General features: G+C 41.5%; 1 long non-coding RNA gene across 1 annotated transcript; it reads right to left on the reverse strand.

Moving 5' to 3' along the window:
• Window positions 1–289: 289 nt before the first annotated feature.
• On the reverse strand, window positions 290–17,612 carry LOC118494797. Its single transcript, XR_004896989.1, has 3 exons — window positions 17,601–17,612; window positions 16,063–16,064; window positions 290–363 (listed from the first exon to the last, which is right to left on the reverse strand). It is a non-coding gene; the product is annotated as an uncharacterized LOC118494797 (long non-coding RNA).
• Between the last annotated feature and the right edge of the window lie 54,477 nt (window positions 17,613–72,089).

Below are 72,089 nucleotides of genomic sequence, written 5' to 3' on the forward strand. Positions count from 1 at the left end.
ATTGTAATCTACTAGCAATACTGTAGTACCTGTATGTGAAATAAATACCCGGTACGTTTACAGGGTTCAAACTGACATAATGGTGGTGTTTGATTAATTCTGACCCAAGTTGCTTTGTCACCCTTCTGGCTGTTGTTGTATATGGTGATATTTTTGCAAATATTTCTTAAAAAAATGAATGATCTCTATGCTACGCTATGGCTTTTAATTTAAAACAGTTTATTTAAAACAATTATACTTATCAAACAGATGGAATTAGAAATAAAGGCCTGCTCTAACAAAAGCCTGCTTCAAATAAAAGCCTGGTACCTTCTGCAGTTCAGGTAAATAAAGGCCCCGGTTTTTATTTGAGGAATTATGGTACTCAAGGTTCAACCAATTAGGACATAGGAGAGCGAGAGAGAGATAAAAAAAAAAAAAAAACAAAAAAAAAAAAAGATCTCTCAAATAAAATCAAGAAAAAAGCTGGTTTACAAATGACTTAAAATGCTTCTATCATATGTGTGCAAAAATGCTACAGCTTGTTAAGCTCAGTGAAAGCAGCAGGAACAAAGCTACTTTTGTACCACTTTGTTCTGCACCTTGGTACAAACAAAAGGAAATCTAACGGTGCAATGGTTTAAAGATCTTAAAGGTCAAAACATTGGGAGCCTGCAATTTTCAGTGTTCAGACTACCAATCCTTTACCCTAATGACCCCCTGAATTTCCACTGATACACAACAAACATTAAACTCTAAGACAGCCATGAAATTTGCAGAGAGAATGTTCTGGTGAACACAGAAAACGAGATGATCCACATTAGAGTTTAGATTCTCGGCCCAAGCCCGACCGGACCTCGGGTCGGGCTCGGGCCGTTATTTTCCACCACATCCTCAGGCCGGGCCGGGCCCGGGCCAGACCGCGCCTGGGCCGGACCCTTGATCAAGCAATTTTTTTTTTTTTTTTTTTATCCATTACCTTATTATCCTATTTGGGTGGGGAGAAAGCTATGCCATAATCAGAAATATAATAAATATATATATAGGCTATATAAAAGTAACAAATGTGTACAAAAGTTAGGCTGCAGTTACAAAATGCAGTCTCCACCTCTCGCACGCATCACACCGGGAGCTTGAAGATGTAAAGAAAAAAAGAAAAACAGGAGAATTAACTTTGAGCAAGTGTGGAGGAAAGTCAGAGGTATGGAAGCAGTTTAAACAAGTCGTGGGCAGTGACAACAATATGTTGTTCATCATTGTTTCTTTTTTTTTTTTTTACGTTTCTTCATTCGGATCCACTTGCGATCGGTTCCATTCTAAACAAACAGCGCAGTTTACATGCTTCGTCCTTGTTGTATTATTCTAAACAGATTTCTGCAGTTCAAACAACTCTGAATTGTAGTTGAGAACGTCAGTTATAACGGCCCACGTATTAAAAAATTGTCGGGTTTAAATCGGGCTCGGGCTCATAATTACAGTTAATGTGTCAGGCCGGGCCGGGCTCGGACACAACGTGCTCGGGCTCGGGTAGGTTCGGGCTTGATTTTTTGGGCCGATCTAAGCTCTAATCCACATATGATCTGATCTGATGTGATCTGCACTGTACATGTACATGCACGGCATAAAAGACAACCTCTGTTAGAGGCCAAGAGAGAGAGGAATTAATTTCCAAAGCACCAAATCATTAGCAGCAGGCTGTTCTTCATGAATTAATAAACACAACAACGTGTTGCTGTTTGAATTCAATTACAAACTAGGTCAATAGCGCATCCCAAATAATTACAGCTGCACACTAATAGATGATCTAATATTTCAGAGTAATTTAATCAAGAGTACTTTGGCATGTGAGACGAAGGTTGATAGATGAAAATGAAGTAGAACACGTCTCAACCTTTATTTACACTTGGAAGGTTGACAAAGCAGGTTAGGTAGGAGCTCATGATAGTGTATAACATGTCAGATAGAATTAACTTGTCACATTGGAATTTTGTGCAATAAGGTTTTGTTTTTTTATTAATGATTTTACATCTGATAAATTATAAAATTACACTTAGACTACCAGCAACTCTTACAAGGGCATATTCATCTATCTTCAACTGCTTATCCGGGGTCAGGTCACAGGGTCAGCAGCTCCAGCAGGGGACCCCAAACTTCTCTTTCGCAAGCCACATTAACCAGCTCTTACTGGGGGATCCCAGGCCAGGTTGGAGATATAATCTCTCCACCTAGTCCTGGGTTTTCCCCGAGGCCTCCAACCAGCTGGACGGGCCTAGAACACCTTCCTAGGGAGGTGCCCAGGGGGCATCCTTACCAGATGCCCGAACCACCTCAACTGGCTCCTTTCGACACAAAGGAGCAGCGGCTCTACTTTGAGCTCCTCACGGATGACTGAGCTTCTCCTCTTGTTATGGGTTGGTGTGTATTTTATTTTTGTAGTCTGTGTCTGTTCTGTATTTTGCTTGTTTCCTGTTTTACTTTGATAATCTGTTCTGTCTTGTCTTGTTTAGCTTTACTTTGTGTTTTCCCGCCTGTGTGATTACCTGATGTTTTCCACCTGTTTCCCAGCCCTTGTGTCACCTGCCTCTTGTTTCCTCGTTACCCTGTGTATTTAGTCTTTGTCTTCCCCTTGTCTTTTGTCAGATCATTTTGTGTCCTGGTGCCGGCAGTTTGTGTGAGTTTGTGTGTCCTCCGTGTCCTCCGTGTCAGTTCTGGTCCGTTTCTTCCCCTCCTACATTTTCCTGGTTTTTGACTCCCTTGGTTTGTTTTGGATGCCTTTTCTTGTTTTGGGAATCGTTTTTTGCCTGCTGCCTCATCCGGGACTCCCGTTGTTCATTTTTGAGTTTGGACTAATAAATCAGACTTAACAAACCATCTCCTGCCTTCCTGCCTGCCTCTCACTCCACGTTTGGGTCCACAATTCCTCACCTCACACGACACCTAAGGGAGACGCCAGCCACCCTCCTGAGTAAACCCATTTTGGCCGCTTGTACCCTGGATCTCGTTCTTTCGGTCATGACCCAGCCTTCTTGACCATAGGTAAGAGTAGGAACGAAATTGACCGGCAGATCGAGAGTTTTGCCTTCTGGCTCAGCTCTCTTTTCTTCACAATGGTGTGATAATGTGAATGTAATACCGCCCCTGCTGCACCGATTCTCCAGCCAATCTCCCGCTCCATTGTCCCCTCACTAGCGAACAAGACCCTGAGGTACTTGAACTCCTTCACTTGGGGTAAGGACTCATTCCCTACCCAGAGCAGGCACTCCATGGGTTTCCTACTGAGAACCATGGCCAAGGGCATATTGTTGGATTTCATTTTAAATTACAATATTACATTTGTACATTATCAGGTTGGGAAGTGGGACTATGTAAATGGAATGCAGATTATCTATATGTCGCATGTGGAGGGCTTCATTTTACATGACAATATATTTTAAAATGACCAACGCATTTCGACTCACATGTCTTCATCAGTCATTGTCTGCAGTAACTTGATTTTGTAGAATCGGGGCTGGACTGGGATAATAATTCAGGCAGGGAATCTAACGAAGCAAGTTCAACATAGCCAGGATATCTGGAAAGGAGGACGAATTATGCCTAATGAAGTTAAAAAAACACACATGTCCAGGCACTCAAGGTTGGTCACAGTGATAAAAGGCCTTTAATTAACAGGGCAAGACATTAAAAATACACCAACGCGTTTCGGCTTGAGCCTTCCTCAAGGTGTAGTGACACAAAGAGACAAAGTGATTATCATTTGCAGGTGTTTTCTGGATGAGAGCATGATTTGTTTTACCTGGCCTCTAGGGGCATACCACTACAAATATAATATAAAACGCATGGTACAAAATGCAGCATCTAGGCCATCATTAGTCAATAAAGCAAAATCATAAGTACAGCCAACACACAAAATGGCAATATATGGAGGCAGATGGTAATCTGGCTTTACTAAATCAACCCAGGGTGATCCCAATCTAGCCACGTTCACATAAAGTGTGTAGCAGCATACGACCAATCACAAACATGGACAAGTCTACTGGCAGAAAAGTAAAGAGCAAACGTTATCCTATGGTCTGGCTGAATACTCAATTATGATTGGCTGCAGGGTGTTTATAAAGTATAGAATGCCCACACAAAGAAAGCGGAAGGTGACTGACATCCATCCGGCGGAATTTCCGGTGGCACCGAACAATCAAATGTTGTTGATATAGACTAGTTACACAGAACCATCTGAGAAGCCATCATTGGAAACTGTTTGAAAAAGGGCAGGCACATACAAAAAAAATACCTGGCAGGTGATTGGATGAACCATCTGTCTATCACGTCTGTCACTGTTGAACAGACACACACACCTAAACCTTGCCAGTAGTTGCCAGTAGCTCCTCACAGGATGCTGATTGGTTCGGTCAGCTGTTGTTCGGACGCAATCGCATAACTTGAAGACTGACAAGATGGATTTTCATGTGATATGTGATCCCGTGATTTTTAAGTGACATCGCAAGAATCAAGCTGCCGTGCAAGGTAATAGATATCACCACTTATCGTGTATGGAACTGTCTTCACTCAGAAAAATGGACTACAGTTTCTGTGGCTCCTTGGTATGAGTCTACCGTTAAATGTGGTTGAACTTGATGATATTTTCTGGATTTTTTCTTTCCTTTTGAGGATTATGAACACAGTATCGTGACACTGTAAAAGACCAGATTCACTGACTGAAAAAGTGGAAGGACAAGGGTCCTGGGTCCAGCTAAACAGTCCCAGTCGAATAAAAACAAATTAGATGACCAACTGAGAGAGAAAACAGTAAGTGTCACTGAAAGTGAGGCAAAGGCACAACACACACACACACACACACACACACACACACACACACACACACACAATTGTCTTTAAACTACAATAAGGTAATAATGTAATCAAGCACACTCACATCGGCTGGTTATTATGTATTTGTGTGTGTGTGTGTGGTGTGTGTGTGTGTGTGTGTACGCGGCACCTTTCAGTGGCTGTTTATGTGGGTTAGCTCAGTAAGAATGGCAACTAAATAAGGCTCAGTAAAACTGCTTGGCAAGTGCACATTTACCTGCTCTGCTTTGATAAATGCCACAGCTAGCTGCGGAAAATTGGCTGCAAAGGACAGGGTAACTAATTCCCTCGCAAAATGTTGTAAGGGCTTTTGTGCCACTGCGCATGTGTGTGTGTGTGTGTGTGTGTGTGTGAAGGACTTACAGGTTGTTTGAATGAAAATGAGAACTGTTCAATAATACATAAGGCTGTCTGCAGAACACTATTACCAAAGAATATGTTTTATGAAAGCCCCCGTAAATGGTGGCGCTGGATATTTCCACGCTGCCATATATTTTACAGATTTGACAAATTGCAGACGGGAGTCGATATTGCATTTGGGTTTCACGCTTGGCCGCTTAATGTATTCCCTCGATTCTGAAAACATTGAAAATGGGCTAAGAGAAAATATTAAGCACCTGTTTTTTCATTACATTACATTATTCTGCTGGTTTGTAATCTATGACATCACTTCACATTATGGGTTCCCTTACATCAGGATATGGGAAACTGCTAGTTAGCCTTCTCGCCTGGGTTGAAAACCTGATACATTCGTGTCCTGTTAATCCACATTGTAACAATTGTATCTGCTGAATTAAAGCACTTTGTCTTTGAACTCGTTAGCACTGCCACTGTGAGTTTGGTTCAGCACATTCACAATACTCACCTCCAGTCGTACGACAATACTGACAGTACTGACTGTACAGAGCAGTATGTGTTGTGTAACTGTGCTGATTTTCTAGTTAACTTCAACATCACATCATTACCAGCAAAGTGTGCAACTGTCCCAAAGCCTCTGAATCTTGAAGGTTTACGATCCATTGTAATTAGTTTGCAAAAATGATACGGGCCTTTAAGCCTGTGCTATAATGTAATCTTTAGATTTCGTCTCAAGGTATAATCTAGTTTTAAGGCCTTTACCATTTCAATTTATATCAAAGTAGTCTCGCATTGCCAGACCTTCCTCTACAGCGCTGCGGGGGAAGGTCTGGCTAGTCCACCCACCATTTCGTGATGGGAGAAAAATGTGCTCTGCTTTATTGGCATTTCTTTAAACCAATCACAATCGTCTTGGGCGGCACTAAGCACTGGGCTCAATGACGGTGCCTCTGCAAAATAGCCTCGGGAAGGAACTTGTTTTGGTGTAACGTGTATGTTGAAAAGTTGTGTGTGTATGTATGTTTAGTCGTGCAACAGAAAACTCAGATTGGACAGATAGTCTAGCTAGCTGTCTGGATTTACCCTGCAGAGATATGAGGAGCAGTTAACCATAGTCCTCATAAATCCACTGGCGTTTAGAATAACAACACAAAGAAAGAGGAAGGTAACGGACATCCGTTCGAAAATGAGGGACATCCGGCGGAATTTCAGGCAGCACCTTAACAATCCCGGAAGTAAAACGTCGTCCATATAGGCTGATATCGAATTGGCCAGTGTTGGTACCTGCTTTTAATTTGATTTTGGTGTGGTAAAAAAATTTTTAGTTGCATATTTTAGTCATTTCATTATAGCTATTAGTTATTATTAGATTTAGAGATGTCTACTTGTCACTTAAATTTTCATCTCATTCTTTGCAATTTGCTAAGACTCTGTAGCTCTCTGATGCTACCGTCTACTGTCACATATCGATGTATATAATTACTGATCTTATATATCGCGAGGCTATTGCGATAGATGCCTATATCTGTTTTTACCAACTGTAAGTAGCAACCCTAAAGTTGCTTGATCTTGCCCTGCATCACTCACATTACAGGGTGTTTTGTTGAGATTTTATTTTGTATTCCATTGTTCTCACCTGTCTGTTGTTCTTTCCATAATGTAGATTGTATTTTAGACAGTGCTACCTGGATACAATACAATACATATTTATTAGTCCACGAAGCCAACTGACCAGACCTTTTGTCTTACACTTTAGTCTGGTCTTCCTCTTGGCTTCCTCTGTGGAATCTACTGTGTCTTCAGAGGATGAATCTTAATATTCTTGATGAACCACTGATCTTCAATCAAAGCCTAATGTTCCAGTTGTAAATAAAAATAAAAATTGAATGGGCTTGTCGCCAATAACTTTACCAAGCACAATCATACTCTCCAGAGGATACATCTCTTCTATTGTCGACAATCTTGGGTCTGAAGAAAAATCCCAGAATGATGCACTGCTTAAGCAACATTCTATATTTAGAGAGCATGTAGCAAATGTGTTTTCCATTACCTATTATTAAGTGCATTACAACTATATAGCCTATACTTCCAGCCCGGTCTCACGGCAGTTTGTGTAAATGTCACGTTATTTGAATCTATTGATTCGTGTTCACAGGGACGTTTTTTTCGTGGTGGCCAGCACGAAAATGTGAAGTAATGTATTTTAATGGGAAGCATATTTCGTGTCCACAGCACGAAAATGTTAGGGAGTAATATAAAAAGCCGAAAATCGGCGTAGGAAGGTTGATCGGGGTGGTGGATGGGTCAAACAACACAGGACTTTCACGTGGGCGAGCGGGGATCGCGTCCGGCGTGTGGTGCTTTGTTTCCCGGGGATGGCGTCTTTTATCCCGCGTGTGGCGCTTTGTTTCCCGGGGATCGTGGCGCTTTGTTTCCCGGGGATGCCGTCTTTTATCCCGCGTGTGGCGCTTTGTTTCCCGGGGATCGTGGCGCTTTGTTTCCCGGAGATCGCGTGGCGTTTTGTACCGTGGGTTATTGTGGCGCGTCCCCCGTCCCCCGCGGCCGTCTCCCGGCGCGTAAGGAGCCCTTTCCCCGTTGGGTTTCTCCTAAACCCAACCTCCGCCGGGCGTATCCCAGCCGTCTCCCGCCGTTTATTGTGGCGCGTCCCTAGCGGGCCGCCTCGCAGCTTGTAGAGCGTCATTTTCGGCCGTTTCCCAGCCGTCTCCCGGCGTCCTTTCCCCGAGAAAATAACGTGACATTTACACGTAAAAAACGAGAAAAACGTCCCCGTGAACACGAATCAATAGATTCAAATGACATTTACACGAACTGCCGTGAGACTGGGTTGATACTTCTCACAGTGAACTGCATTACCCCTGGGTTACATTCAAGTGTTAATGTTACCACGTTGGTTCTTTATATCTATTCCTCCATTTAGAGTTCAATTAAAAGTCCAGCTACCTGTGACTGTTCAATGCTTTCAGATGCCTGCTAAAGAGCGGAGGACTGTAAACTGCTTTAAGGAAAGTAATGACATTTAAGATGTGCTTGTGTTTGTTGTGACTTAGCCTTGAGTGTTAAATAGCTTTGGCTGAAAGAAGTTGCAGGGACTCAAGGCTCAAGGTACCAGTTTATCCTTGAACAATAATCTGATCTAAGAGAACATTTATCATTGTCTACTGTTTCTCCCTTTTCTCTTATTTGGGCTTAAGGGGAGTGTGTACTGTTGTCTGTGCTTTAGTTTCCGTCTATTTGTTTATTTGGCTGTAGATTCATCCAACCTGGGTACATTTTCAGGTTTGGTGCAGAGTTTTTTAAAAGGTCAATCCAAACGGTAGAAAAATAATCTCCCCTACGTCGTATCTATTCGTGCAAGTAGTTTTAAATTGATTTTGAGTTTCTGAGACTACTGCCTCCACCCAAATGCAATAGAGGTGAATGGAATTTTGCTTGTGGAGATCACAGCAATGAAAAATGATATTTAAAAAAACAAAACAAAAACAGCAACATTTTCTTCCAGAAGCAATGTCCCTGTTAAACAACACTGTGAACTGTTTCTTAGGAACTACTTTCTTCAAAGGAAATTGTCCCCATTCTTTGTAATTTTGGTAAAGCAAACCTTTAACCTGACAGACTACACATCGCTAAATCACAAGAGAGAATAACACGAGGCGTTAAACTGAAATACTAATACTATTGATACTCTTGTATCAATAAGGATGTGAATGGTTTGATTAAAACAGATTTATTTAGAATATTTTAGAAAAACAGCCTCAATTTATAAACCATTGTGTGATTAATCACCACTCTGTTTGCCAGGTAGCACTGATGTTCACTGTCAGTCAGCACTGTCAAAACTTAGGAAACCAAAGTCAAGCTAGCCTTCCCAGAAAATGTATCCTACTCACTGTGGAGGTCCTCTGACTTTTTCTCTAGCGCCACCAATAGGTTGATATTTTTGGTTGTAATTGAAGTAAAATCCCTCCGTGCCCTGGCCCCACAGTACCTCTCCGACCTCCTCCATCCATACACCCCACCCCGAAACCTGCAGGTCCTCAGACGCTGGCCTGCTCTCCATTCCCCACACCAGACTCTGTACCTTCGGAGACAGAGCCTTCAGTTTTGCAGCCCCATCCCTCTGGAACCCCCTCCCTGCAGATATTCGAAATGCTACATCCCTGGACATTCTGTAAAGTGTCCTTGGGTTTCATGAAAGGCGCTATATAAATAAAAGGTATGATTATTATTATTATTATAGCACCAGGCAAAAAGACAAAACGGATTCAATAAAAGCACAATAAAATAGGGTCAATAAGCCACAAAAAAGTCGGAAAAAGCAACTGAGGGCGTTTTCACACATGTAAGTCCGAACCAAGGTCCGGACCAAGGTTCATGTTTTTGGTAGATTGTATACATTTGATGCGGTAAGTTTTGGTTTCACACTGCAGTTATGCAAGCGCAAAACTACGTCCTGCCGTCATCACATACGTGAGTCTCCAGATACTTAGAACTGATTGGTTTGTTGACGGGTTTCCCCGTCCTCTCGTATCTCTCTCTCTGTGTCGGAGTTTTTTCAACTGACTGCTGCTCTCCTCTACTGACTGCTGCTCTTTTGGTTTTGTTGTGATGTTGAGAACCAAAGACACAGGAACTTTCTGAAGAATTTATTCAGAGACAAACGGAAACCTACACTGTACATTTACTACCACTTAACAAATAAACTGCTGATGTATTCTCTTTTCTGATAGCCGACAGCTGTCTGCTCTGAGCGCATTCACAGTCACTCTCTCATGTAGCCTACACACTGAGCACTGAGCTATTCCTTAAAGGAGCTATTCCCCGGTCTTGTAACATGAGGAGAGCCTGCCAGAGCTTCTTGTATTTGGTCCGAAAGTCCGGACCAAATGAGGTATGTGTGAAAACGCCCTGAATGACAAAAAAAGCGACATGCAGTAATACAGTCAAGATATTTGACTTTTTCGATTAAATAACAGCATGTCAAAGAACTATACATGTCTGACCCTTGATGTGATTCTCTTTTTCCAGTGTGGCCCTTAGAGAAGCTAGTTTTGACACCCCTGGTGTATATAGAATGAACAAGAGAGGGGACAGCACATATCTGAGCTCATTTTAGTATGTCAATACACCAAATGAAGATGGTGAACATGGTATACCAGCTAAACACATGCTGGCATTGTCACTGTGAGCATATATATATTTTTGTTTTTTTCTTTTGGCATTTTAGGCCTTTATTCCATAGGACAATTTAGACATGAAAGGGGAGAGAGAGGGGTATGACATACAGCAAAGGGCCACAGGTCAGAATTGAACCCTCGGCCACTAGGGCGGGGGACTGAGCCTCTGTACATGGGGCGCATGCTCTACCAGGTGAGCTAGCCAGGCGCCCCCACTGTGAGCATGTTAGCATTCAGCTCAAATCAGGAGACTCAAGTCCACAACTCTGTTGCCAACATTCCAGTTACTCTCAAGTACGGTGTTACAACCAAATCAAGTGGTTTAGTACAGAGCCCCCCTGGTCCCACTTTGTCAAAAAAATTTAATTATAACTATCTAGTGGCCTCAAGATAGTAACTCGTGGCCTCAAGATAGTATCTCGTGGCCTCAAGATAGTAACTCGTGGCCTCAAGATAGTAACTCGTGGCCTCAAGATAGTATCTCGTGGCCTCAAGATAGTAACTCGTGGCCTCAAGATAGTAACTCGTGGCCTCAAGATAGTAACTCGTGGCCTCAAGATAGTAACTCGTGGCCTCAAGATAGCTATCTCGTGGCCTCAAGATAGTAACTCGTGGCCTCAAGATAGTATCTCGTGGCCTCAAGATAGTAACTCGTGGCCTCAAGATAGCTATCTCGTGGCCTCAAGATAGTAACTCGTGGCCTCAAGATAGTAACTCGTGGCCTCAAGATAAGTGTATATAAAAGGAGAATGCACAAAGGAGCAGCTTTTCTCCCCAAAGCAGAGAGTGCATCAAGACATTTAAAGGAATATAAATAATAATAGAAGTTGGTAAATAAACAAGTATATACATGTAAAAAGTATAAATATAGGCTATAAAATATAAAGAAGAATTATAAAGGACTATGGATATGCAGTCTCACGGCAGTTCGTGTAAATGTCACGTTATTTTCTCGGGGAAAGGACGCCGGGAGACGGCTGGGAAACGGCCGAAAATGATGCTCTGTAAGTTGGGAGGCGGCCGCAAGGCGGCCCGCTGGGGACGCGCCACAATAACGGGATGGCGGAGGTTGGGTTACGCGCCGGGGGACGCGCCACAATAACGGGATGGCGGAGGTTGGGTTTGGAGAAACATAACGGGGAAAGGGCGCCTTACGCGCCGGGAGACGGCCGCGGGGGACGCGCCACAATAACGGGATGGCGGAGGTTGGGTTTGGAGAAACATAATGGGGAAAGGGCGCCTTATGCGCCGGGAGACGGCCGCGGGGGACGCGCCATAATAACGGGATGGCGGAGGTTGGGTTTTAGGAGAAACTCTCTGCACTCTCTGCTTTGGGGAGAAAAGCTGCTCCATTGTGCATTCTCCTTTCATATACACTTATCTTGAGGCCACGAGATACGTATCTCGAGGCCACGAGTTACTATCTTGAGGCCACGAGATACGTATCTCGAGGCCACGAGTTACTATCTCGAGGCCCACGAGATACGTATCTCGAGGCCACGAGATACTATCTTGAGGCCACGAGATAGTTATAATTATTTTTTTTTACAAAGTGGGACCAGGGGGCTCCGTAGTTTAGATCATCTGGATTAATTGTTGTCTTATCATCTGATCTGCTTGCGTTTACTGCTCCATACACTGTGATCAAAACTTAATAGAAACTCCAAAAACACAGCCAAAGTTGCTTTGAAAAGGAACGTTCCCTTAAGTCTGGATAAAAAGAGGTCCTCATCAGCAGTGAGCGAGTGTTCTGTTGACAAGAAAGTGACTTCAACAGTGACAGATCTTTTCCCTCTCGCAACTCTTTGGCTTCTGTTAGAAGAAGGACGTCTCTCTGCTTTTGGTACACACGCTATCTGCAGTTCACTGATGTCACCTAACAAGATTTCAGGGTATTGAAGCTCAGTTCTTTTTTTTTCCAAACACTTGGTGTCGTTTGTAAATGCAGACAAATGAAGCCGCAAAATCCAAACACTATTTCTTCTGTTTAATGGCTCTTTTTCTTTCCCTTTTTTTTCCCAGCTGGCGTGAGTTGCAGCACTGACACCTCAGGAAGCCTTCAGCTGTTGGTGCTCAGCGGCAGTGTGTAGGGCAGCAGCCGAGCAGCTATGTTGGTCACACATGGCCGTGTTCGCTTGATAGGGTTTTATTGCCTTGAAAATGCCATGGAACGTGTCACGGCTAACCTTTTCGGTAAATGTGTGTGTGTGTGTGTGTGTGTGTGTGCGTGTGTGTGTGTGTGCGTGTGTGCACGTGTGTGCGTGCTTCCGCAAAACAACAAGCTTTCTTTACAGCTTCCCTCAGGGAATTGAAGTCACACAGAGTAATGAAGGCTGCTTTAGTTGAACTCTGGTCTTGCATCCAGGTCCACAAGAACATCTTTTTAAGTTTCATCTATTATTTATTCTCAAACAGTTTGTTTTTTTTTATCCTCAGAACATGGAGGCGTTTGAAGACTTCTTTTTTTTGTTGTTCATGTTTCACATCTTAATATTCATCTGACATTTTTAATCTGCAACCAAATATGAACTCTTTTCATCGTTGAGTATATATATTTTTTTTATCCATATTGATTTGAGAATCAACAATTTAGGCCATTATGACAAACACAGAAACAAATGAAGTTAAAACTGAACTGAGTTCAAACTGAAAGCAGACGTTAAAAAGGGGTCAGGAGGCCAACTATGACAGACGCACAGCCAAAGTTTGAAGAAAAAAAAAAAGGAATTTTGTTCTGTTTATTCTTGAAAATGCTCCCAATGCTGTTTGAAGTTGTTTGCAGTAGTAATACCAGAAAAAAGCTTTGTTTAAAGAGCAGATAAAAAGCTTTGAGTCGCTCTCCGCTGTGGATTCTTCTTAAGAAACGTTTTCAGCACATACTGAATGTGTTTGTGTTGTCCTTGAGGACTGAATTGCATGAAAGGGTGATCCCACCTCTCAAAATGTGAAATAGTGTTAACACTGATTTCCAACAGTGTGTGTGGTGAGTTTTTTAAGATAATTTTTTTTGGGCTTTTCCGCCTTTAATTTGATGGGACAGCTAGGGAAAAGAGAGAGAGAGAAGACATGCAGGAAATCATCACAGGTCAGATTCGAACTCTGCGTCAAGTCATAAACCTCTCAGTGTATGTGTGCCTGCTCTACCCACTGAGCCAACCTGGCCACATGTGTGGTGAGTTTTAATGTGATAAACCTCTCTTATACTTTTTCACCTGTAGGGGTTCACAGATTTGTGTCTTCCGTCCTATCATAGTATCTTCATGCCAACACAGATCAGCCATGAACCTGAATGAACCTTCCTGTAAACTTGGGAACAAGCTATGAACACAATATTGAAGTATCATGACCTTTAAATATGAGTTATAGATAGTGATGGCCAAATGTAGCTTTCACGAAGCCCATCACTAATTATAGTGAAACATTTTATAAATATACAATATATACAATGAAATTATTGAAATTATTATTATTATCATTGGGGCTGGGTACCGATTTCAATACTTTTTTAGGTACCAATCAAACCGCCTCCTTAGTATCTAGTATTGAAAAATGCCTCGTCATTCAATGCAACATTTCAATACCTAAGGAGTAAATCTCATCAGCGTCAGTGAGCCAATAAGCATGCAGCATGCTTCTACCAAGATCTAATAATGTCTGTAATTGGCTGTCTTACGTTACACGTCGTAGAGTCCTACAGGAAAAACTCTACGTTACACAGAGGCGGGGCTCACGTAGTAGGAGCTGAAAAATTAATTAAAAGATTACTGTATAATGTTGTACTTTCTTTTTGTTAAAATGGATTTTATAAAATTGGTATCGTAAAAAGTATGGTTCAGGAACCGGAATCGAAGTCACGGTATTGATACCCAGCCCTTTTCATTGATTTGGAGTTGTGTTTCTGTCCACCTGATGAGTACAATATTCACTCTCTTTAAAACTGGTCTCCACCATCTCCTGAGGGAAATATCTGTCTCTTTGGTTGCAAAATGCTCCACTTTGTTGAGTAGTGATAAGCTAAATAATGAGCTGAAACTTAAAAAAAAGCTCTGTGAAGTCAGAGCGGGGAGCTGCAGATTCAGTTAGTAATTCATGGGTTCATGACCACAAAGAGACCCCTTTCAGACCTTCCAGATCTTAGTCTTAATCCTGAACATGCTAGTTTTAGTGACATTTAGTCATCCAGATGGGTTGGACTGGCGTCTGGTCATGAGCCCCCAGCTGAGCGCCACTGTGTTGGAGTTCTCCCCGGAGAAAAAAAGTGGTGTTAATATTGGACTGGGAATCGCTAAGAGGAAGTCTCTGGCTGTTGTTTGTGCCTATGCACCGAATGGCAGCTCACAGTATGGAGCATTCTTGGAGTCTGTGTGCAGTCCTGGAAAGTGTACCGCCTAAGGACTCTACAGTTCTGCTTGGGGACTTCAACGCTCACATGGGCCATGATGGAGGAACCTGGAAGAAGGTGATTTGGAGGAATGGCCTGTCCGATCTGAACCTGAGTGGTGATTTGTTACTGGACTTTTGTGCTAATGGATTGGCCATAACAAAGGAGAGGAGTTTGAAAGAAAGGACCAAGCAGGCAACACCACCTGCGCTTCCACTAAGAGCCTGGAAAGGAGATCATCGGCCCCGGAAAAGCAACCTGATCTCCCTCGCCACTGGGGACAAGAAGGGTCCGCACAAAGGTAGTCTGGACAAACGACCAGATAATCGCCGGAACATCCTCTGGATGTCCATCGCCTTGCAAAACGCTGCTCTTTTTGGGAAACAGCAACAAACTTCAAGCTAGTAAGCTACACTCTGAAAATAGCATGTTTTACAAAGAATATGTTTACCGCATTTACTATCAAACTGGGACGTTTTGGGACCGATTGGCGGCGATTTTCTATAGACAAAATACACACTGCAAAGTACGTTTTACTCAGCTAATTATGTGTATAAGCTCACGGTACTGTATTGTGTGAACAGTTAATTTAATATTTTATGTGGCGTTTTACTTTTACGGGGTGCATATGTTCCACCTAAACTTCCCGAGACTATTTAGCAGATCCACCGTGTTTGCGTCTGGAGCTTAGCACCGTCCAATACGATTGTGATCGGTTTAAAGAAATGCAAACAACCAAGACCATTTTTTTCTACTATCCAGGAATGTATATGTGGAGTAGCCAGATCTTACTCTGCAGGGCTGTGTAGATAGGTCTTGCAATGTGAAACTACCACAGAGGTAATCAAAAAAGGACTCAACTCTCCCCACATGATAGTGGAACAGCTCTGCCTTGAGAGAAGGCTACAGGCAAAAAGACCCCGGAGGGAAAGACTCTTCAGTTCAAGTTTAACTGACTCCCCTTTCCTCTGAATTATATATTAAAGGACTCTTTATGTCTCGGAGTCTCCTATTTTATTGTGAATCTTGACCCTAAGTCCCCTGGGTTGCCACACAGAACACCTTAGGCGTTAACAAAATGAAGTCATTATCACATTGTCAATTGATACTTATTACAAAAATATCCATTACAGCTACTTTTATTAAAAAAGGGTTTCGTTGAAAAACAATTACATGTCTCAAAAGAAGTTGCAAGCTAAGCTAAAGTAACATGGCAGAAGTAGTTTACTAGCCTACATCAAAGCAATTGTGTTTATTTTACATTGAACTAACTTAATTCCAAGTCACTGCTTTGTACTACAGTTATACAGTAGTTATGTTTCCGTAGTCTCTATTCTAGTGTTAAATCGTCTATTTCTTTTTGGTCAATTTAGTTTTGCAAATAAGCCTTTAATTATATATGTTTTCCTTTAACCTAATTGTTTTTGTATTTTCATTCATGTCAAGTGTAGCTCTAACGCTTTAATTTCCCCTTGAGATTAATAAAGTACTGTCTATTTATCTTCTGATTTTACATTTCACTTTGAAGTTCACAAAGAAACCACTCTGTCTGACAGTCTCTCATATATTTTGTATCAGCTTGTTTCATCTCTTCACTGAAGTTAGTCTATACTGTATGTCAACAAACCAAATACTCCATGTCGTTTTTGCTACACAATTCCATCAAACGGAAATGCCTCCATCTTTCCCTCCCACCCTGAACCTGTCCATGGTTTTTTTTTTTTTATGACAGATTTATGATGTCTATACATTTTTGCTTTGTTATTTTTGGTGCTTTTAACAAGCCCCGTGGTCCGTCTCTGACAACAGTGACTTACCCTCAGAGGGGGCAGGGAGACCTGTGGCACAATGGTCCATTAGCGAGAACAAAAAGGTACACTGTAATGCTAATGAATGTTGGGCTGAGTGGAACAGAGACCAATACCTGGCACAGCCCTTTGCTTTAGAATCACTAATCTAATATTCAAAATATGTAGAGGAGTTTGTAAACTTAGAGTGTTTTCCCCTTGGTTCGGTTTCGTTTCACACATTCCAGTGTGCCAAAATGTGTCATTACAAATCACACAAGAACGTTCGCTCCGCTTATTGGTCAGCTGTGTCTAGGGGGCGGGAGCAAGAAAGTAAACAAGAAGAAGGTCCTCTTTTCTGGCCATTTAAATAATCATACATTGTTTCACCAGTGACGTTGCTAAGTTGGCCGTATGTCTCCACCTTTAGCGGCGGCTGGTTTGACCACGGAGATGGGAGTGACAGCAGTCTGTGAGAGAAACATTGATATTGCAAGCTGGTAGACTGCAAAGCACACCTGACTACAGGAGCCATCAGACTGGCGGAGTACACAGTTGGGGCGGTTCCATGTCCGATCACGTTCTCACCACTAACAAACCGCTCCAGAGTTGGATTGAAAGCGTCCCGAGATCACCTCTTCAAGCAGGTCTCAGTACGCTTGCTTGGTCCGCTTTTGGTGCGCATCCGAGTGCGATTGCTTAATTCACACCTGCCCAAATGAACCGCACCAAGGGGGAAAACCAACTCTAGTGCGATTCAAGCAAACTAAATGAGGCAGGTGTTAAAGCGCCCTAACTGACCAATAGGGGTGTGAATCTTCACTGGTCTCACGATTCAATTCGATTATGATTATCCTGCCAACGATTTGATACGATTCGATATCCCGATGCGCCACCTCCTCAAATGTATTATATATTGCTACACATGGTTTTCATCAAACTAATTCAAGCAGTCATATATGAACTCCCCTTTTTATTGTATCTGCTCTTAAAAAAGACACTTCCTGAATGTAGCAAAGTCTGAACACAGCAGACAACAGACAAAAGGCAAAAATCAACAAGCAACATCAGTAGGCAATAATCGATTATGGTCTGTCACTGCATCGATGCAGAATCGTCCACGTCCGCATCGCGATGCAACGATTCATTTCAACACCCCTACTGACTAAACTGTCCACACTTGAGGCGCACAAGTCCCAAGAGGCCCTTAACAATCCTGTCACTACATATATGAGTACATTATTTTGCGGTGTATTCGACCTTCTGCACGACTCTTCTGCAAATATGAGCCACTGTATAGGAGCGGCAATGATGATTGTGTAAACCTGGCCTGTTGGCTGGGATTTGAAATGCGTGGAGAGTTTTATAGTGGTGTTGTATCATTAACAATAACATGAATATCTCTCTCTCTCTCTCTCTCTCTCTCTCTCTCTCTCTCTCTCTCTCTCTCTTCCCTGCTCGCTGAGTATACTGCTTATCTGTGTGAGTGGGAACCTACCTACAGTACAAGCGGGCAGGCACTTTCTTTTGTGTACTATGACAAACTCCTGCTGGCACCACTGGCCTTACGGTAGAGATAATTCTTCAAGAAGAGGAAAACATTTTTCACCCAGAGAGAATATTACAAATAAATATAGATAATAGTAATATAGAAAAAGAGAGAAATGTGGTTTTTGATTTGAGGTTTTGTGGCGGTTTCCCCTTTCTATACTTGTTTTTGCTGTATTCATTCATATCCACATGTGTGTATTATCTGTCCCATTCTATGAACAAAATAATACCTGTTTTGGAAAGGAATGGGGTATTTAACTGTAAAATGAGTGTGCTGTTCATGTACGTCTTAAGTGTAATGACAGCAACAGTAATTACATTTGTTTTCTTTTGATTTTTCATCAACATGCAGCAACAGGAATCCAGGTTTCCTTCTTTTGTAGATATTGTATCTGTCTATCAGCATCCTCAGCTGTGTTACTGCCTGTGACCTGTGACCTCCCACGCAGAATGGGTGTGAGAAAAATAAAAATAGACAGTTTCCCAATGAAGATCAAGAAGGAATCACGCAGCTCCCATTTTTCATCTGACCTTGACTGGAATTACTAGACAGATTGTCCCAGTTGGTTGAACCCTGTAGAACATAAACCACTGACATACAGTATCTCTGATCGGCCTATAGGCAGATAAATGTTACAAGAGCCTTCCATTTCCGGAGAAACACATTCAGTTCAAGTCATTTTTTAAAGTAACATTATGTAAGTGTCTTACCAGCTGAACGACTTACAGACTAATAACTGACAATGATAATACAAATAATATAATATCTCACATGTTGACTCACAGAGCGTTATCCATTTTACAGTCCTTTTGTGGTTGTTAATGTACACATGATCTCATAATGCATCCCCTGGCCGCTACATTATGTTCATATATGCATATAAATTATGCAAATAGTAATTGCATCATGTCTAATGTATACTCTGCTCAGGGGCAGCATACAAGAGAGGACATGCGACGATGCTTTTCATTTTCTGACATTGATCATGCTTTCACTCTGTAGTTATAAATAACAAATGACATATATTTATTAATCAGTGTGTATCCATTTGAAGCACCACCACAACAATCACTTGTAACTTCATGAATCTCTCCTAACAGGCTGCACTTTTTTGTTTTAGAGTACATTTCATAAACAAGTAATCCCCACCACCAGCCCAACATCCACACACACACGCACGCATGCGTACACACACACACACACACACACACACACACACACACACACACACACACACTCACATGCATATATATAAATTACTGGAGTGCTTCTCTGAATTCTGATGCTGGGCCTGCTGGTGACTGTATAATGGAAGGGTAGGAAGGCCAGTAAATTCTCCCTAAGCGCTCATAACCAAGCAACACTGTCACATCAGATGAGTGAGTGAAGCCGCTGTAACTCAGCCTGTCAGGCTCTTTAATGGGCTTCAGCCTCTATATATGTGTGTGTGTGTGTGTGTGTGTGTGTGTGTGTGTGTGTGTGTGTGTGTGTGTGACTGTGAGTTTGTGTCACAGCTTGCTTGTGTGGATGCATCTCAACATCTGTGGATGTGTTATCTGTGGTGGTTCACCCAAACCATAATCACTAAGGGAAAGTGAAATAAAGGGGCTTTAAAATGGCCATTAGCTCTCATTAAACATCTGTGATACTACAGTACACTGTGTTGATGTACTGTACTACCTGAATCACAGCACACACCACCACATGTCACCATGCTCCGCTCTACTGCAGTGACAGCCGAGCACCTGTTCACAGCTACGACTACGAGTCTGAACATTGAAACAGTGTGTGTTATAAACCATTAATTAAAGGTCTCATAATTATAAAAACTGAGATTTCATGTGTTTTTAAATGTAAAGCAGGTCGAGGTCCTATAAAAATACTGTGAAAGTATCAAAAAGCTCAATCCACAGAGAAACACCCACAGTCTGTATTCAAAAACTGTCTTCAAATGAGCCGTCACGACTTCCGTACGTTTGTGATGTCACAACTATACTATATATACACAGTAGGTAGAAAGTACCGTTACAGAGCTGTAACAGCAATTCCCCTGCTGCAATGATGATGCAGGGATGCAGAGAGTACAGATGCTGAAGACCCGGAAACGCTGACCAATCAGAGCAGACTGGGCTTTTTCAGGATTGAATCTTAAAGAGACAGGCGCTAATACGGAGCATTTCAGACAGAGGGTGAACAGAGGTATAGTCAGACAGACAGACAGTATGAGTAAAAGGCTGTGTTTTTTTTAACATTAAAGCAGGTAAACATGTTTTAGTAGAAACCCCAAGTATGAACCTGTCATTCGGTACAATATAAGTAATATATGTTAGCTTGGGCTTTGGGAAATTATGACACTGACATTAAAACTATTTTGACACCTCTCTACAAGACCAGGGGCACACGATAGGACCTTTCTTCTTATACTATTGTGGTGCAAATGCCTAAACAAATTTGTAATTACAAAAATAAAACCAATGGCTATGGAGTGAAGCTTGGGCCTCTGAGGTATCTGGCAGCATTTAGATCATGAGATGTCCTAACAGTTTTGTATTAGAAAAGCCATCTTCCTCTCACATGGTATCAAGAGTATCAATATACTAATATAGATCAAGCCAACTCTGAAAACTGGCAACATAAATGAACTGCTGAGTGGGAGATGGTAAGTTTATCAATTAACTGGGTCTGGTCATTTTTGGCTAATTGATTTTAGAATGCAGCAACAAATCATAAATCATTGTTAAATCATTGTCTTACAATATTGCCAATGTGGATTGATCAGCAGGTAGTGTTTTGTTTTCTGCCCAACTGCTGACTTCATCTCTCAAATCTGACAAGAACCAACTTATCTGACTTGTGTTGTTGACTCTGAACTTGGTGACAGATGAGCGCAGGTGATTCTGACTTGTGCTACATGCTCGTCTAATCCAAAGAGATCTGATGGAGAAGGTGTCAGATGGTGACTTACAAGAACAAATGGGAAGCCCCAAAATTCATCCCAAGATATCACGTCGAGCGGCACTGTGTTTGAACTGATGGGCCAATATCAAACACAAGTTTTTGACAGCTTTTGTCTGTGCCTATGTTGTTTTAAAAGCTATTTCATTCAAGAATATACATTGATACAATTGCTAATTCTTGGTTTTGATCATTACATTTGGCTCATTTGGTGTGCCAGGTGATGATGCTATAACTACATAATAGGGATGTAAATGAATGCATATACGTATTAGGGATGAACAGATCATGCGCTCTGGACACCTTTCAGAGTCATAGCTTAGTCAAGTGAAACACACAGATGTCATACACACCGCTGGAATCACTGGAACTCATTCTTTCCAGCGATAGTGGTATCCCTTTACTTTGCACTGCAGCTGGATTCTCACATCACAAGATCACACAGAAATCCATCTTGTTAGGCATCTTGAAGTAGTCTTGCATTGCCATACTTACCTCCACAGCACTGCGGAGGAAGGTCTGGCTAGTCCACACAGCATTCCGGGAATGCGAGAAAAACGTGCTCTGGTTTATTGGCATTTCTTTAAACCAATCACATTTCGTCTCGGGCGGCGCTAAGCGCTGGATGGAGCCACGGTGCCTCTGAAAATTAGCCTCGGGAAGGAACTTGTTTTGGTGGAACATGTGTACGTTCAAAAGTAGTTTTAGTCGTGCAACTGAAAACTCAGATTTGACAGATAGTAGCTAGCTGTCTGGATTTACCCTGCAGAGATCTGAGGAGCAGTTAACCATAGTCCTCATAAATCCACCGGAGTTTAGAACGCCAACACAAAGAAAGAGGAAGGTAACGGACATCCGGCGGAATAAGGGAATTCCAGGGGGATTTGCCAGGGGTCGATACGTGGGATTTCCTCCTTTCTGGTCTACATATCCCTGCATCTGCTGAATTGTTTTTATCCCCGGTGTGGACAAAATGTACCCCCCCTCAAAGTGATCAATGCTACTGTTCAGCACTTTAAAAGCACTGTTGAGTGAACAGTCTATAGTGCCATAGAACGATAAAATCCGAGCAGCAGTTGCTGGTTGTATTTAACCGCTACAGAGCTCCGGGACACCGACTACCAGCGGCAGTTGTTCAGCCGCCAATAGGTGACTGAGAGCCGGCTACAGGCACCGCCAGATGATGGTCCTTTCAGGGGCCATGGTGGTGGAGTTTAGCTAGAAAAAGTGAGCGTCATGTGGCGATGACAGTTATTTTAGGCACCAAAACTGTTATGGGTCAGCTCTGTTTTCCCTGTCCCTGCCTGTTTTCCTCTTCCCTTCTCCCTGTTTGTTGTCTGTGTTTGTCTTCACCTGCCGTGGCGAGTTCTCAGGAGGATCTAGGTCAAGGGGCGTGGCCACTCTCTCTCGCTCTCCCGCTCTGTTCCAGCCAGCTGCAGCTCATTCCACTAATCACCCAGCAGTTATCTACCTGGGCTGTTCACCTCCTCAGCGCCAGTTCGTTACAACATTACCAATGGTAACTTGGCTCTGCAATATCACTAGCGAGCTCACTCCTAGTCTCTCTGCATCATAGCTTTTGCTATTGTCCTCATTTTGCCTCAGCTAACCTGTTTTTCCTCCGTTCAAGATTCCGCTCTGAACCTGCTGCTTCCCTGCCACTCACCTGCTGTGCCTGCTGCTCACTCACCTACCACGCCGCCTTCAGTGCCGCCTGCTCTACTCGCCACGCCACCCTCAGTGCTGCCGGCTCTACTCGCCACGCCGCTCTCAGTGCTGCCTGCTCACTTGGCCACTCGGCTCTCATCGCCTCCCCACCGGATCGCCTAGGTGAGTCAGGACGGGTCTCACCGCCGTCCTCCTTCCAGTCTCAGTCGGCCTGCCACTGATCTGTCTGCTACCTCCAGCTCCCGTTCCCCATCGGAGCTACGCAAGCCTGAACTGTTTTCGTCATTGCCTTATTACCGTGTGAAAATAAACTCTTTAACCGTTTCTCTGTCTCCGTGTGTTTGTCTCTGCATCTGAGTCAGTAGTAACAGACTAGAGCTTAACAAAAACGACTAGTTAAGTTTAGGAAAAAGATGGTGGTTTGGATTAAAACACTCCTGAAGAACGAACGAGCGTTTCCTGGGTGAAAATATTGTCTGTTGACACCTCGTTGTGCTATTTCATTCTAAGATTATATTCCATTGGATGTTCAAGTTCATAAATAAGTGTTTTGGCATGGCGGTCCGAGTGGCTCTATATCCATGGTGGTATCGGAAGGTTTAGCATGTTTAGTTTTGTTCTGCATGATCAAAAAAACTCTGCTTTTATCACAAATCGTCCAAGAATAAATGCCAGTAAATCTACTTTGAAATCAAAATAAAAAGGTGCTCCTTACAACTTATTGTCCTATAACAGCAAGGTTTATCCTCAGTACTTAGCATCAGTTGTTAGTTGTTCATTGCAGGATAAAGCTTGACATTGGTGTTGTTTTTACTAGGGATGTCCAGATCCGATCACGTGATCGGAAATCGGGCCCGATCACGTGGTTTCGGAATCGGACGTTACCTCCCGATCAGGACTCGGATATATATATGTATATATATTCTCATTTTTTAATACATCTAAAGTTATGCGGTGGCACAGAGTTAGACTCTTTTGACTCCACACAGAAACAGCAACGCGTGCGGCATGACATCACTTTGTTGCAGAGACGCTATTGGTTAAATGCCGGCAAAGTAGAACACGGAAGCAGCTTGAAGCGGAAAGCGCGAGTATGTCTGCGGTCTGGAGGTATTATAAAGTTGATGACAACAACATTGCCATAGCAAACTGTGAGATATGTAACAGAAGTGTTGTTGAATGTTAAAATAAGGTGAATTAAATATAAGGAACATCCTGGATCTGTTTTTTCGCTCTTCTTTATTCTTTTTTTATATATTATAGAAGTATCGGATCGGGACTCGGTATCGGTAGATACTCAAAATCAAATGACTCGGACTCGAGGGCAAAAAAACCTGATCGGGACATCCCTAATTTTTACCTCATGATCTTGCATTAATCTTGCGTGACTTGACAGTAGAGCGGAAAATGAAGAGCTGAAATAAGTGAACATCTTGAATACAAAGAGAGCTTTTTTAATTTTACTAAACATTCCTCATTTCTTGACAGAGACCCATGAAAGCTATAGTGCGTAGTTTCTGTCTCCTCCATGAGGAATTCTAAGCAATGACAACAAAACTGTCGGGGCATCCACATGATACAAGCCTTCCGTGATTGCACGCCATCCCCCCCCCCCACACCTCCTCCACACAGTTGCTAGTAGCCAAGGAGGACATGAAGGCTTGAAAAAGACATGGACTTTTCATAAGAGGTAATTATCTTCGCTCGAGCTTCTGCGCCGGAAAGTCATCGGACGACACAATCTTCTGAACATAGCCATACTGAGAAATACAGAGAGAGTTGTGTGGAGCTGATAGTCTTAATTAGCGTTGTAGCAACTCATTTGGCAATGGCTTGAATGTAACAGACGTTCATTAATATCAAAAAGTTACGCACTATAGCTTTAAACTCATTTATTTTCATCTAGGCTTCCTTGCATTAAAGTGCTCATATTATGCTTTTTTGGCTTTTCCCTTTCCTTTATTGGGTTATATATCTTTTTGTGCACATTATAGGTTTACAAAGTGAAAAAGGCCAAAGTCCACCCCAAAGGGACTTACCATCTCCATCAGAAAACTCTGTTCACAAACTGCTCCAAACAGCTCTATTGTAGTCCAGCCTTTACTTCCGTGACGAACGTGCATCACTTTGTAACACACGTTATAATGCTCACCTAGCTGCTAGCATGGCACTCCCTCATACTTTGCAACTGACAAGCTAGCAGTACTTACTGTGCATGTGCGACTCCCAACAAAGATGGTACAGAAGTAAGATGTCTCACTCTGTAGCTAAAACAGAGCGCTCAACACACATGGTGAAAAAAGGAGCTGCAGCAGTGTGCAGTACAACAAATATATGGTGTTTTCTGAAAATTAAACCACATAAACCTATTCTGGTACAACCACTAAATACAATTATGAACCTGAAAATGAGCATAATATGAGCACTTTAAAACACGTCCATGTTGTTGTTGCAGCGCATACATTTTTTCAGTTTAAATGTTTAATGGTGCAAAATGAACTCGCTTTCTCATTTTTCAATCACTTGAAACAATTTTTAATTTTGTAACATGGCTTCTAACATCGGGGCCTCCTCCCATTGCATGCACAATGCATGTTTTTTTTTATCTTAGTTTATTTTTTAGTTATGCGATATGGCCCATGAGCTATTATGGCACACTTTGTTTTTTCATGAACACTAAAAGGCAAATTCTTTAACCTCGCCTCCTCCCAGTAGAACCCCCATTTTGTGATTTATTTGAGCATATGTTTTACATGTTATTTATTATAGGAATAAAAAAATGTATGCAGTTTAGATTAGAGATGTTTGGATACCAATACCAGTTTTGGAAAAGCCTCCGATACAGCCTAAAATGCTGGTATCGATATCGGAAAGTCCTGGAGTTTATGCCCCGATCTGATACCACGTAATTTAGCCCTGAAGAAAATCTACTTTAAAGTAGATTGTTTATGTTCTTTTTCAATTATGACTGACTGTCAAACTGAATAATAAAAGAAAGTTCTGTGGTGTTCATTGTTTGTGTTTGTTAATGTTTCACAAAAGTTTAATCTGAGCCAGACCGACAACAAAGATGGTAATCATATTACATTCATACAGGGATAGTAGAATACAGCTGTTAAAACATTATAAAATACATGCCACACTGGTATCTGATCTATCGGTATCGGCCGATACGCAAGTTCAGGTATCCGAATCGGTAACGGGAAGGAAAAAATGGTATCGGACCATCTCTAGTTTAGATGACATCCAACAACTTCTGGAATAGACCACGCCGCTTAACCCTACAGTCACATTAGCTACAAAAGAGAACGACATGCACTCGCTTGGGGCGCTCCTAGGTGTGCCTAGCCTGCTCCTGGTTGCTTGGCAACAGTAAACAAAAATTCTCTGGTGCTACCTTCAACCACGTCTTACAAGTCACTTCAGAGGTATTGTCAAGTCACAAGAACGACGTTTATGGATTTAAAAGTATTTATTTCTCGATAAAAGTATCAAAATATGAGATAAAATGCCAAACATATCAGATATATACATAAATATGATGTCCTGAAGCGTTTTCCGCCATCTTGAATTATTTTCTTCGACTTGAGCCACTGACATACGTCACGCCATAGATATATATAAAGGCTAGATGTCTCGTCCGCGCTGCTGGCCAATGGAGGTCAATGTCCACACCACATATATAGGCTATTAAAACTCAGTGTACAGAATGGCAACATGAGATATATATATACACACTTTTATAATATGTATATTACTAATATAATAACATAATTTGAATTATTACATGTTTATTTTAAACAAGTTTAAACTATTATAAAAGTGACATTTATTTGCAATAAAAAATAGGTGCAAGATTTCCCTTTACAAATGTACAAAGAAATGCATGTTGAAATCCCCACCCTGTAGGGAGAACTACACTACTGTGGAGGTATACACATGGAGGATAGAGATAAAGAATTCAAAAAATTCAATTCAATTCATTCATTCAATTTTATTTGTTTAGCGGCAATTCATAAAAAAAGTTATCTCAGGACACTTTTCAAATAGAGCAGGTCTAGACCGAACTCCTTATAACATTATTTACAGAGACTCAACAGTACCACCATGAGCAAGACCTTGGAGACAAGGGCAAGGAAAAACTGCCTGTTAAGAGGCAGAAACCTAGGACAGACCCTTCAGCTCTAGGTGGGTGGTCGTCTGACTCGACCAGTTGGGGTGAGAGAGAGAGAGACAGACAGACAGGTGCACAGCAACAACAGTATTGGCAATGGCAGTCAAGCAGGACCATGGCAGGAGGCTCCACTAGGATCCATGAGAACCTGTGAGACGAGAAAGCACAAGAACTCCGGGGAAGAAGTGAAGTTAGTAACATGCATTAATGGGACATGAATGAGTGCAGAAAGAGAGAGAGAGGAAGAGACAGTGCACCATGGGAAATCCCCCGATTGTCTAGGCCTATAGCAGCATAACTAAGGGATGGTTCAGGACTCACCTGATCCAGCCCTAACTATAAGCTTTATCAAAGAGGAACGTCTTAAGCCTACTCTCAAATGTGGAGAGGGTGTCTCCCTCCCGAACCACAACTGGAAGCTGGTTCCACAGGAGAGGAGCTTGGTAACTATAGTCCTGTTCTACTTTTAGAGACTATAGGAACCACAAGTAGCCCTGCATTCAGAGAACGTAGTGTTCTAAAGAGGTAATAGGGTACTATGAGCTCTTTAAGATATGAAGGGGCCTGACCATGAAGAGCTTTATAGGTGAGGAGGAGGATTTTATACAGACAGCAGCTTTGCTTGCTGGTCCCAACTCTGGGTTGGCTCTTTTGATTGAAAAGGTTGCCTACCCCTGGGTGTAGTTTCAATGTTCACACATGTTTATTCATTCAAGTGTATGAGTGACAGAGCAAGTGAGATAGCCAGTAGTTCTCAAATTAAACTGAGTACCACCTCAAATAATATTGGGCTCTTAGACTACTAACACCATCATAGACCTTTCTGGGTACCACCAAGACAAAGGATTTAATATAATAAGCCATATGATGCTCTCATTTGTTTGATATTCCACATGCAAATACTCACAACATCAGGTTGAGGTGCATCCTGAGACAAGTCCGTTGGCAGGTTGTCTTCCGCTCTTCTAGAGGTGGTTGTGCTTCTTGTTGCTACCAGCTAAAATAAAGTTGAGTGTCTAAAATGTGCTGTAATAAACATAATATATAACTTGCAGTAACAAAAACTAAAGTGACATTTAATCACATATTGATATATCAATCTTATACACCTTGAATTATTGTTGGTCAATGATACACATACCCTTTAAAGATGAGCTGGAAAGTTGTAAATGGTTGGCACAACACCATCTTTAAGCCGGACATTCTGCCCCGTTATGTCAAAGTCCTCACTCCTGAAGTGCTCACTGCAGAGCAGTGTCCTGTCAGAGACAACAAAACCGTGCCTTCTTAGAGCAAGTTCCCACTGCCTCTTCATCTTTCCGGTTTTGGGAAACCTTAAAAACGTGAGAAACGTACCCAGATATATAAATTGTCAACATTTCCAACCCTTTTTTCCTTCTTTCAACATTAATGGTAAGGACAAAAATACACACCTAAATTATCATATGTTTGGGGTAATTGTATGTATGCATGTGTGCATGTATGCATCATGTATGCATGTATGTACTTTAGAATAAGACAACCACACTAAACTAGTTATAAAAAGGTGTCCAAAAGAAACGTTCAGCGATTGTGTAAACAAACTTCTAAAAAGCCTTGGGTCAACAACAATCTTGTAATACTATTATGTCATAGCTATGCTAAACTGTAACGTTAGCTGCTACTAGGTCTCACTCAAAGCTTCTTGTTATTAGCCAGCTAGGCTAATAACTACAACCACACTCACAGCTTCTTGCTAATAACTACAACCACATCCACAAAGACTGTAATTTAGACAAAAGATTAGTCATCATAAAATCGTTATTGGTGTCAGTAAAACCTATATAATTGAACAGCTCGATTGTGGTCTCAGCCTTGATAACTTGCGCAAGTAGTAGTGATACACAACTATGCTGCACGATTAAGTCGTTTTTCGAAAAGAAAAGCTGCAATTTCAACATGTTCAAGCATCCAGAATTATAGCCACGTTAATAACGTTTGTAAGAAACCAAACCGTTTGTAAATCCGTCAAGATTTCAGCAAAATAAGAGTATTTGTGTTCGTGCAGATCACTCAACTTACATCAGGTACCACAGAGCCCGCAAGAAAGCTTGCCTGTGACAAGATGGCTGCCGGTGATGACGTTAGAGACTCCACCGTAAGACATCTAGCCTTTATATATATCTATGTGTCACGCTGCCCTCACGCTGCCTTCACTCCGATTGGCAGTCGCTTTGTCGCATCGCTCAGCATTTGCATAAAATAGACTTCTTGTCTATTTTGGCCCCGCCTTGCTTGTGGCAACGGCAAGCTCGTCGCTTGTCGCTGGCAAACGGCCACCCCCATTGAAAATGAATGGTAGCCTGTCGCTTTGTCTCTGTCTCTTGTAGCTAATGTGACTGTCAGTGTTGGGAACGTTACTTTAAAAAAGTAATTAGTTATAGTTACTCACTACTTGTTCCAAAAAGTAACTGAGTTAGCAACTGAATTACTCTATGATAAAAGTAACTCGTTACCAGGGAAATTAATTATTTGCGTTACTGTTAAAAAAAAAAAATTGGATTTTTTTGAGCAGTTTGTTGTGAGGCAGAAAGATCTAGCTTTTGCTGCTTGGAGGACTTTGCTCCGAGTCCTTCTTTGCTGGTGGATAGCGAGCTATCATCTGTGGTGGACGTATCAGTGTTTTTGGCCACTAGCTTTGTAGATGCGTGTGTCGTTGTGAGATGCTTCATTAAATTAGAGTTGTTTACATGGATGTCGACAAAGTCTTCGCTCCTGGACATAATGTACACATTACATGCACGTTCTTGCCTTTGACCACAATGAATTTGAAGTAGTGCTTATATCTCCACGTTGAAAATGCCAACTTTTCATCGGATTGCTCCTGACTGATTGATCTCTGCTGCTTCATCGAATCTCTGTTTAGCTGTTGTGTGTGTGTGTGTGTGTGTGGCGCGTGCTGGCATGTGTGTAAAAACACTGGCTCTGATTGGCTACCATGAAACATGACTCTGCCTTAGCCAATCATAATCGCTTACCTCGTTATTAACCCACCTCCTCACTACACTGAAAAAAAAAACTTGGATCAACTTAAAAAAATGTAAGTAATCAATCACACGAAATAGTTGACATTGACTCAAAGTAAATCATTTAATTTAGTTTAACCTGAAAAGTTTAACTCCAAGCAACCACTTTTTAAAGGTTGGGTCAAACTCATTATTTATACATCCGAGTAAATTAATTATTTTAGGTTGTCTCAAATAAAAAACTAACAGTTGTCATTATTTCAAACGTATAGTAAATCAAATTTGAAAAAAATGATTTTAATACATTTTGATCAATGACTACTCAGAACACTTTCCTTTAGAACACATTTATATTTATTGTTTAATAAATTGATAACATTGAACATCTGTTTCAAATGTATGAAGAGAAACAGTCTGCTTCAGCCTAACACCTGAAACGAGACTAATGATGTCATCAGAAGACAAATCATGGAGCTGTGAATAGTAGCACAACTCCTAAGACATCATGCAGTACCCATGGTGAATTTACTGGGACATACATTTTATAATTCAGGTGTGAGCCTTACGGTAGAGATCCATATGTCCGACACGACTGAAGTGCGGTGTGGCGACGTCATACATCCATGGTTGATGCGCCACGCCCCTGACCGGCAGCTGATTGGACGAACGCGTGTCGTGGGTTTGTTGAGAATTTCAACAGATCTAGTAAAAATGCTCTGATCAAATGAATAAATTCAGTTTAATGTCCCGCTGCCAATTTATATTGTATCTATATGAAGAAAATGGATTCAACCATAAACATAAACTAGAACGTTTACTTTAAATGAAAAAACTAATAATTTTCAGCTATTTCAACGAGAAAATACACATAAAACGAACAACAGCAATGTTAGACTTTTTTCAGTGTAGCTGTGAGCCAGGGGTGCGTTCGGATTACACAGTTTATTCAATCAGTGCATAGTAACGCACCGCAGTTGACGTCCAGTAACGTTAACGGCGTTGTAACGACGGGAAAAATAATTTGTTAGATTACCCCGTTACTGAAAAAATAACGTCGTTACCTAACGCCGTTCTTTTAAACGGCGTTATTCCAAACACTGGTGACTGTAGGGTAAATCTGAGTATGGATATTATTGTGGAATAAATAGGTACTGAAGATTGGCTGAAGCTTGAATTGTGTTTATTTGGACTGTTTCTTCTTTCTTTGTTTTTTAAAGCATTAGCGTAGCGTGTGCTCCCTTTGGAATACAGCAACACAATAGAACCCACAAGAGGAGCTAAAGTTCACATAGAGAAATAGTGGAAACAAACCATTTTTTTGGAGTCTTTCTGAAGTACCTTTTCACTCTCCACTCTGCCCACACATTTAATAATACCCCCAAATCCCTTTTTGTTCTCAGGAGTGAGTGAGGGGTGTAGAGGTGTGTTTTTTTCTCTTTTTTTCCTCATTTTAAACGATTTCACATTGAATCTTCGGTACGGCAACTCAACGCCCTTAGACATGAGACTGAGAGGAGTGGTGGAGAGGGAGGGCCAACTTCAAACGGCAAGAAGTGAGTTTTCAAATAAGACAACTAAAGTAGAGTTTACGGTAGGAGGCAAAGGACGTACAGCGCGTGCGTGTGTGTGTGTGTGTGTGTGTGTGTGTGTGCGCATGTGTGTGTGTGTAGAGGAAGCAGAAGAGGCGACAACCTTGATCTAAAGGGAAGAACACATCCTCCACTTCCTGAAAGGCAGGGAGTTCCACAGCAGAACAAAACGCTCAACGGATAAACGTCTTCAAATCGACTCAATAATTCATTTGTTTGCGAGGCACTTCTGAAGCGACGGCTCCTTTGAAGTGGCGGAGGCACAGATGGCCCGACCAGTGCAACACACACATACACTAATTCAGGTGTAAATCCACTAAATCGCCGTACAAGCCCACACGTGGTATGTGTGCACATACACAGAGATGTGTGGGGAATTTATGGCATATGGCAGTATACATGCTCCTGTTTCACACCTTGTTCTCTCTCGCTCTCTGACACACACACACACACACACACACACGCACGCACGCAGACAATGATATTCATATCACACAGATAATCATTAACACTCAGGCTTATAAGCCTCAACCTCACAGGAGGTAATCCAGCACAAACCATATGGTGACATAATACACACACACACACACACACACACACACACACACACACACACACACTAAATTAACATAATGTGATATTAATAGATATATATTAGACTGTGGCTAGATACTACTTAAGCAGGTAGGGAGGGGGCACTTCTTTAACCCCTGTGTTGTCTTCCACGTCGACCATGCAACTTTTTGTTTTTCTGTGTCAAAATGTAAAAGACATTGCAACGTTGTGGTTGTCTTTTTCGACACTTTTGTCACTTTTTTCTGTGCTTTTTTTTTTTTTTTTTTTTACATTTCTTTCCTACGTTTTTCAACGTTCTATCATCAATTTGTCTTTACATGCTATAAAACTGAATAAAACACCCAACTGCAATGAAAGTAGTGAACTGATCATTTATTTAACTTGTGAAGAGCGTTGTAGGGAATCATCCACGTTATTTTGTTTTAAAATTTGGTTGAAAGAAACCCACATTTCTGATATAGAAACTTGACCCAAGGACAACAGGAGGGTTAAGTATGTTTTTCCACTAACCATGTCCCAAACATATGTGTCATTTTGTGGCATTTAGCTGCACATTCCTGCACTGAACAATGTTTTTGTGTGTGGAATCAATCACGGGTGATACCACATCATACCACCGGGTTATCATCATCATCATCATAAAATCCCATTTTGTTTTATTTCGGATGTCAGATGGGGTTCATATGAACAACACAGCTATTGAAGGTACAAATTGGAACTGAAGTTATTGTTTTTATTTATTTTGGATCGTGATTCGTGCAGTGTTGTAAATCCTCGTGACGGATCGTGCAGGCAGCACAGATCGGGTACTGACACCCCCCCTCCTCACCAGCATGAGTTCCACCAATCAGAGGCATCACCGTGGGATTGTGGGATTGTGGGATTGTTCAGGATTGTGGGTAATGAAGTACTTATCCAAGACATCGCGAATAAAAGACATTTATCTCGAAACAAGGGTAGTGCCCCGTGATTTTTGGCATCTATATGAGCATATACAATCGCTGAGTCATGTCGGCATGCTGGTTTTAAGTCTATCATCGACGGTTACGATTGTATGGCTTATACTCCAATTTGTAAATGGAGAAATTGCATTGTATTTTTACTTCCGGAACCCGCTGTGGGCGGGACTGTTGAGCTCTATGGCCAGCACAGATGAAAAACTGGGCTGGCTTTCTCAATCAATCGCTAATTGAGGAATTTCAAACAGGAATGTGGGCGATGCATTTCTAGGCATTTGGAGAAAAAGTAGGCTCGTTGGAGATGAGCCAGGCCTGCGCAGAATCAATATTATTGATTAGATAGACGTCACGCACACGTAGGCAACGATAACCTTTTAAGAGGCAGGCAGCGCAGTTGCTCTCGACTGACTGCAAGACCCAGGGCATACTGGGAAACGCCTGGCTCTCAGCTGATTGGTTCAGAATCGATTCAACATGATGGCGTTTTATATTAACTTTTTATTGTTTTTGAATCTGAGTGATTGTAATTGCTATTTGTCTGATTTAAAGGCTTACTCTGTACAAACCACATGTTGTGTGGCTGATAGTGAGGTTTAGAAGTCAGAGAGACAAAATCTGTTCAGATTAGGGTTCAATTTATTTATCTGTTGTTTAACATCAGCAACAGATCGCATGTAGTGCATTTTAACAGGCTACTCTGTCACAATAAAAACAACTGGAGACTGTGTACAAGCTGATATATGGGTCTGATAGCATTTTATTAAATCAGAATCGGACCTAACAGGATGTGAGTGTTTGTCTGACTTCCTGTTCAGCCTGAAGGCTGCTGGAAACGGCTGGAAACTGTCCGACTTGACCGCATGTTTTTTTGTCACCGCCCCCGGCTGCTGCTGCCTGCTCTTGTCCACTTTACAGGCGAGGTGCAGTTCATCTTGAACGAGACTAGTGCTGTCTATGGGAGAGAAAGCTTAGATTGGAGTGAAATGGGTTTTTTGTACTTTATACAGCTATTACATACACAAAAAAACTATATAACGCACTAAAAGACGGGAAAAATAAAAAAAAATCATAATAAGGGCTCTTTAAATATTTTCAGTTTTACACTAAGATTTTCCATGAATCATTTGTTCAATAGCTTGCCATAATACTGAAGCTTTCTATGCAGCATATGGACACTAGTTGGCATGACTTCTCTTCATGTTGATTTTACTGGGTTAATAAATTGTTGGTTTTAAAATGCTGTTCCACACCATATTACTGCTAGCCTAGAAATCTAGACGCACCCTAGCAGCAGCAAATGTAATTTGCAGCCAGGGTCGTCTAGCAACTCTCCGTTGGCTTGTGAGCTGGAAAAACCAAACTCTAGTCAGGCCAATCACATCGTGTATAGAGTCGGTGGGCAGGCTTAACATAATGACGGCAGAGTTGCGAGTGCAACAGTTCTGCGTGAATTCCCTGCTACTTGAAAACAAAGAAGATGGCTTCTGCTGCTGGCGAACAGCGGTATTTCGAATCGGCTTTGGCCGTGACTCTGGAAGACTTGGAGTTAAGCTTTCCTTTGAGAAAAGAACAAAGAACGGTAGTGTGTAAATATACACATGTAGGAAATTATAAAGAATGTGTTAAATATGTGATATAAATAATATATGACATAAATACAAAGCCATACATGATGATTATTATATAGTAGTGGAAAAGGGGTAGAATTAAATAAGCTTCTGCTTGTTCCTATTCCTTGTTAAATTAAATTAAAGGTCCCATATTATGCTAATTTTCAGGTTCAGACTAGTATTTTGGGTTTTACTAGAACATGTTTACATGTTTTAATGTTCAAAAAAATACATAATTTTTTTCATACCGTCTGCCTGAATATACCTGTGTTCACCCTCTCCCTAAAACGCTCCGTTTTAGCGCCTGTCTCTTTAAGACCTCTTCCGAAAAAGCCCAGTCTGCTCTGATTGGCCAGTTTTTAAGGGTCTTCCACATCTGTGCTCTCTGAGTCTCTACACTGTCTTCGCAGCCGAAAAATAACTGCAATGGCACTGTAGCAGCTTTCGAGATATATATATATACAGTATAGTTGTGACATCACATCTATACAGAAGTCCTGACGGCTTATTTAAAGACAGTTTTTGAATATGGGCTGTGTGCATTTTTCTGTGGATAGAGCATTTTGATACATTTACATTTAATCAAAAAACGCATGGAAATGTGTTTCACAATATGGTACCTTTAATATATTTTTTTTGGTTCTTTGAGTTTTTATTGTATTATTTTTTTTACATTATATTTTGTACATGTTTGAAATAAAGCATTCATTCATTCAAGTTGGAGGAGAACAGGAAGGACGTGCAGATACAGTAGATGCAGTGAATTCCTGCTCCTTTTTGAGTCAAACTTGGGTGTGTTTGCCTTTCCCTTCTTAGCATCTCTATCTGTCAAACTCTTCATGTAAATGAGCACTCTATACGCTCTCGATATTGTGTCTATCGTCTGCTCTGTGTCCCAGAACAAGGTGGGATTCCTCCGTGGGGATTGAAGCTGCTTTACTTGTGAGCAAACAGACGGGATCATTGCTTTGTACTGGAGCCCTGTTATCTCTGGCTGTGTGATAAAGAACTCCGCAGAGTTTCCCTATCTGGAAGTAGAAGAAAGACGACCCTGAGGTAAGCTCCGATTATGACAAGAATTTATCGTTGCCATCGCGCCTATTTACATTGACTTTGTTCCTGCCTCGCACACACTCACAGAAAGACAAACACGTGCACTCTCTTTTGGCTCACGTGTCCACACTAAACCTACACTGATATATCAGGTGGATTTTCAACATTTTATTTACCATCGAGACTCCCAGTTCATGAGAGATTTTTAGCAGTAAGAACTATTTTAACATTAGGAAATAATGTACCAAGTTATATACTGTATACGTTTTTAAATAAATACATATCCTTATCCAAACTGACCGAAAGAATACATCCCCCCCCCCCATTCACGCCCACCGCCCCTCCTCCCCACTTGCCAGTAGCACATTACTTACCGCGTCAAAAAGTGACGCTTGGTCAGGTGCCTTTGACAGTTATTGTAGCAAAAAGTCCCCTTTAGCGTCATATTTAGACGCGCTTGGTCGTGACGTACGCTTAACTGACATGGGGCACAAAAACGGGACAATTAGGTGGAGGAAAAGATGGTGGGTGGGGTTATAAAATGTACGTTTCAGTGACACACAGGACAAGAACTCTTAACATAGAAAAGCCCGGCCAGGTGGTCTGAGAGTACAAGTGTGTTAATATGTGTATAACACGGAGTCCCCTGGTTGTTCTTTCTGGTAGTATTTTGGAATGTGTTTGTGTGCATGTAGACATTTGACAAAGATGTTTTCATAAACCAATATGGGACATGAACCCCGGTCTCCTGGGTGAAAGTCCTGTGTTGTTTGACCCATCCACCACATAAACCTGTGTCCTTACGCGGATTTTCGGTCTTTCATACTACTCTCTACCGTTGTCTCTCTTAATACTACGTCATCTTACAGCGCCGCGGTCAAGCTGCTGCTCTGCCCGATGTGTTCCATACAGATGCTAAAGGCGGATTTTTGCGTCGGTATCTGACACTGAGAGACACTGCCCAAGCGTCAGGATTTTACGAGTTAGGAGTGAGGACGGGTTGAACTACAAGCTGTTATGGTATGTAACTAATTGAATGAAGTCAGGTACTGTATTTAATGGAAAACTTTGCCCATTTGTAACCAGCTACACCACCAACAATGTGGAAAGTATATGCAAATGAATGTTTAACTCCCCTTCATGTTACCAGCACACAGAGTATACTAGCATGAGAAAACTGATGGGTACATTTTGTAATTTCACCCAGAGGAAATGGTCTGCCCCGGATCACATATTTGAAGATGCTAAAAGTACAGAAATGTAATTGATGACTAATTCAGAGCCATTTTTAATAATAACCACTCATTGTTGATTTAAACTTAAGGATCACTTTATGATTGCATGAAATTTCTGTATGTTATCAAATTAATGAGTGAAGTGAAGGGGACAACTGTGGTCAAAATGCCCCTCTTTGTGTCTTCCAATCATTTCTACTACTACGAAGAATCACCAAAGTCTCAAAGATTATGTTGTTAGCTAGTTATGTCGATGGCTTTGTTTATACACACATTTTATACACACGTTTATCAGGTTCAGCTTACTAGAACAAAACACAGGTTTGGGCGTGTCATAAAATGACAAAGCAGCGTTAAAAGTTATTCATAACTTACAGAAACATTTTGTGCAGTACATGTAGTCCACCTTCCACTTTCTCTTCCCCTATCTGTCTTCACTTTGTCACTCACGTATGTTTGTGCACGCTTGTGTAAGAATCTGCCTGGGTGCAATGTAGCAGTGAAAAGATGGTATGGAGTTTCATTGATTTGGGCGTTCTCTTAATAAGCATCAGAATGGATTTGATATTGATGCACCGACACTGAAGAGTGCCGAGTGGAAAGACCAATGTTCTTTAAGTGTTTTCGACCAAAAAACATGTCAAAAGTGGGGGGGTTTAAAGTAATATTTTTTTAAAGTGGGTGGGACTTGTCCCTCATATAATGGCTCCGACGCCCATGACTTCCACATTTTTTGTATGCCTGCATCACCGCTTCAAAATCACAACAGATGAAGATTTGCAGACGACACCACTGTCATTGGGCTCATCCAGGATGGTGATGAGTCACACTCTAAAGACTGTAGAGATGGTAGTGGACTTTAGGAAGCACTCCACAGTGCTGCCCCCCCCCTCACAATATCCAACAGCCCAGTGTCAAATGTGGACTCATTCAAGTTTCTGGGCTCCATCATTTCCCTTTTATTTAAAGTGGGAATCCAACATCAACGCAATCCTTAAAAAGGCTCAGCAGAGGATGTACTTCCTACGGCAACTGCGGAAACATGGCCTACCACAAGAGCTGTTGGCCATCTTCTACACTGCTGCAATTTAATCCATCCTCTGCACATCACCGTTTGGTTTGGGGCAGCCACAAAACAGGACAAACAGATTACAACACACAATTCGGACTGCTGGAAAAATCATTGGTGCCCCCCCTGCCCTCCCTCCAGGAAGCGGGCAGAGAACATCACCAAAGACCTCACACATCCTGCACACACTCTCTTTAACCTCCTCCCCTCTGGCAGGCGCTACAGATCCCTGCGCACAAAAACAACCAGACATAAGAACAGCTTCTTTCCCACTGCCATCACTCTGCTGAACTGCAGATAAGTGGGGTCATCCCCACTCTGGCCACTTACCCACTTCTCTACACATTACATACTTATCATTCCAATATGCATCTTGCACACTATTTTGCACTATTACCTTTTGCACTTTATATCCCACTCCATGTGTACTTGTCTTGATATTATGTCTTATTTGTATATTGTATATTATGTTGATATGTGCCTATATGTATATTGTTGTCTCTATTGTACAGTATGTGTCTATATTCTATGTCTACTGAATGTTTACTACTACCACATGTCTATTTCTTGAATGTCTACAGAGTTAGAACCTACCAAAGTCAAATGCCTTGTGTATGTAAGTATACTTGGCCAATAAAACTGATTCTAATGATTCTTCTAATTCTAATCTAAACGGCGGAAAAACCGCATGGTAGGCGCAAAGCAAAGAGGCAAAGCGCAGCACAGGAACGTTCTGGAATTGGTTGCGCCCATGGTTGCGCCTTGAAAGGTCAGCGGCAATGAGGCCAAAGTTGAAATAATTTGAACTTTGAGCACAGCGTACGGTGGCAATTCCGAGCGGTGCGCGACGCCAGGGGTGGAACAGCGCCTAGTTGGACTGCACCACTCTCGCCATAGGAAATCAATGGAACAGCCACCGGCTGTGTAGGCGGCTTAATGTTGGAATCTGTCATTTGGAGCTACTTATATGAGCCACAATACAGTGCAGAGCAATTAGGATTGATTGTACGGAAGAGGACTAGGTCCACATGTGAAGAAATTTCAGAATTCTGAGATTAAAGTCAAAACTTTGACTCAGTCAGAATTCTCAAAATTCTGACTTTAAAGTCAGAACTCAAATACATGTTTTCACATGTGACCCTAATTGTCTTCCGTATGATTGCGTATAGAGGAGGAAGGGACCGAGAGTCAATTACTGGCAGTCGGTGAGGATAGCGGCACGGGGACTAAAAAAAACTAAAACTGGTGGTCGACACGCCGGCGGTCAAAGCGGACATCTGATCACAGAGGAGATATAATACAAATATTTCAGAATTTCTAAAACTGGCACAGAATATTTCATGCTAGCATCATCAGTCATCAATATTGGGATAACATATTGGTTTATGAAAACATATTTGTCTACATGCACACATACACATTCCAAAAAACTACCAGACAGAACAACCAGGGGACCCCGTGTTATACACATATTAACACACTTGTACTCTCAATAGAGGCAACAGAGACCATCTCCAAATGTCAGCAACTGTTTCCCAACTGGGCAGCATTGCTATCAGTCCCCCCCATTATTATCCTCCTCTTACCCACAATCCTCAGGGGCCTCGGCCTGGCCACCTGGCCGGGCTTTTCTATGTTAGAGGAATGTCAGACAAAAAAGAGTGACCTTCTGCTTCCCTCTCAGCGCGGCGTAACGCCTATCACACCGGGGAACAAGGGATTATTTTTTTACCTTGACGCCTTCAAAGCCATGACTGTTATGTATATGAGGTCTATTGATATGGTGATACCTGAAGCAGGCAAACAACTTTTGCACCTGTTTCTCTTTGAAGATAAATCTGCTTTTATTCTGACACCGCCAACTCCTCCAAACCTTGAAAGCGGTTAAACTTGACTCCAGATATGTCTTTATTTTGACGTTATCAGACAGGAGAAAACAATCAGTTTGACCCAGTGAGGCGGGGATCAAAGACAGGTTCAGCTGGCAGAGATAGGGAAAAAAAACTGGAAACAGAATGAGGGGAGGGAGCTGGAGAAAAAAAAACAAGGAGAAGCACACGCTAACTCACTTTCTCCAACTCTGCCTCTCCTTCTGACATTTGCTCTGGAATATTAAGACATCTCAGTAATTTCCCTGAAATATTATATTGTAGCCTGGAGTAAAAAGCATGGCATCCTCTCACTCACACTCTCAGCGGATTTATCACAGAGATACGGTGGGCTTTTGAAAAGACTGTAAATCACGGCAGAGCCTTTTCTAATATCCTTTGTCTCATGCAGAGCAGGAGAGCTGAGCGTACTCATCAAGTTTTTGGAGAAGGATGATTAGAATGTTAAAGGGCTTTCTTTTAGAGCAGTGTGCATGGTTTGTTTAGTGCAGGCTTTGCCGGGGAGAGCTTAACTCAGACACATTAACTTTTATTTAAGACGCTTATGGTACGTGTCCATATTGGCGTTGTTTTTACGGCAGGGCTTGCCACCAGCAGTTATCCAGCAATTTCTCTTCACTGACCAATGACAAGCAAAGAAAATGAGGCTACAGCCTCATACAAGCCCAATGGCTGCACCTGATTGGACGAACGCGTCACGTGGGTCTGTCTGCTCCCGCATTTCAAAACGGACCATAATGGTCGTTTGGAATACGATCTCTTATTTTATAAAAAGAGTTCACCAGAACGTGTTTCTGAAAACATTTTAAGTGAGAAACAGGCCATGCAGTTGCTGAATCTGACTTCATTTCAGATCGACAACGATCAGTTTAAAAGATTTTTATGAGCTTTTGAGAGGCGTCGAGCCTAGTCGACCGCTCCTCATTTGCATAAAGTTGCCTGGATTCAACTTCATGCAAATGAGGAGCGGGCAACTCGACGCCCCACTTCAAATGCATTGCACTGCTGTTCCCATAGAAATGAATGGGAAGCATTGATTTGATGCTAGTCTATATCCACAACGTTTCACTTCCGGGATTGCTCCGTTGCCAACGGAAATTCCACCAGATTTCACTCATTTAGGCCTGATATCCGTTGCCTTGGGCTTCCTTTGTGTTGGCATTTTAAACTCCAGTAGATTTATGAGGACTATGGTTAACTGCTCCTCAGATCTCTGCAGGGTAAATCCAGACAGCTAGCTAGACTATCTGTCCAATCTGAGTTTTCTGTTGCACGACTAAAACAACCTTTGAACGTACACGTTTCACCAAAACAAGTTCCTTCCCGAGGGTATTTTGCAGAGGAACTGTCATTGTGTCCAGTGCTTAGCACCGCCCAAGACGATTGTGATTGGTTTAAAGAAATGCCAATAAACCAGAGCACGTTTTTCTCCCATCCTATAATGCTGTGTGGACTAGCCAGACCTTCCTCTGCAGCGCTGTGGCGGAAGGTCTGGCAATGCGAGACTAATTTGACGCTGATAGTCGACACATACTATTACACCAACAGGCTCACATGTGCACATGTGAGTTTATTGGATAGGGAAAGAGGCTGTTGGTTCTGCTTGGGTTGGTAGAGTGGGCCAGCAGTCACTTGGCTGTAAGAGCAGCATAAGTCCCCGCACTAATGGCTCCTCCAGCAGGCTGACATTACACAGCCTAATTACTGAGAGGAAGGAGGGGAAACGACACAACTAGCCACCACAGCTGTTAATGTCAGGATAGGAACCACCAGGTTGTCATCCATATTAGTACACACCTACATCTGGAGGGTCCTCAACTCAGTTCCTCCCTTCCAGTATGTAAAAGTTCGCTATTATTGTTATTTTGCATTGATAATTACTTTATTATAATTACTGACTTTGAGTCATTTAAATGAGTCCGATAACCTGCTTTTAACCATAGCACCATGGCTATAGTCAGCAAGCAGTCAGTCAGTCTACCACTTTGGTGTAACAATTTGGTGTAAAATAACAAATAAGTATTAATCAATTGCCCTATCTTTAACAATAGGGCTGGGATGATATGCTTTTGTCCTGATTTGATTCTTTCACGATACATGTCTTGTTTTGTCCAAAACCTAAAAATGATTCAGTTTAATATGATATTGAACGGAAAAGAGCAGGAAACCTCCAAATTTAAGGCTGAAAACAGCATTTTCTCCATTTTTGCATGAAAAAATTACTCCCAACGATTAATTGTTTATTAACATAGTTGCTGATGATTTTTCTATCAATCGCAGCTCTAGAGGATATGCTCCTTGTATGTGTGTAAATATGAAGGCTGGGTTGATATGCTCGTGTCCCAATTTTATTCTTTCACCATACATGGGTGCCGATTGGATTGGTATCGGAAATTTAATTAATTGCGATTCTTGAAGTATTGGGATTTTCTTTTCATCTTTAACAAAAACTAATGAATAGTACACTTCAAGAGACAATATGTCATGAGAAGAATGCACGTCACATGTCAGTCAGTCTGACATTTATTTCATTTGTAAAGAAGAACATAACATGGATTTTCTGCTTCCGCTCTGTTCTGCTGGAAACGGATATGATGCAGTCAGCGACGGTGGTACCGTATAAACAGAGAACATTTAGGTCAATCATTGGTAAAAAAAAAAAAGAAAAGAAAGAAAAGAAAAAATTTTGATTCTGTGGAAAAGAATCGATTTTAAAAATCGCCACAAAAAAATCACGATACAATACATACGTTTTGTTAAATATTTTTTTTCCCCACCCCTATTAAATGATGTCTTCATCTTTTATACATGTACAATATATATAGGCTATGCAGGTTCTGAAACTAAATCAGCTCTCTCTGTTCAAAGGCAGCTCTCAGATGAGTGGGAATGAGTTTGTAGTGTAGCAGTCGGCTGGTTGCTGCCCTCGCTAGGATAGATAAATACCATTTCAACTTCAAAGTTAATATTGTAAACTTTAGGCTAAATATGAGGAGCTGCTAACAGAATGTTTTGTACACTGATCTTTGCTAATAAGCAGCAAATCATATCTGGTTGATGTGCTTTATTTTAGCCGACGCCAATCCATTTTAATCACGAGAGACACGTGAATGAAGTAAAGATGAATGTTTATCATAACAGATGATCAGTGGTGGAAGAAGTATTCATATCCTTTACTTAAAGGTGCAGTAGGTAAGACTTATAAAACTAACTTTCTGTCATATTTGCTGAAACTGACCCTATGTTTCAGTAGAACTACATGAAGCAGGTAATAAAAAATAAAAAAAATCCAGCTCCTCTGGCACCACCTACTATTGCGATTTGCAAAAGTCCACAGCTCCATGTTCAGATGCACCAATCAGGGCCAGGGGAGGTGTCTAACTGCGTGTCAATCACTGCTCAGACACATGCATTCATTCTCCCTTGTGGGGGGAGGGGCTTAGGAGAACGTTTTGGGCTTTAGCGGAAAGGGGGGGAGGGACTGAGAAGTTGTTGATGTTCAAATATTTTGGCTAAGTCCTGGATCTTCACAATCCTACCTACGGCACCTTTAAGTAAAAGTACTCTGTTACAAATAAAAGTCCTGCATTGAAAATGTCACTTCAGTAAATGTATCATCAGGAAAATTTTGTTTGTATTAAAAGTAAAAGTACTCAATGCCGAAAAATGCTCCCATTTTAGAAACTGTAAAGGATCCAAACAGTTGTGTGTTTAATGGTCTAATCATTTCAGCTGGACTTGTAGGCCGTTATATTGTTGGCTAGTTTCATTTATAATAAAACATCAGATTTTATAAACTACATGTGTTTGTGTGCAAAAATCTTAATGTGTAAAGTAACTAGTAACTAAAGCTGTCAGATAAATGTAGTGGAGTAAAAAGTACAATATTTCTCTCTGAAATGTAGCGGAGTAGAAGTAGAAAGTGGCATGAAAAGAAAAGACTCAAGTAAGGCGCTGGCCTGCTCTCCATTCCCCACACCAGACTCTGTACCTTCGGAGACAGAGCCTTTAGTGTTGCAGCCAAATCCCTCTGGAACCCCCCCCCCCCCCCCTGCAGATATCTGAAATGCTACATCCCTGGACATATTCAAAAAACTCCTGAAACACCACCTGTTTACCACAGCCTACCACCTCCTTCAGCTTAGCCACAGTAATTCTATAAAGTGTCCTTAGGTTTCATAAAAAAAGGTGCTGTATGAATAAAAGTTATTATTATTATTATTATTATTATTATTATTATTATTATTATTATTATCATAAGTAACTTGCTGTCAGCTGTCAGCAACAGAGAGAAACAGATTTAAATAGCGTAACAGCCGTGAACGTAACGCAGCATTAAGGTACTAAAGGCAGAGAGAGAATCATATTGAAACAGAGGCAGCAGCAGGATGATAGGCTAACAATGTAGGTGTGTCGCTGAGCTATAGGATAGATGAGATCAGCTGATGTGACCAGCTGATGAGAGCAGCTGATAAGATGATTGACAGCCCCAGACAGGACAGCGAGGAATAATGAGTGAGCATGTGTGTGAGGATTGAATGCAGATGTGTGAGAAGAAAAAAAGGCCTAAACATGCCTTGTCTTCCTGACTGAACTTATCAATCCTTAGGATCATGAAAATGTGGATCATGCAACAAGGCAGGCCTGCTTGGTTCTTTCCGAGAATGATTGTAAAGATTTACAAAGAATAACTTTACGGCCTTTACTCTCAATTTGTGGGGCAAATGAGGTTTAACTATGTATCCAGCTAATTTAAATAGCTCACGTTACTGTATTGTGTGAACAGTTTACTTCATTTAATATTGTATGTGGCGTTTTCTTTTGCGGGGTGCAAATGTTCCAAAACAAGTTCCTTCCAGAGACTATTAAGCAGAACCACCGTCGCTGCTTCTGGAGCTTAGCGCCGCCCAAGACCATTGTGATTGGTTTAAAGAAATGCAAACAACCCAGAGTGTTTTTTGTCCTTCTGTCCACCACGCTGTGGAGATAGGGCTGGCAACTACCACAGTAACTATAACAACGATCTGGCACCGCATTTGCAAAGAGCCAGGGTTGATATACTGCAAGGCTGTTGGACTGATGAGAGTCAGGTGAACAGGGATCCAGGAGAATGAGTGGGAGGACAAGGACGACACACACACACACACACAGAAACACATGGGAACAATACTAAGGCACGGCTGTGGCTGTGACACATAAAAATCAAACACAAATACAGGACTGTCTTGTGAAATAACCAAAACTGTTTTAACTTTGGCGTGACATTTTGTGTTTAAGTTGGACCCCATTACTCAGAAGCAGATTGAGACAATATTTTTCTAGAGCCTTAATGGCCATTAAGCATATTCAGTTTATTTGTACTGTAATATACATTACAATTATATGAATAACTAAAAGCTATATAACTAAAATGACCTTGATGGTAGGCCTTGATCAGTGTAAGCATTGTAGGATATTTGCATTATTTGTCATACACATAATTAACAACAGAAATGCATTGAGAGTCTGACGGACATGCAGATTTACAGAAGTGGAAGGGTCATTATCCAATATCTTTAATAGCTGGGTCCTATTCTGAGAGCTGAACAATTGATGTAAACAAATTAAAACAACACCTCAGATATTTCTGTGGTTATGTCCCTGAGGAAGCAGCTTTCATCAGTCCGCTCGCACTTGCATGCAACCTTGCATGTGTGATTTTTAGAAGGGCACAAGTTTGGATTGAAGCAGGACTTTGATGCGATGCCCTCCTATGTTTACTCTTGAAAAGAGTTTTGTCAGTAATTAGACCAAACGCACTCATTCTCTGTCATTCCTCATTGACAGGGAAGAGTGTAATTGAGCTGTAGAGAGGCTTCTAACATTTAACTCCCTAACACTCAGTTGACAGCGCTGGCAACATAATTAGAAAGTCATTTCACAGTGCTGGAGTTTGACTTTTTTTGGGTGTGAGAGTTGGTGCAGGAGTTTTGCAACAGGAGAACAATATGCTGATGGTGTATTAGCTGTGCTCATCCAGCCCAGAACATTTCTGCGACTAATGATTTGTATCCACCATTAACATTCATCCAATGCAGGAAGTAGTGTAGTAAGGCAGAGAGTAAGCATGTAAAAGTCGGGGTGGTGGATGGGTATGAAATGTCTTGTGTTGGTGTGAAATGTTCTCATTTCTAGGTCGTCAAATACCCACGCTTTGTCATGGTCCTCTGTGTATGATACCCAGGGTGCGATTTGTGAAGAAAGCAGAATGTTTTTTGATCATGCAAAACAAAATAATACAATTAAATCCCCCTTTCAATACTATGGATATAGAGTCACTGGATCAGCCATGCCAAAACACTTATTTACTGTATAAACACAGAGACACCACAAGGGTGGTTCTGTCGCCTATCCTATACACATTATACACCAACAACTGTCAAGCTTCCTCTTCAGCCCACACTTATTTTAAATATGATGACGACACAGCACTGGTTGGTTTTTTAAAGTCTGACATTTCTTCCGTGAATGGGATTTCAGAGGGAGTTACAGGGTTTCACTCAGTGGTGTTCTGATAATTTTCTTGAAATCACTGTGAAGAAAACTAAAAAACTAAATCATTTTAGATTAGTTAATTATTTTGGCCTTATCTGCGTGTTTGGCAACATGCATGTTAAGGACCAAAAGATCAAGGTGGCCAGCAAGATCATCGGACGGAGGTGTCGGCAGCTCAGCTGTACAATGAGCTTGTCTTAAAAAAGACTGACCAAATCCTCAATGACCCCACTCACCCTCTCCATCATAAATTTATGAGAAGCAATAGGTCAACTGGTAGAATTTTACAACAGAGAATTAGAACAGCAAGGTACAATAAATCATTTGTGCCTACAGCGATCAGATTGTATAATGACCAAGCACATCGCAAGCACTTTAATTCCACACTGGTACTTTAACTGGATGGTAAATCTCAATTCCTTGACAACCATTCCTAGCTAATTTTTTCTTTGTTTCTTTAAAATTTTTAGCTATCTGATAATATTATTCATTATTTTGTTTTGTCAACGTCAGATGTTGGATTGTCATTGTAATTTCTGCAGTATTGTCATTTTCTGTATTGTCACTGTCAATTTCTGTCATTTCTGCAGTATTGCTATTCTTTTCCTTTCCTTATATATATTTACTGGGTTGTCTGTGGTGTCCATGTTTTTAGAGAATATGTTGTGACAAGGGCGCGTAATGAACGACCACATGAATTTCCCCTTGTGGGATAATAAAGACCTTGACCTTGATGAACTTCCAAGTGTGTTTTAATCCAAACCACCATCTTTTCCCTAAACTTAACTAGTCGTTTTGGTGCCTAAACTTAACTGTCATCACCGCATGATGCTCACTTTTTCTGGCTAAACTCCACTACCACGGCCTCTGAAAGGACCGTCATCTGGCGGTACCTGTAGCCGGCTCACAGTCACCTATTGGCGGCTGAACAACTGCTGCTGGTAGCCGGCGTCCCGGAGCTCTGTAGTGGCTAAATACAACCAGCAACTGCTGCTCTGATTTTATCCTTCTATGGCACTATAGACTGTTCACGTCACAGCGCTTTACTTAGTTTAAAATACTTCTATTTAGGGATATAATATTTGCTATTGGTGAAGTAGCATTGATCACTTTGAGGGGGGGTACATTTTGCCCCCACCAGGGATAAAAATAATTCAACAGAATCAGGGATATGTAGACCAGAAAGGGGGAAATCCCACGCATCCCCCCCCCCCCAGCAAAAGACATAACCACGGAAACTGTTCCTCTATTAATTCTTACAAAAGATGCCTAAGAGACCAATTAACTGGTGTTCAACATTTGTTGTTACCAGTTGTTATCCAAGTACTTTTGTACTTATCCATATCCTTATTGTTTCACTGCTGACAGGTATCATTACTTTTGCTCAGTAGTTAATAATACACATAAATTAACCAATATCCTATACACACACGCGCGCGCACACGCACACACACACACACACACACACACACACACACACATGCTGTTATTAATTCAATACCTTTATGCTCATTTTTTGTTGCTTCTTTATGTATGTATGTATTTGTATTTTATTAGTTTGTATCAATTTTATGGTGTCTTATTATTTTCTGTTTTTGTTGTATATGATGTTATGACATTTTAAAATGATTAAGGTGGAGGCTACAAATAAGCCCACTGGGTTTTTTGCCTCTCCCTGCACTGTATTTGTTTGTTATCTTTGTCATTCTGTACATTTTAAATTGTGCAAATAAACGTATAACCTATAAATGTTACCCTGCTGATACCAATGCACAAGGCCCCCCTTAGCATCCGTATGCGACACACCATGCTTTCAACTAACTCCAATGTAATATTAGATGCTCAGAGCAACTACTCGACCACGGCGCTGTAAGATAACATAGTATAAAGAGCAACAAAGTCCACGTAGGGAGGAGAATGGGGTGGTTGCATGGGTCAAACAAACACAGGACTTTGACCCAGTGGACCGCTGGTATGTCCTGTGTAAACCTAAAAGTCAACATTTACATATTTTAACTTGCGTATTTAACTGGCGTAACAAACTTATTAACTACTTATTTTCATGTGCTGCATGGAGTGCCGTAGTTTGGCGTGTAGGGCTGACCATGATCTCTCCCTAACCTTACCTTAGTTTGGTTCAGATCAGCAACATGCGCTAGGTAGCAGGAAAGTGCCATTACAGTCAATTGCACCTCAAGGATATTTAGTAACAAAGATACGTATTGGATCGTCTTATAAAGGAGAGATGCACACCCTTAGTATATAGCCCAATATCACAAATCACACATTTGCCTCAAGGGGCTTTACAATCTGTACAGCATACGTCACCCTCTGTCCTTAGACTTTGAATTCATGTAGATATAAACAGCTCATTATTTTCCACTGAGCGTGTCTGTGCTGCGTTCCGGCTGCGCCACTGTTTTGTTCCGTCCTCAGCCACGCGCCATACCCCACAGGGAGCACCTCAGAAGCGGAGCGTCTTGATGCCTGACTCGCAGATTATATTGTCTCTACAAGTAGTTTACAGAACAACCAGGTGTTTATTAAGCTAGTGTCTACCTTCCACTCCAAGCACTCCTGCAATTAAACTCCATGCCTTCTCTTTTCTGGTGTTGTCCTGATAAAAAAAAGATCTGTGATGTGGTATTAAGTTTTTCAACCTCCAAAATGAATCTCTCGTTGTCCGTGGTGTTGTAAAGGTGAGAGGTGATAGTATTGTATACTGACTCTATGTTCCTGGGCTTATATACTAAGTCTAGTTTGGATGGGCTATTATTCGATGTGATATAGATAGAAGGAAATGAAGTAGATAGATAGAAAAGAAAGAAAATTGTAAATGTGTGTGTATGCATGTATGTATGCATGTGTGTCTATGTGTATGCATGTGTTTAAGTGTGTGTAGGTAGGTAGATATATACGGTACATGTATGTGTATGTAAACATGTCTAAATAAGTGAAGCATAAAATTGTTTTGTATTTAATTAAAGTATAAAAATAGAAAAAGGGGGTAGGACAAGAACATTTTTTTGTTTTTGTTTTACTTCTTCCTACTCCTTTTTGAACATGGGAATTTCTTATTTGAATCACTTACAATCATTTTGGAAGTTTGTGCTGAGATGTACATAAACTAAACAAAAAAATAAAAATAAAAAAGGAGACATATACGATGTTTGGGGGGTGTTTTGGTAAATTGACTAGATCTAGTCTTGCTGTTTTTACTTCCTGCCTGGCTGTCTGAACGGGCCACGCCTCGCGTGAAAATAGACCTGGCGCGTATCTTTGGCGGAGCGGAGCGAAGAGCCGCTTCACGTACGCTTCTGGGACGCGCCGTGGCGCAGCTGGTGGAATATCAAACATTGACTTGAATGGCCGTGATGGCTCGTGGGGCACGCCACGCGCCCGGAACGCAGAGCAGACGCGCCTGGTGGTGATGTGGGGTGGTGATGGTGCAATGGATATGACACATGCCTTTGGTGTGGGAGACCTGGGTTAGAATCCCACTGCAATACTTCAACCAATGTGTCCCTGAGCAAGACACTAAACCCCTAGTTGCTCCAGTGGCGTTTGACATCTGACATATATAGAAATTGTAAGTCGCTTTGGATAAAAGTGTCAGCTAAATGACATGTAATAATGTAATTTATATGATTATACACTAGAGATGGCCCGATACCATTTTTTGCTTCCCGATACCAATTCTGATACCTGAACTTGCGTATCGGCCGATACCGAGTACCGATCCGATACCAGTGTATCATATATTTTATTATGTTTTAACAACTGTATACTACTATCCCTGTATGGATGTGATATTATTTCTATCTTTGTTGTTGGTCTGGCTCAGGTTAAACTCTTTGTGAAACATGAATGCCCCAGAACTTTCTTTTATTATGCAGTTTGACAGTCAGTTATAACGGAAAAAGAACATAAACTACTTTAACGTAGATTTTCTTTAGGGCTTTATTACGTGGTATCGGCATAAACTCCAGTACTTCCCGATACCGATACCAGCGTTTTAGGCATTATCGATACTGGTATCGGTATCGGAACATCTCTATTATACACTTATGAAAACAGTTATAAATAATATATTTCATTTCTGCCGATAGATCGCCCCAAATCCTACACGCTAGCCCTTTAAATATATCTGGGCCATGAAATAACTAAAGACAACTGAAGTTCAGAAACTACTATCAAATATTACAACCAAGCTATACTTTCTAAAACTTTCTAAATTTGAGAGAAATAAAAAATAAGAACAAGTTTGTTATGATGAGAAAACATTAGCTTTCCTTAGGCGACAACATGATGATGTCCTGCACCTTTTGTCCATTAGATAATGCGCAGCACACATCAGAGGCCCTGCACTGTGAGGCGGATTTAGAAATGAAGCCTTTATACGTGTGCGTGTTTCTGTGGACAGAGTCAACGGGAGGCTTATAGTATGTCCACAGCAGAAAATGAAATCCCTGTCCAGACAACAGCTCCCAGTGGGCGTCATGGCGTCTGGAGATACTGCAGCTCTCCTGCAACAAAGAAAGAGGAGGAGGAAGAAGGAAGGAGAGGTCCCCTGAGTTAAGGATGTTTTCAATTTCAGAGACGTGATTTCAGCCCAACAGCCTGAAGCTTTCAGTCAAAATGACAAGGCTGTGTTTGTGTGCACGTATCAGCGTGCATCACACACACACACACACACACACACACACACACACACACACAGAAAGAGAGCCTTTTAATCAATCTCCTTGCCTGGGCCTCAAGCCTGCACACTCATATACATCAGGTGTGGCGTGTGCATACTTCATATCGCCCACCGCGATAGATTTATCATCGGAGGTGAGGCCATGCTTCATATCTCTCCCCAGCCATCGATCGGCCAGGCGCCTGATGCCCTGAACTTCCTCTGCGAGCCACTCCATCTGAAGATGGAAGTCGGGCGCTTGTCACCCTGACACGTTGGCTCAGAGAGAGATCTGCCAGCACCATGGAAGCCATTTTCTATGGGCACTCTCAAACTTTCTCCGCTCACTAGCGACTGTGATGTATTTGCTGGATTTGATTGTTTTCTCAGACCCAGACATTTGATTTCTTCAGGTGTCTGTCTCCTGTTATTGCTTTTATTTTTTTCTGTAGATTCCTAGTTTGTTGTAGCGAAAAGATGCTATTCATTGAAGCTAAACTATGTCTTCCTTCAAAAGTTACAATCTTCCTCTTACAAAAAAAAAGTTAAACTCATAAGCAATAAAACATATATGCTTGCTCAATTCAGTGCACTGATCAGCGACTTTTCAGAACCTCTACACCTTTTTCACGGCAGACATGTTGACATGTCATAGTAAGAAAAGCATAGGAGTCTTCAAAACCATTAATGATGGCTGCATTCCACTTAGGAGAGGCCCTGGTATTGTGCATGCTGACTCACTGAAATAGCTTACTGGGACACTTGATGGAACGGAGCCATCGTTAAGGTTATCAATTTCAGCTGTGCTTTTCCTACTGTGACAAGTCAAAATGTCTGCTGTAAAAAAGGTCCCTTAGCGACTTTATTTTTAAAAAGCAACTACCGACACATTTTTCATCCAGCTCCATCATCATGTCAAAATTTCAATTGGTCCAATACTTTGGTTTATGAATACCTGTGAAATGTATGACACTCCCATGAGCCTTAGCTGTACTTTTTGTTTTGTGCCAATTGGCAAATTGGAGATCAACAATCATCTTGAAGAACGCCTATACCCCGTTTACACGTACATGGTTATTTTGAAAAACGGAGACATTTCCCTTCGTTTGTGCCTTTCGTTGACACGCAAACGGATAATTCGCCTCTGAAAACGAGTCTTTCTAAAAACTCCGGCCAGAGTGGAGATTTTGGAAAACTTCATTTGCACGTTTGCTTGTAAACTGAGACAAACGGAGGTTTAGGCAGCCGAGGAAGTGAGGAAGAGAAGAGAGAGGAAGTGATTAGTTGCTGTTGTTGCTATCTTTGGGATTCTGATTGGCTAACGTGGGCTTGAGCTTCTCGTTACACTGCCACCTACAGGTCTGGCATGCTCTTGACGGCATTGACGGCATATATACAAGGGTACGTGTAAACGAACACTTTTCTGAAAACTGACAGCTGTGCACGATGTTATTTTTGAAAACGGAGAGGTTGAAATCTCCGTTTATGACAATAGCCGGCCACGTGTAAACGTAGCACTACTCTTAAGTGTACTTCCAGTGATCAGCCCCTCACTACAACCCTTGGTGTGTCCGTTACTTTTGTCAAACCAAAATGACATGATGTGAAATTAAGACTGCTTGGCCATCCCACAGTAAACAGATATTACTTTAAAAATTATTTATACTTTTAAAACAATTTGAAGTTAGATTTTTAGCATGGCATGTATTTAAATCAGTTATCACACCAGTATCTTAATGTGTGAAATGACATGATATGGTGCTAAAGAGTATTCAATCAAAAACCTTTTCCAGTCAATCCGTGTTCAGTGAGGTTGGAAAATGACGAGTTTATTATCCTTTGCATGATGATCCTGTGGTAACATCCACAAGCTCCGTGCTTGTTCTTGTGTGTGCTGGGGGGGTGGAGATATCATGGCTGAGTGTATGGTGCTTACTCTCTGCTGTTTAGTAGACTAGAATCCTTTGGATTCCTCCCTTAAGTTTTAATTAGTCTCTTCCTTTGCAGAGAAGAGTTCCCACAAGTGACCATATGGGCACTAGGGTTTAATTTGGACAAATTGCAAGCGTGTAGGCCAACTCAAGTGTTAGGGGTGGGGCGCTGTTTAGTGCTGCAGTGAAAAGGGGCTAGTGTATTATTGTGTATAAATAAATGCCTAGGTTTTATCCTGTTTCTTACCAAGTGTATGGTGGCAAAGGCTTGAGTCCCCCATAAGCCTGCACATGATAAGCAGTTATAGAAAATAGAAGAACAGATAGATGGGAGCTTGCATGTCTCCATGGTATTCATGTTAATGGTACATGTTATTGTGGTCAACATCCTTCCATGTTAGTGAAGATGACGCACACGTCCTCTTAATGGTGGCAGCATGCAGAGTGAATCTATATCGGCCTGGGCCTCCTGCTGCTCTTAAAGGAAGTAAGCAAACACAGCAAAGGCAATGTTACTCATTGCTTCCACAGAGACCCACCATTATCAAGGAACGGGGGGGGAATAAATAGGATATGGAGTCGCCCCCTGCTGGAAGTGACAAAAAATGCAGCTTTGAGGCACTTCCTTAGTGGCTTCACTAAGGATTTATGAGGACTATGGTTAACTGCTCCTCAGATCTCTGCAGGGTAAATCCAGACAGCTAGCTAGACTATCTGTCCAATCTGAGTTTTCTGTTGCACAAGTAAAACAACTTTAACGTACACATGTTCCACCAAAACAAGTTCCTTTCCGAGGCTATTTTACAGTGGCTCCGTGCGGAGCTTAGCGCTGCCTTTGACGATGTGATTGGTCTAAAGAAATACCAATAAACCAGAGCATGTTTTTTTCCCATCCAGGAAGGCTGTGTAGACTAGCCAGACCCTCCTCTGCAGCGTTGTGGAGGAAGGTCTGGCAATGGGTGACTGTGGTAAATATGTTGTGAGCACAATAACACAGTTCAACGCATTCTCATGAATAGCTTTGTACGATATTGAACAGGTTTGCATGAAATTTTTACGAAAATGTATGCACACCCATTCGTATGATATCCTACGAAATAGGGGTGACCGATGGCTGGTAACCTGACGTGTAGTTGAGTTTAGCAGACAAAACGTTACTTGGAGCCGACAACAGGGCACCAGTCCTTTTAGCGGCCGTTGGTAGTTTAGTTTAGCCGAGAAAAGGTGACTTTTAGCCAGAGACAGAGCACCCTAGGCCACTTTCAGAGGCCTTGGCAGTTGGGTTTTGTTTTCCCCTGAAGGCAAACTGCGCTCCCTGGATTGAAAGCCCTGTGTTTTATGGCCCAGCCATCCACCCCAACCTCCTTCCTATGCGGCCCACAACTTTCTTATACAGCAGCAGTCAATGTGTTGAATACAGCAATAAATACGTGGAATACATACAAATTACGGTGCTTTACTTTTTGTAGCTATATGTACGAATGGATCATGAGAACAGCCTGCACAGTTAGCATTTAGATCACAACCACAATACATAGGTGAGACCATTTGTCAAACTCATCTTAAACTTCTTACAATATATATTAATCTCTTATAATGACAAAATGACTGTAGTTTATAATACAACAGTGAGAAAGGTGGATATACATCATGCTAAACATTCAGGATTGGAAGATCGATACATGATACTATGCAGTTTTGCATTTCTACCGGTCCAGGAGCTGGTGTAAAGAAGATATCGTATTTTAATGCCTTCACCCCTGTTTGGACTGAAAGACCACACATTGTGATAAATGGACATGGCAGGATTAAATTAATATCAGTGTCAAGTTGTCATCTGCACCTTTAGAACACTGCAAGACATGATTCATTATATCTTTCCGAAGGTACATGCAATGTGTTAGCTGTCTTATATGGTGTTTAATATGATTATCTGATCTAGCTTATTAAATTGCCTCAATGAATATTAAGCATATTGCCTCAATGACTAGACCTGGAGTTTCGTATAAGCTAAAAAATATCAGATACTTTTCATATTTGAACCAAATACTAATGTGAAACTATCAATAGCATTTTTTGTTGTTGGCCAAAATGTGAAATGTCTGTCCCTGAACACGCCTGAATAATAAAAGCCTACATGTGCAGATGTCATTGCGTGTTAGACCCGTGTAACTTTATGCAATCTGATCCCTAAAAATATATAATATTTGTTATGTCACTAAAGTTTGAGCCTTAGTGTCAACAAGAGGTATTGACTTTGACAGAATTTCACCCGAAGGCTACATGGTACCAGAGCTGACAAGCTAAACACGAACTCATGTTTACGAATGTGAATGTGCTTTTTCAGATCGGGGGGACCAGTATACGCTGTTTGCACTAGTTAAGCCCAGAGCACTGTGATGTGGCAAACCCACTATCAGTCACATGTGAATTACTCATGAAACATTCTTTGCTCATCGACGGGGGATATTTGGGTTTTAGCTTGAATGAGTTGGTGTCATGGAGCTACAAGCGGCTTTTGAAAGGTGTTTGCTATTTTCATGTTTCCTAAGCCCTCCCTTTAGTGCAATTGTCCCTCCCATCCACCCCAGCCTCACTGAATAGCATCTTCCCTTGACAGTTATCAGTCTGTGTCGATGAATACAAATTCCCTCCTCATAGAACCTGAGACAATATTTTTGTTTTATGTGTTTCAATCCTCTGCACAGGGGACAAAATCTAAAATAGTGAAAGGCATACTGTGTTCACATCCTTGCTTATAAGACTGGATTAGGGAGCGGTTGCGTTCCCAGGTAGGCAGTAGAGCCAGACTGATTTAATGAAGCTTCATAAAGCATTTTATTTATTTTCTGAGCCCACTAGATGGCGTTTTCTGTTCAATAAAGGGTCGGAAGCACACTGAATTGCCATTTATTTTTCTTTAAACCTAGAGCGCCATCTAGTGGGTTCAAAAAATAAAGAAAAAGGTTCATGAAGCTTCCTGAAGCTTCATGTGGCCATTACTACTGACAAGTTTATTAACTGTGACATGTTCTGCTCAGAACACGTCTTCTTAAATAACCAAATGTAGCTTTCAAGGATGATATAAAACCATGTTATAGACCTGTATGCAGTGATGGAATGTAACTAAGTACATTTACTGCATACTGTACTTAAGTACAAATGTTGAGGTACTTGTACTTTACTTGAGTCTTCTCTTTTCATGCCACTTTCTACTTCTACTCTGCTACATTTCAGAGATAAATATTGTACTTTTTACTCCACTACATTAATCTGACTAATTAAGATGTTTGCACACAAAACATACGTAGTTTAAAAAAATATTATGTTTTGTTATAAAATAAATGACCCAACAATACAACGGCCTACAAATCCAGCGTAAACGATTAGCCGATTAATCACTTAGTTGACAAAAAAGACACGTATATAACGTAAATAAAGGAAGGGAGAATACTTCTTCCACACACCTGTCATTATGATTGATGTTCCACAGGTGAGTTGTGACTAAAGATGTGAGATGCAGTTGAAAGCTCCTAAAAAAGAGCTCAGGGGGCGGTCTCTAGCTCACCCAGTAAGAGCGTTCGCCCCATGTTGGCTGAGTCCTGCAGCGGCTCAGGTTCGAGCCCTTTCATGCCTATCCACTGTCTCTATGTAATAAAGGGAAAAACCCCAAAAAATAATCTTAAAAAAAAAAAGAGCTCAGACTCAGAATGCCCAATCAAACTGATCCTTACTAAGCATCACTGGAACACACTCTCCTGATCCTGAGGCTACATTAACATTGCTTTTTGTTTTTAAAAGCATTATCTTTTGCTACGTTTCCCCCTCTCATTCCCCCTGCTTTGGCGTTTCCAAGCCTCTAAACCTGGCAAAAAATTTGGAAACACTCCTGACCCGTTTAGGTTTGGAATCTGCGGGGTTGTGTTGCAGTCTCAACGGCCGCAAACGGAGACCTTTGGCAACACCGACGCTGACGCCAACGTTTCTCCCCCTGATTGGGTCTGAATCGGTCACGACGTCTCGTTCTCTGAGACTAAGCTACTAACGTTACCATGGCAACTACCAGCAACGGGCCAAGTATATATGCTGCCTTCTGTTTAACCCTGCACGCGCATGCCCAGTATGTGAAAATGTTGATGAGATGTGAGGTTTGGGCATGTTAGTTTAAACGGAGATTAGTTCTTCTACTGGAGCTAAAAACACTTGTAGCAATTTAAATGTAGCCTGACACTCTCCTCTGTCCATTCATAAACACACATTTGTTTGGAACAAATGTGGGAATACAGACAAATAATCCAAATCATTTGAAATCGCACAACATTTGGAGCACCCTGCTGGCCTCAGGGTTTAAGACACTGACCAATGAATTGTATCGTCTGAGGTTTAAGTCAGGCCAGGAACCTTTGTTGCATGTCATCCCCTCTCTTTCTTGTCCCTCATGCTGCCTGTCTCTCTTCTGTCTCAGCTATTAAAGGCAAAAATACCCCTTTTTTAAATTTTAAAAGAAAGTTGTCCTTAAAACAAGCATGTTCGTAGTAGCGTTGATAAGCCATTGATGGCATTTCTGATAAGTTAATCTAATTCTGCAAATGTCAATATATTATATGGCAATCGGACAAATAGTGACACTGCTAAAAGCCTGTGAAGAAAGGGAGTGAACACCAAGCAAAGCCAAGGGTTCAAAGGGCTTTTAACTCTAATAAATCAATACCAGCATTGGCCTCAAAAATCCAGTATCGGTCAGACTCTAGGAAGCAAAGCCAGTTCCTCAGGCATGTTGTTATGTGGCCCAGTGGTTAAGTCAGAGCGTGGAGCTGGATCTTATATCCACTCTGGCTACAGGCAGTCTGCTTTGGGAGAACAAACCAAAAACAAGGACACAGGGATTGGGGGAAAGAAGTCCCTACAAAGGTTTTCCCCAACGATACTAGGCAGTTCAAAGCAAAACAAGTGGCAGAGCAAATATCCCATATCCCAGCCCGAGCCTTTCGCTTGAGGCAACAGCAGAGCTGAGATCTGGGGAACTGGAGAGCTTTATCGATTTGGACGTCCCTTAAAGGTTACACCGTCTCACATCTGCCTTCCCTGCAGACAAACAGAAAGAGAGGCAGAGAGACTTCCAGGAGGGCCCGCCATAAAACATCGCAGGCAGGAGTATTTGAGGTATCTGTTAATTTCATGCACGACAGGTCTCGCATACTCTCATTTGTTCCCCCCTCCTTTCCAGTTCTCTTTTTTTCCTTCCTTTAATGCCCTCTCTCACACACACACACACACACACACACACACACACACACACTCCACCTTATCCCCCTCTCTTTTCATCTCCGGGGTTCGTATTGAAATGACGCTGCATCCTGAGCCATCCGGATGGGACCGAGGCACGGAAACAATGTTCATTTTGAACCTTTCCTTTTCAGAATATGATCGAGGTACTTTGGCCTTATGTAAGCATTTTTTTCTGCAGTGCTGATACAGCTGAGTGATGCGATGCAGCTCATACATGAAAAATTACAAGGCTTTTGAATCTCGGGCCTACTGATTTATACGTATTAAATGTCAGTGGCCACCTATAAATGGTGCATCCTGTCCTAATTATGCGATCGGCAATAACCACGTCTTGATTATGGTCTCTCCTGAGTGCGTATTATCAGAAGCTTACGGGTGAGAAAAAAGCTGACAGATATGTGTGAGGGTATGCGGCATGCTGCAGAGCGGGGGGAGGGGGGTGGGGGTGCGTGTCAAATGTGATTATGGGAAAAACAAGGTAATTAAGCGTAGCGATTTTGGCTGGAAATTCAAGTCAAACCTTTTGACCTGGAGAGCTGCCAAATCAGCCTTGATTCACCCACCAGTCAGTCGAGCAGGCAGGCTCGGGAGGTTGCCGGGGGCTACGGCAAGGGATAAGGAGTTGAGACTATGAGAGGTATGCTTGATCCCCTGACCCTGGTGAGTCAGTGAAAGAGAGGCCACTTAACAGCCCTTTGGTTGCTTCCAACGTTCAAGTGTCATTCTCACAAAAGGAGGACAGGAAAGTGGAGGCGACGTCTCACCGAGAAAACTCGGTTTCCTGTCCTTGTGCGGTAGAAAGCTCTGTCACTGGATCCGCGCCAAGCTTGTTATGAGACTTAATTAGTCCAAAATGGCTACACTGATTGCTCCACGCAGGGTAGAGTTGTGGTTCTAGTTTCACTGTGCTTATCAAAGCCAGCACAAGACCCCTGATAGGTAAGCTTTTCTCCCTTTAGGTCATAGGCGGAAAACACGGGGAGGTCAAGGGGGGGGGTCAAGGGGGGTCAGGACCTACCCCATCTGAGGGTTGTCCCCCCACTAAAAATATCATTAAAACCACGCTGTGTGTTATAAATAATATATACTTTAAATAATTGTGTAAGTAGTAAAACAATACAAACACAAACATGGCGGGAAAAAAATGTGTTTAAAGTATAGAAACATTTTGAGTCCCCCCTCCCTTGCCTCACAGTGGTTTGGTCCACTGCTTGGTTTTCTCCCTTTTACGTTAACGAAACAGAGGAGTCCGGCGGGACTCGTCGTCAGTGATTCTTTTATCTAATACAGATGATGCTGAGGCATTAATAAGTTAGTCATGACAAAAAAAATGATGTATTTTTCCACGAGTCCACTATGTTAGCAGTTATAAAGTTACTTAGCTTGTTTGGTAGCTTGATGTATAGTTAGTTAGTTAGCTAGCTTGCTAATTCCGCCCACCGTGCTTTCATGCTACACACTGGATATAGAAAATGAGCCGAACAAAGTCACTCATCTGGTGAGAGCGTTGCGCTTTCCTACACTGTGACAAGTGTGTAAAGGAAACATTAAGCTGTTACATTTTACTAATTTAGTGGCTGGCTGGCTAGCTAATTAGTTAGCTTGCATGCTAAGAGGCTCAGTTCTGAGTTCAGCATCATGTGTATTAGAGAAAAGAATCACTTCCTCTGATGTTTAAAGTGAATAAAATAGCTTTACCAGCCTACTTACTGGATTTCCACAACTACACATATCCTACACAAGTAGGGCTGGGTATCGTTTGGAGTTTCTTCCGATACCGGTGCTAAAACGATTTGTATGTTTTATCTGTGTCCCCTTCAATAATTGCACTTAAGAAATTTTGTTTGTCTCCCCCATCTGTTTGATGGAATTTATGCCCATGCTTTAGGTGCCCTCTCTGTTTGCCTGTCAAGCTTGTGCTAAAGGACTTCCCTCCTCTGTCTGCCAATCAAATTTCACTCAAGCACCCTCCTCTTTCAACTGTGCCTGTCAAATTTGATTTTGAAAGTCACTACAGCGCCCTGGGTTAAATGCTTCAGCAGATCCAAGATCCCAACTATCTGCTTGTCACATGAAGCCACAACCAGCGTGTTGTTATCTCCCCCTCTGTCTGCCATGAAAACACATATCAGGGGTTGTGCATGTATAAAACCACACAGCCGCAGTGCTCTAACAGGCAATGATCCCACTGCTTATCTTGCCCCAGCGTTCCGTCAGCCGTACACCCCGCAGGTCAATCTCAGGCCGCTTCCCACTGGCTTCCCTTTGCTCTGCTCTGGCGCTTTGTAATAAAGCTGCTAAACCGCAGTGTGAGCCCCTCGCAGCCGCAGCGTTGGCTTTGGGGGTAATTGCGCTGGAGTTTCTCAGAACACTCCAATTCCCTTAATTATTAATACGTGTTATTGTAAATTATGGATTATTAGCTGCCGAGCAGCCGGGACGCCGCTGTGTGAGGCTGGCAAATGGCAGGAACAGGTGAGTAGAGCTGTAACAGTTCCAAATTTTGCTGTACAATTTATTGTCTCAGAAATAATTGCGATTAACGATATAATAGTCTCTTTTAGTCAAATTTAAAAATATTTATGTATTACTTTTTCAAACGTATAACGTTTTGAATGAATCCCAGGATACATCTGGTTAAATCCCTGTTATGTGACCCAGACAATGTATGACACAAATACATAGTCTATGAAGTAAACATTGTATTTTTTTGATGAAATTTACATCAAATTGACAATTCATACCCCTAAGTGCCTTAGCTAATGTTAGCAAAGAATTGCGGTTCAACAAAGAAACGGCGATTATGTAAAAAAATTGTTATTGGACAGTTATGTAATAATTGTTAGAGGCCTACTGGTAAGGGAAAGACAAAGCAACAAGGTTATGAACTTCTATTTCTAGAAGGGAAATATGGCTAAGCAAGGGTAAAAGGAAAGAGGGTTCTGGAAAAGAGCTGGGTGCAGGAAGGTGAGGCTAGCTGCCAAGGCCGCCCCAACTCCATTTAATCAACTGTTCCAGTCTGCACCGCCTATCCCGACAACTGAGCTCGCTGCAAAAATGACTTACAAATCACTTGTGTTCTTTCTTCATTTAGATGCAATTAAGATGAGAGAGACTTGTGAAAATCGGGATGGCATGCTTTTGTTTGTGTGTGTGTGTGTGTGTGTGTGTGTGTGTGTGTGTGTGTGTGTGTGTGTTTTTCTGCCAACACCCCCCTTCATCTTTTTGATGTGGAGATTTAGGGTGCTGAATGTGGGCCTAATTGAGTGGGTCAATTGCAACGCGAGATGGCATGCAGCCCGCAAAGCCCTTATCATTAAATCATTACAAAACATTGAATATGGATTTGTGTCATTTAATTCACAAGAGGAGGGAGGCTTGCAGAGCCACTAATTGAATACAGTTCATGCTGATTGCAAATAGTCCATAAAGAGAAATGACTGCTTTGTTGGTGTGTGTTTGCACGGTTGTTAATTGAGATATCGGAGTTGTGCATCTTCGTGTAATCATCCAGTGTTCACTCGGATGTTTAGTTGGGCGCATGCGCGTTTCTAGGATTTTGAGGACATTGGGGGCTTAGCCTAGCCTAGAAATCTAGACCCACCCTAGCGGCAGCAAATGTAATTTGATGTGGGTCTGGCTTGTCAGGTTAGGCTTAGCCTGGACTTTAGACAGTTATTACATGTATTTATGTTAACAGTGGTGCAAAGTAACTAAGTAAATTTACTCATATACTGTACTTAAGTAGCCAGCCAGCAGTCAGCTTTAGTTACTTTGCAGATTTAGATTTTTTTTTTTTTAAGATTATTATATATACGGGACAGCTAGGTGAGAAAGGGGATAGAGAGGGGGAAGACATGCAGAAAAACTCGAACCCTGGACCTCTGCGTCGAGGCGTAAACCTCCAAGTATATGTGCGCCTGCTCTACCCACTGAGCCAACCTGGCCACCGGATTTAGATTATTAATACAAAATATATATAGTATAAATAATAATAATAATAATAATAATAATAATAATAATAATAATAATAATTAAATAATAATAATAATTTTTATATATATATATATATATATATATATATATATATATATATATATCTTTTTTTTTTTTTTTTCTAAATATATATATATATATAGTGTACTACTACTTTTACTTATAGTGTACTACTACTTTTACTTAAGTAAAATATCTGAGTACTTCTTCCACCTTCTGTCTGTCTGTCTGTCACAGAGTTAATTTAGAGAGATGGATTTTTTTGACAGGCTATGTTGCTAATTAAATCACACATTCACACACATTACGTTTTTGTCAAGCTTCACAGTCCTAAAAGCGCTCTCTCTCTAGCGCTCTCTCTCTCACACTCTCTCTCTCGCTCTCTCTCTCTCTCTCTCTCGCTCTCACACACAAAGTGTGCACGAGCCAAATAGTATAAAGTAGATCTGCACAGTAACACAGCGTTTTTTTGATCAACGACACAGCAATCCCTATGGTTAGTGATGGCCAAATAAAGCTTCGTCAACCATTTTCTACATTTTCTGAGCCCACTAGAAAGCACTCTTGGTTTAAAGAAAAAGGCTTAAGGAATGGCAATTCAGTGTGCTTTCAACTGTGTTGAACAGAGAGCGCCATCTAGTGGGAATCAGAAAATAACAAAAAAAAATGGTAGGGATGGCCAATGAAACCTCATGAAGCTTTGTGAAGCATTTTCTTTATTTTTTTGTCTTGGTACAAATTAAATGTATATATACAAAGGATAGGAAGAGCACTATTCTATATTGTTCTTAGCCCTTGTGTTGTTGTTGGGTCATCCGTGTCTCCATTTTCAAAATTTCTTTATTGGAAAATATGTGCTGCCATTCAAAATAATATAAAAGGGTTTCAAAACAGTATCTTGAATAAACATTGACATACCAGTCTGTGAAAACCCATCAACATAATTTATATTAATCTGATCTTCACTATAGTGAAAATAATTCCTAATTTCTGCTTATTTTACTCCAAAATGAGGTATAGTTTCATGTACAGTAAATTATTGGTAATGAGTTGGAATGAAGTTGGCTAGAAGGTACAAAAACGAATTGGGTGATCATTTATGCTTTAGCAACAGGCAGAACAGACCGGGAGAACAACCGGTTCTCACTCCAAAGTCATAAAATACGGACGTTTGGAAAGTGGCTGTCAGCGTCTGAAGCGACGAAAAAGGGGTCCTTCAGCGTGTTTGTAGAACGTACTGGGGAGAGCAGCAGCTACACGGGGTTTAGCGAGTAGTATGTAAGGCCGAAATTCCGCGTAGGGAGGTTGGTTGGGGTGGTGGATGGGTCAAACACAGGACTTTCACCCAGGAGACCGGGGTTCATGTCGCGCGTGGCACGTTTCCTAAAGTCGCTTCCTTCTTTAACCGTCCTGTTATTCCCGCATGTCACGGAAACGTAAGCCCAAACACAACCTGTTCCTTAACATAACTGCGTCAAAAGGGACGCCAATAGTCCCAACCAAGCGCGTTTAGTTACAACGCATTATACGACGCTAAAGGAGACTTTTAGCGTCAATAACAACGACAAAGGCACCTGACCAAGCGTCTTACGAGATGGGAGTGAGAACCTGTTGGGGAGAACAACAAGTGCATGGTGCAGACGCAGTCCACTGCTGGAGACAATGTAAAAACTAACCTTACTTATGAATCATCACGCCAGAGTATAGACGGAGCCTTGGTTTTCGAGGCTCTCCTGCACTGGAAAGTCTCTCTGGATTAACACTGGCTTGCTCCATCACTGTAACCCTTTATTGAATTAGAATTGACCTTTTTGTCTGTACACAAGTGTATCTTATTTTGTGTTTTTATTTATTATTATTTTGTCAATTACCATATTCTTATCTTTATCTGCTCTGTGAAGCCTTTTGTAACTGATGACTTTAATTATACATGTATCTGTATATTTGCTTCTTTTTTAACCATTGTTTCTACTCATATTTTTCTTGGTTTTTCTTTAGTCATTTTTCCTCATCAATACTACTTGATCCGATTGTTTATGTTCCCATAGTTTGTCTTAATGTTCTATGTTTTCCTTCGGTAATGAGCTATGTAATGGTTGCTTTTGGTAAGTGCTATAAAAAGTGAAGTTTATGATCATTATTATTTAGTTCTGGCGGTGTCCTCTGTGCAGCTCGACACTGAAGCCTCACAGGCAGCGGCACAGCATACATTCCATACTGGATTCATATATTTGCAGACTCTGTCATCTAATAAGACGTATGAATTCAGACTGGTGGTGAGAAGACACTGAACCAGAAATGGAAATATGGAAGAAAAAAAAAAAGGTATAACATATGGGGATACGAATCAGTTTGAAACACCGGTACAGGCTAATAATTTTCCAGATGAGATTAGAAATTTTAAAAATTAGTCACGCCGGAACCCCAAGACATAGCGCTCATTTTCCACATCCCGTCTATCTCTGAGCCTTTTTGTCTCCCAGCCTCATTAGCAGCACGGCTTTATATCTTATTACGTCAGCTGCTTATTGGTGAGAATCAAAGGCAAATCTGTACCACTGCTTCCTCTTTCATGTTTGTCCCTTTCGTCCCACTTCTCCCTTTTTCTCCCTCCCCTCTGTCTCTCCAAAGGATGGTAAGAATTTTAATGACAGCTGAGAGGATTTTCAGAGATTTAATAGGAAATTGTGACTGCCACTCAAAGGATCTAGGATTATTCGACGGAAGAAAGAAAAAAAATGAGGGGGGGGGGGGGGATGTGGGGGGGTGGAGAGAAAGGGACAGGAGTGAGATTGAGAGACAGAGGGAAAAATCCCGGTTTTGTTCAAACAAAGACATGAACTGGTTTTTGCATTTGATAGCCATGCAGGCTTGACTCCAGGAGCCAGCCATTCACACACACACACACACACACACACACACACACACACACACAGACACACACACACACACACACACACACACACACGCGCACGCACACACACACACACACACACACACACACACACACACACGCACAAATGCAGCTCACGCTGGAGGTCTGCAGCCAATAGATGCAGTATATTACAGTATTTTTTTCGACAAAGAAAAGCTGTTCTCTCAAACACATTCACTGGCTTCCTTCGGGAGATGTGTGCATGTTGTATGTAATATGTACATTACTTTAAGCTTCCCAGCGGACAGCTACACTTCCTCTAAATGTTACTTATTGCTGGACTGGATCGTGGCTGACAGCCAGTACGTCCTGTTCATTAGGCTGAAACAGGTAGCCTCCCGTGGAGAGTTACGTTTACCGTCAACAGGAACAAGCATTCATACTGTGATTATTACCATGGAGACCTATGCTACGGACTGACTAATCCCCAAAGCACACAGTGAATATTGCCACTGAAAATGGTACTTAATAAGAAACATGGGAAGAATACAGTATTCCCCTAAAAATATAAGATGTTGCAGTGAGTCCGATTTGAAGAGAGGAATGTTGATTGAGGTTAATAAAGGTGAGGGTCAGTATCTGTGCACATGTCAGCTGCTGGACGCTCAGACGCTCATTCAGCCTGAATACTGAGCTGTGTGTTCTCATGAGTGAAGCCTGAGCCAGGCTTACACGCACACACACACACACAGAGTACTACTCCCACCTACTGGCCACATGCAGAACAGAATCACACCCACACATTTCTGTGTTGGGTGTGTGTGTGTGTGTGTGTGTGTGCGTGCGTGCGTGCGTGCGTGCGTTAAGTTGGAGTGAAAGAGCAAGTGAACAACACCTATACTTACTTTTATATCCTTTCCTCAACTACTACTGACTAATTATTCTTTCTTCAATATTACTGCAATGCAAGGTATTGCTCACTTATTACTCCCATTGACAGAAGGGTTGCCATGGGCAGGGGCAATTCAATAATCAGAGCTTTAGGGGTGCCCGGCCTCCTCTTAACATCAACTTTTTTTTTTTTTTTACGTTACTCTACTGTGCTAACTACACTGAATTATGTAACTAGAAAGACAGCAACATTTCTACAAATAATTACTTTTAATGCTGAGCCACTGGGCCAGTACTACACATGTGAGGTGGTATTAGAAATTAAATTGGATATTTATTTTTTATTTATTTCCAAAATGCAGTATCAATAACTTTTGAAAAATAGGGATTGATGCAATTTTGCAATGGCTGACAAGCACTACGTATTTTCTGAAAATGGCTCAGAATGTTTTTCTGAATGATCTCGTCATAATGGATTCTGGGTTTAGTTCCATGATGCTGGGATATTCCCAGAGCAGAACTCCTTAGCTCACAATAGATTAACACAGTTTTTTGTTTATTTTTTGCAATTATTTTTTAGGTGTGCCAGGATCAAGTAAAAAAAAAAAAAGGGCTAAAATCGCCTCTGGCCGTGGGGAAGAGTGGGTGGGAAATGTCCGTTTTTTGGGGGGACCGGTAACCCACACTGCACGGACCGGACTGGTGCCATCACTGTTCACTGACTTATCTGGCATCCACTCACAATTTGAACCATAAGTGTATAAGGAATAGCACATGGAAGCTGCACACCGTCGTGATACATAGAAACACCCCTGGACATGTCCAGACCAGTCATGTTTTATTGTTATTGATGAAGATAAAGTCAGCCGCACTGACCTGCACTCTAAGAAATAAACAGGAAAAAATAACAGGAAAAGCTCTGGCAGCTCATTACTCGGACTTGGTCCTGTAATTAAAAACAGAATTTCTGTGTGTAGTTACAGTAAAAAATACAGAACATTTTCTGTTATTTAAACTTCTCTCATATAAAGCTGCTCCAGTTAGAAAACTTCAGAAATGTAATCTGTTCTTTAATTCATTTAAAGCTTCTTCTTTTTTTTAACCCTTTTGGTGCTTGAGTCAACGCTTTATTTAAAGCTATAGTGCGTAGTTTCTGCCGCCCCCATGAGGAATTCTAAGTAATGACAACAACACTGTCCTCATCCCCCCCCCCCCTGAAAATCAGTTTTTGATCATCAGATCCTTGCAATCAATTTTGACGTACAGTTGTTGAGGATTTATTGCATTGTTGCAATAAATTGCCAAACTGCGTTATATATATTTACATTTTTTGAATATACTTAAGTAGGTAGATCGTTTTTTCAAAAAGTGGATCTTTTTTTGCAGTTTTTCTCTGATTTTGTATTCAATTATGAGGTTCAAATACACCATACGTCATTTTGGTGACTTTTTTTGCACTAATTTTCACTGGATTAGCTTTTCTGCTGGTATCTCACAGTAACAAGCACACTTTTTGATGCACTGAAATATTTGCTACAATGTTGTCAAATTGCATACTAAAGCTTGGTTCACACGGGACAATTTTAAAATTGTCGGCCGATTTTCCAATCCTGAGAGACTCCACACACAGCGATTAAAAATCACGGGTCTGACAGTTTTGGTCGTACAGTGTGTGGTGCGCAGCACACGGCAAAATCAAGACATTACACACGAACCGATTTGACTCCCGAGCATTCCCAGGTCAGACGGGAAATCTCGCAAAATCCCTCGAGATCAAACGTGACTTCAGAGTAAACAATCATGGCGGACGAAGAGGATGCAGTGGCTCTATATATGTCTATGGTGGCGATAATTTGTAGTTTGTTTTTAACCGAAAAAAAAACGTTATCAAAAGAAAAAGGCGATGGTCAAAGAAGTGGAGACAACGCGAGCATGGACTATACTTGCTATACTTATCTCCGACGTCCACCAGACTTTCTGGTGCGCCATGCCGCCGGCTGTTTTGGTTTTTGTTTCCCGGTGCTTTCCTCGCCGCCTCGTCACCTCGCTTTCTGATTGGCTACACGCCACAGTCCACAGGCTGCATGCTCGTTTGTCCCTCGTTTGAGATCGGAGCGGTCCCGACGTCCTTCCGAGCAGACGAGAGCAGTCTTAACACACCACACACGGCAGGAATATCTGATCAGATTATTTTACGATAATCGGAGCATCCTTAAGATTGTCGGAAGGGGTGAATCGGGGCTAAAATCGGCCTAATTATCCTGCCGTGTGAACCAGGCTTAAGATCATATACCACTTTTTTTTGTTCAAACGCATGCATGCACACCTCAAACATTTTGCTATGAGTCCATAAAGTTAGTTGCGTGGACTGTTGATACATTAGATTGTTAAATGTTGCGTGCCAGTTAACACATTCACAAAAGTGGCGCTTTTAACAAGATTAGGGCTTCGGTTTGGTTTAGATCATTTTGATTTGAGGTGGATTCGAATTATTGGCCGTCGTTATTTTAAAAGACACTTGTTTATTACAACAACAAAAAAACTAGTTAAAAAAAATAAACTGACTTAAAACTATAGATCTTTGGTAGTGAGACGGGGGGGGGGTCTTTCGAACCACCCAGACCCACCCCTGTCTACGGGTCTGCATTATATAGATCAAACATTTGACGGATTGAAAAATGTATCAACAACTTCATCGACAATGAAAGTAATCATAATAATCATATTTGCAGTTGCAGTCAGGTTTTCATTTATATTCTCTGTTTTGCATTGCATCTGGATTATTTTTATGACATGGGCAAATTTACTAGCAGTACTAGCAGTCTGTGAATCAATCAATCAATCAATCAATCAATGTTCTTGGGCGGCGCTAAGCTCCAGATGCAGCGACGGTGGCTCTGCTAAATAGTCTCAGGAAGGAACTTGTTTTGGTGGAACTGTTCACACAATACAGTAACGTGAGCTATTTAAATTAGCTGGATACATAGTTCAAGCTATGGCTGTGTCTTTTCTAATTCATTTTTTTTTTTTTCATTTTATACCGTGTTGTATTGCCTTGTTGTATATCTTTCTGTTTTTGCGTTGTCTTGTTTTATGCTAAGTTATGTGTTGTACTTTGTCTTGTTTTCTGTCTCTGTGACGCGTTATGCTAAGTTTTGTTTTGCTTGTGTTTTTTTGTATTTTAAAAAGCCTTTTTTAACATCGAAGGCAGGGGACTACAGATGAAAAATAGCCTTTTGGCTAAATCTGGCTTTTTTTAACCCATGGGAAATCATGTGTTTTATTAAATTGCGCTGTCCCCTTCCATAAATAAACTAAACTGAAACTGAAAAGCTCAATGGCTCTTACCAGTGTATCTCCGTGTGTACTTCGTCCACAGCAATCCCGCCAATCGGTCCCAAAACGTCCCAGTTAGAGAGGAAATGCCCTAAACATATTCTTTGTAAATCTCTACAATCATTCCCCGAAAGAACCAAGCAGGCCGGCCTTGTTGCACCATCCACATTTTATTCAAAACTTGACATTTTCAGTGGGGAAGGTTAGGGACATCAGAAGAGGAAGAAGACATGTCTTTATTTATCCCAATTTCCATTCTGTTAGTACAGTTGCACACACATTAAACACAGGCTGGAATTACACACATGCTCAGGACCTATACATGTCATACACAATAATGGAGAGATGTCAGAGTGAGCGAGCAGTTGGGGGTTCGGTGCCTTGCTCAAGGGCACCTTGGTAGTGCCCAGGAGGTGAACTGGCACCTCTCCAGCTACCAGTCCACATTCCGTATTTTGGTCCGAATGGGGACTTGAACCGGGAACCCTCCAGTTCCGAACCCAACACCCTACGGACTGACCTTCTACCATCCCATCCGGCGATCATCCTGGAAATGAACAATCGTCTATCCAGAGTAGATGTTACTGAAAATGTTAATCTTAAAAAAACGCTCACAAATGTATAGTTTCATTAAAAAAAAAAAAAAAAGTCTCATTAATGTTCTGAAACAGCTGGTCACTGTAGTTTTCATGAAACATTACTCAAACAGGAGGCATTTGTTGGGGACTATTTTAAGCAGCGGATTAAGACACATTTGGTGAGTATTTCTGGCAGCAGGACGGTGTCTGTTGGATTGGGTCACAATATGTTGTGTGTGTGTGTGTGTGTGTGTGTGTGTGTGTGTGTGTTTTAGTTTACTTTAGTTTATTTTGAACATGAAATAAAAAGATAAGATAAATAAGAACATGTACTGTACATTTCAGCACAAGCAAGAAAAACCAACAACAACAAAATATGCAGCAAACATATCTTTCAAAATTATTGTAAATGATTCAAATAAGGATTCCCATGTTCAAAAACCATGGTCCTAGCCCCTTTTTCTACTTTTGTACTTGAAAACAATTTAATTCTTATATATATATATATATATATATATACACACACACACACATACACATTACATGTGCCTGTAGAGTTGTATTGTTTCATAATGTTAAACTGTGAGTTCAATGAAAGGGAAGGTGGCGTATAAATATACAGTATTTCTATCCATTCCAGAATTGCTCAACATCCTGTCACATAAAGTACATACATAAATGCATTAATTATCAGAAGCTTTAATCAAAAATATTGCTATCATCTGCCATAAACCCTCATTAGTCATGATATTGGCGTACTTGTTCTATAATTTGCCATTGACGATGAGGCAGCGTATAAATATACAATATTTCTATACAGTATTTCTATACATTCCAGAATCGCTCAACATCCTGTCACTTCAGAAGTAAAGCTGGCTTTGCTAGAGACCTCTCAGCATGGTGTAGAGCTGCAGAGCTGCTGCTAATGTTAGCACACCACATGGATAAATGGAAAGAGAGCTCAAGGGGGGAAAAAGATGTAAGCAGGGTTTTTATATGTGGAGGTGAAGTAGCAAGCTGCCTTCCAGGCCATGCCATTACATAACCTGGCACACAGTCTACAACTCCTCTGTCTGCTTCCTTTATTTTCCCCAGCATAATGCAAACTCTTTTACACAGCACTAGATCCCCTGCAGTAATTCTGGCGTGCGTGCGCTTTTGAACGTTCTCGAACGCACACACACAAAGGCCCGCGCATTCAAGCCATTTAGCCTGAGTACCACTATGGCAGAGTAGACCTACGCTACCATGGCAACCGCATCCCAGCAGGAGGGAGGACAAGGGGATGAGAGGGTGAGGGAAGGATGGAGTGAGGTGGAGAAGTTGGAGTGAGAGCATGAAACGCAGAGAGAAGGTGAGACGGAGAGAGGGTAGATGTGTCAAAGGGGAGTCTGAGACCGAATGAGAGTGGCAGGGAGTGAGAGGGAGGAAGATAATAAAGGGGGAGCAGACATTAGAGAAAGAATGAGGGGGCAGACAGAGGGCATACAAGCAGACTGAGCATACAGAGACAAAAATAATGGTGCAATTCAGCAGAAGATCACATGCTATTTATTCTGCTTTACTTTGTGTATTTTACAGTTGATATGGTGCCATCAGCAAACTAAAGCTGTGTCCCTCCTTTATACTGACGCTTGGTCAGTGTCTCTCAGCGCCAGATAACGATGCAAAAATCCCCCTTTAGCGTCTGTATGGAACGCACCGGGCAGAGCAGCAGCTCGACCACAGCACTGTAAGATGACGTAGTATTAAAGGTGCAGTAGGTAAGCCTTATAAAACTAACTTTCTGTCATATTTGCTGAAACTGACCCTATGTTCCAGTAGAACTACATGAAGCAGGTAATTTAAAAAAAACATCCGGCTCCTCTGGCACCACCTACAGCCTGTAGTGTGATTTGCAAAAATCCACCGCTCCCTGTTCAGATGCACCAATCAGGGCCAGGGGGGGTGTCTAACTGCGTGTCAATCACTGCTCATGCACACGCATTCATTCTCCCTTGTGGGGGGGAGGGGCTTTAGCGGAAATTGGGGAGGGACTGAGAAGTTATCGATGTTAAAATATTTTGGCTAAGGCCTGGAGCT

The sequence above is a fragment of the Sander lucioperca genome, chromosome 1, assembly GCF_008315115.2.
Source record: "Sander lucioperca isolate FBNREF2018 chromosome 1, SLUC_FBN_1.2, whole genome shotgun sequence".
NCBI classification, from domain to species: domain Eukaryota; kingdom Metazoa; phylum Chordata; class Actinopteri; order Perciformes; family Percidae; genus Sander; species Sander lucioperca.